Source organism: Ipomoea nil, unplaced genomic scaffold, assembly GCF_001879475.1.
Source record: "Ipomoea nil cultivar Tokyo-kokei standard unplaced genomic scaffold, Asagao_1.1 scaffold2735, whole genome shotgun sequence".
Lineage (NCBI taxonomy): Eukaryota > Viridiplantae > Streptophyta > Magnoliopsida > Solanales > Convolvulaceae > Ipomoea > Ipomoea nil.
In genome coordinates, this window is record NW_017619163.1 from 1977905 (window position 1) to 2049993 (window position 72089).

The 72089-nt window shown below is 36.6% G+C and overlaps 3 protein-coding genes and 2 long non-coding RNA genes across 6 annotated transcripts in view; 2 read left to right on the forward strand and 3 right to left on the reverse strand.

Annotated features, from left to right (window-relative positions):
- Positions 1 to 10765: 10765 nt before the first annotated feature.
- On the reverse strand, positions 10766 to 11514 carry LOC109156536 (serine/threonine-protein kinase SAPK7). The gene is made up of 3 exons (XM_019304389.1): positions 11446 to 11514; positions 11166 to 11240; positions 10766 to 11059 (listed from the first exon to the last, which is right to left on the reverse strand). Exons 1-3 carry the CDS (start codon positions 11503 to 11505, stop codon positions 10766 to 10768), a joined length of 429 nt encoding a protein of 142 aa, XP_019159934.1. The 5' UTR covers positions 11506 to 11514.
- Positions 11515 to 12503: 989 nt separating this feature from the next.
- Positions 12504 to 18419, forward strand: LOC109156537. The gene is made up of 6 exons (XM_019304390.1): positions 12504 to 12684; positions 15869 to 15988; positions 16806 to 17187; positions 17346 to 17429; positions 17768 to 17822; positions 17877 to 18419. Exons 1-6 carry the CDS (start codon positions 12504 to 12506, stop codon positions 18150 to 18152), a joined length of 1098 nt encoding a protein of 365 aa, XP_019159935.1. The 3' UTR covers positions 18153 to 18419.
- A 743-nt stretch (positions 18420 to 19162) lies between these two features.
- Positions 19163 to 29774, reverse strand: LOC109156538. The gene is made up of 20 exons (XM_019304391.1): positions 29699 to 29774; positions 29541 to 29625; positions 29332 to 29461; positions 28961 to 29245; positions 28631 to 28855; positions 28357 to 28547; positions 27939 to 27959; positions 26231 to 26388; positions 24939 to 24995; positions 24691 to 24825; positions 24349 to 24390; positions 23712 to 23840; positions 23174 to 23615; positions 22647 to 23078; positions 22154 to 22518; positions 21341 to 22044; positions 21267 to 21270; positions 20827 to 21111; positions 19597 to 20663; positions 19163 to 19201 (listed from the first exon to the last, which is right to left on the reverse strand). The coding sequence occupies exons 1-20, from the start codon at positions 29772 to 29774 to the stop codon at positions 19163 to 19165; spliced, it is 4872 nt and encodes a 1623-aa protein (XP_019159936.1).
- Positions 29775 to 56298: 26524 nt separating this feature from the next.
- Positions 56299 to 56966, forward strand: LOC109156497. Of its 2 annotated transcripts, none has more exons than XR_002050033.1 (2): positions 56299 to 56551; positions 56645 to 56966. It is a non-coding gene; the product is annotated as an uncharacterized LOC109156497 (long non-coding RNA). The 2 variants fall into 2 exon arrangements; XR_002050034.1 differs by having other exon boundaries at positions 56656 to 56966.
- Positions 56967 to 62624: 5658 nt separating this feature from the next.
- Positions 62625 to 72089, reverse strand: part of LOC109156498 — a 17180-nt gene continuing 7715 nt past the window's right edge. Inside the window, exon 3 of the long non-coding RNA XR_002050035.1 lies at positions 62625 to 62702. This is a non-coding gene — a long non-coding RNA (uncharacterized LOC109156498). The remainder of the gene's footprint in view (positions 62703 to 72089) is intronic.

Sequence of the window (72089 nt, forward strand, 5' to 3'; positions counted from 1 at the left end):
TCAATTGAACACGTTAGCACTAGATTAATGATTGCAGATCCATTAACTAAAACCTTGCCACCAAAGGCATTTAGTGAGCATGTTGAAAGAATGGGCGTTATTGGAAACTGTTAACATTATGTTAAGGTTTGTGTTTTTATATATTTGATACTAAGAGCTCAATATAGTTTCGTTTCTGTATTAAGTATCCTGTTTAGTTTTGAAGTATATATACATGAATGTTTTATGTTAATATAAACAGGATTTGTCTTTGATAAAGACATTATCGTGGACCATAATGGAAAAGTTCATTATGAATCATATTGAGTTTGAAATTAATATTGTGATACATGGAAGGGACTATGTTAAATTAGTGACGTATTACCGCCATGATTCTTATTAGTTTCTAACTGAATGATGACTTACGTTCTGACCAATATAACGAAGAAATTAGCGTATACTATGCATATTATGTTTCACGTTCATTATTAAATTTATGACTTATGAGCCAAGTGGGAGAATGTTGAAATAATAATAATAATAATAATAATAATAATAATAATAATAATAATAATAATAATAATAATAATAATAATTATTATTATTATTATTATTATTATTATTATTATTATTATTATTATTATTATTATTATTATTATTATTATTATTATTCCATTGCTCATTATTATATTGTATGGCTCATAAATATTTATTCATAATTTAATAATGATATAATTCTATGATTGGTCAGTTAATGGTAAATAGCAGTTTTAACTACATCAGATAACCTCTCACGTTGATGGAACCATGAGATTATGTTTTAACCATTCTGATTCTCTGGTCCTCTCCCCAACCTTCAGAAAAACAAAAACAAAAGTCTCTCTCCATCAGAGTTCTTAGAGAAAGGAATGTTGAAGGTCTGGAGGGAGAAACCAAGTCTCTAACTCAAGCATTCACTGATTAACAATGGAGCCAGGTATGTTCTTTGAACTCCGATTAAATGTGAAAAACATGTGTTCTGAAGATCTTGTGTCTGTTTGATGAGACAACCGACGTTATATGTATTCAAAATAAAAAAAAAATAAAAAATAAATATACTATACGACGTCGGCTAATTAACGAGCCGACGTCGTATAGTTATACGATTTTTATTTTAATTTTTTTACTAAGGTGCCGATGTCGGTCTTATTAAGACCCACATCATAACCTTTATTTAAAATAAATAAATAAATATACTATACGACGTCAGCTCGTTACGTGCCGACGTCGTGTTATTTGATTTTTTATTTATTTATTTTATTAAGGTTACGGCGTCGGTCTTACAGAAGACCGACGCCGTAACCTTTATTTTTTAAAATAAATAAAGTATTAAGTATACGACGTCGACTACTTTATTGCCAACGTCGAATACTTATTCCAACCCAAGCTATACAGATATTTCGAACAAAAGAATATCTCTTCTTCTTCAACACACTCTTCTCTTCTTTAACACAACACACCGCCGCCCCACCCCACCGCACGCTACACCTCCACTCAACGCTGTTACCACTACTCCAGCGCCTCATTCTCGTCACCCACTTCGAGGTCGACGTCGCCAGCTGCCGCAGCAGCCCCGTCGTCGCTAGACGCCGCAGCAGCCCCGTCGTCGCTAGATGCCGCAACAGCCAGTCGTCGCCCCTTTCGACTTCATCGTCGCCAGCCGTCGCCCCTTTCGACTTCATCGTCGCCAGCCGCCCCCAATCGTCGTGTCGCGTCGCGTCGCCGCCCCACCCCACCGCACGCTACACCGCCGCTCAACGCTGTTGCCACTACTCCAGCCCCTCCTTCTCGTCGCCACCGCCGTCGCCTACTTCAAGGTCGTCGTCGCTAGCCGCCACAGCAGCCCCGTCGTCACTAGATGCCGCAACAGCCAGCCGTCGCCCATTTCGACTTCATCGTCGCCAGCCGTCGCGTTGCGTCGCCGCAAAAGCTTCGTCGGACGTTGCCTCGCCGCAACAACTCGATCGCCGGACGTCGCCTCGCCGCACCTGGTCGCCGGACGCGTCGCCATCGTACGGTACGTAATATATATTTTTATTTTATATTTCAATTTTTTTATATCTTTTGAAATTATTAATTATATTTCGAATTTGTTGTTATATTCTGAATTTTATAAATTATTATTGTGTATACTTCGAAATTTTAGGAATACTTGTGTATGTATTTATAATTTTATGAGTTACTTGGTATATTATGAATTCTTGTGTGCATATTTGGAATTTTATGAAATACTGTGTATATATTGTGAAATTTTAGAATTATTGTGTTTATATTTTGAATTTTATGTATTATTGTGAATGTTATGAATTAATGTGTTATTGTGAATGTTATTGTGTTATGAATGCTAAAAACTTATTAGGAGTTATTTGGTATTTTAGTAGTAGTTATTAATAAGTTAACGTAGCAGCTTGGGACTGCCAGAGCATAGTATTGATTTATTTTATTAGAACTATTTATATATTACAACAAATTCTGTTACAATGTAGTATATGTTCATAATTATTTTCAGAGTCTCAACCTCCTAAAGCATAAGCACAAAGAGCCAATAATCCGCCTCCACTGAGGCTCAAACTCACAACCTCCCACATAGGGAAGCAACTTGGTGCTAGTGGACCACAATGTCCTTGACGAGAGGAAAAGATTTATTTAGCTAAATAAAACAAATTTAAATTGGAGCAAGATTAAAAAAAAAACCTTATAAAATTTAAAAAAGAAAAAAAAAAGGACTCTCTATAACATTAGAGTCCAAAGATAAGTCTGGCCTAGCCCATCAAAGGAGAATTCTGTTCTAGCTCTCTAAAGCCCAAAGCATGTGGCCCATGCTTTAAACCAAGGCAAATTATGCCCTGGACCCGTGTCCACAATTCATTGTGGACACGGGTCCAAAACGACGTCGTTTTTTAAAAAAACGCGTTATTTAGTTAAAAAAAAAAATAAAAAATTCGCGCACGTTTTGCCATTAACGGCGTTAACGGTTTTTTGGATTATGAATGTACAGTTATGCCGTTATGAATGTACAGTTATGCAATTATGAAATTATGAACACAGAGCTTTAACATTATGAACTTACAATTATGAACATATATAGTGATAAAATTATGACCATGGAGCTTTAAAATTGTGAATATAGAGCTTCGAAGATTATGAATGTACAGTTATGGAGTTATGAATGTACAGTTATAGAGTTACGAATCTACAGTTATGGAGTTATGAATCTACAGTTATGAGATTATGAATCTACAGTTATGGAATTATGAATGTACAGTTATTGATCGAATTATGAACTTACAATTATGAACATATAGTGATAAAATTATGAACATAGAGTTCTAAAATTGAGAACATAGAGCTTCGAAAATTATGAATGTACAATTATGGAGTTATGAATGTACAGTTATGGAGTCATGAATGTACAGTTATGGAGTTATGAATGTACAGTTATAGAGTTATGAACGTACAGTTATGGAGTTATGAATGTACAGTTATTAACATATAGTAATAAAATTATGAACATATACTCCTATAACGAAGCAGTCTGAAATTTTTTAAAAAAAAAAAAAGAAAAAAAAAAAGAGAGGAGATAACAGTGCCTAACGGCATTGTTACCCGTGTCCAGCAAGCATGCTGGACACGGGTCGAACGCATAACGATTGTTAAACCAACAATCGTTATACCCTGCACCACGGTGCACATAACACTGTGCGCCCCGCACCTCCCAAAACGACGTCGTTTTATTAAGTTGTGTGGGGAGTCGACGCGACAGAATGTATGTGTATTATGTTATATAATTATGTACATTATGTTATACAATTATGTACATTCTGGTATACAATTATGTACATTATTTTATACAATTATGTACATTTTTTTTATACAATTATGTACATTCGAACATGCGATTTTTTTTAACAATTAAAAATTTATGTGTATTCTATTATACAATTATTTACATTTTAGTATACAATTATGTACATTTTCAAAACATGAACTTTTTTTAACAAGTTAACAACAAACACAGAAAAGATGAATTTTCAAAAAATAAAAGTGCAAAACGACGTCGTTTTGCACCAGGGCGCACAATGCAATGTGGGCCCTGGTGCACGATATAAATTGCCTTAACCCAAAGCTCCTTTACGGTCAATCATTATTACATGGACCATGATCCACACAGTTGTGTGGACCATAAATAAAAAATATATTTTTAATATACTAAGGGTATATTATTTATGTACGTAAGGTACATTTTTTGTGTTTAAACATAAGAAACGAAAAATTACGAAATCTATTAAAACTTAAATATCAAACAACGTTGTTTTGATCCATCGTGGACTTACAAATTGCCGTAGATCATGGTCCACATAATAATTGAATATTATGGACTTGACATATCATTTGACTTTAGTAAATAAACTAAATGTACGAAATGTCTTAACCGCATATATGTAATATCAACTATACTCCACAATATAACAGTTGTACTATACACCTCCAATTTTCCAAATGCCGACGCATACACAGGGACAGAGCCAGGAATTCTGTTGAAGGGGGGCGAAATAGGGATGGATTTGGAAATTTTTTCCAGTAAAAGCGAAACATTAAAATAAAAGAGATATTTAAATAATAAGTAAATAAAGTACCTAAGAAATATAGGTATAAATATTATTGGATATGGGCGAAAAATAAAACACATCGAAACTTTATAAAAATATTCATAACAAAATATGAAACATAATTAATTTGATAAAATAATTTGAATATATATGTATGTATGTGTGTGTATTAAATATTAAAAAAGCTATTAAAACGTGACTCTGTTAAAGCCATAGGGAAGGAGCCAAAAAAACTGTAAAATTATATTGACAACAAAAGGATACAAACACTTGACCTTCATTATAACCAAACATGTGCTCTACCAACTAATCTAACTCATTTCTTATTGACAATAATTAACAATTTTTATATACTAATATTCAAACATATACTATATATACACATATACAGACAAAGATTATATATCGGGTGGGGGTGGGGTGAGGGGGAGCAGCTGACCCCTCTACCCCCCTTTGGCTCCGTCCATGCCCATGCACGTATACGACAAGTCCACAAATTATACGACACCATTCTATTTTTTTTTGTTTCATCCATTTAACCTAACTCAACACTACAGTCTATGGCAAATTATTGCATGGACCATGAATATTAGGTACATTTTTAATATACTAAGGGTACATTATTTTTGTACTGAAGGTACATTATATAAAATAATGTACCCTTAGTATATTAAAAATGTACTTTCAAAAATGTACTTTATATACATAAATAATGTACTCTTAGTATATTAAAAATGTACTTTTTAATTATGGTTCACACAATTGTGTGGACCATGGTCCATGCAATAATGATTGAGAGTCTATCCTCCCCAAATTATTCTATGGACTTGGGCCACCTTGCAAAGTGGATCCGAGTTCAAAGATATACAATTTACATACTAACTATTCACAATTTACTTTTTAAAAATTCACAATTTATGATGACCCTATATAGTATATATTTACCAATTCTCAAAACTTACAAATACAATTTATATTCTAGAAGTTCACAATTCGAATACTAAAAATACACAATTTATGACTAAGGTCTACCTTGCAAGGTGGACCTTGGTTCATGGTATAACAGTTGAAATTATACCATGGAATAAGGTCCACATCGTATTGTAGATCATGGTCCAAAACGATATTCAAATTATGTGCATGCAACTGTTTCATTGGAATGAAGAGGTTTATTGCAAGAGTGGGGTTGGATTATAATCGATTTCGGCATAGATAATTGGTGAAGGGTGTGGAGGTTTTAGATTTTTTGTTTTGTTTTGTTTTGTTTTTTTTTTTTTTTTTTTTTTTTTTGGTTTTTTTTTTTTTTGGCAGTCCAATATATTCCATTGGGTGTCCTGATATATTGTGCAAAATTATATGATTTATATCTGACAATAGGTCTTCTGTATCAAGTGGCATCCATCTATATCCATTTACTATTAAAACTCAAGAGGGTGAGAAGCTGGAGCTTCAAGTAAGACAAATATTACCATTAAATTTGTTATTATTTGTACTATGTATTAGTTTGTCCATTTCCTATGCCCATACACGATAACTTGAAATTTCTGATGTCTTTTTTCTAATTCCTTTGAAATTATTTGTAAATCCTACTTACATAGTGTATATTAAAAGTCACTTGATATGTCCTATAACATTAAATGGTTTAATATTCTATGTTGGTCAAAAAACTGAGCTCCTTTTACAGAAAAATGTCAAAAAGTTAGAAATTATTTTGTTCAAGTGATTTAACTATTTAAGATTTGGTGTTTGTGAATGTTTTGATGATATTATGATTGTAGTTGAGTCTTGGGAATTTTGTTATGGGTGTGAAGTAGTTTCTTCTTGATGCTCCAGAGACATGTTTCTTTACTTGTTATGATTTGTGTGTGTGTGTGTGTTCTTGCATAATAGAGAAGAGATGAATAAGTCACATCCCATGCTTTAATTTCTTGCTTTGTCTTCTACTTTTACTCTCTGCAAATTTCCTTTGATTAATCATGTTTGAGCTAATGGGCTAATCATAACACATTATCCGACTCCTTGAAAGCTATTGCCCCCACATACAACTGCCTAGCCCAAGCCTTCCGGGCTCTCATCGTATCTCCGCCTTCATGAACGCCAACAATCATATTGATTGTCGGCTTGTGCTTCCAATTATTATCCGGATCCTCATCCTGGACGGGTTGTTTGCCTATGTCCACCGCCTTTGTTACGGGGCAGGTAGGCGCTTCTTTTGCCAAGGCAGGCCCAAGCGCCACCACTGATTAGGTAATGGCAGCCGACCATGCTTTATATGTGCCTCAATCTCCTCTTTAAGGCCCTCACACTCTTCCGTGGTGTGGGTATTCGCACGATGGTATTTGTAATAAGGGGCCACATTCGCCCCAATCACCTACGGATTATCTCCAGGCCGGACGGGTGGAGGTGGGGGTAACTAGGTACGAACCTCGTGGACGGGCTAAGCCGTCGGTCGATAGGCGGGAGCTCCCAGTCAGTTTTCACCCGATGAACTCTCACACGCGCACCCCCGGCATCCTCAGTTTGTCCGTCTCGTAAGCTGTCTACTCGTAGTCGCTTGTGGGAGGAAACCTCTTGCTTACATTTCTGCCTAACCGCCTCCTCCATATCTGCCTATTGATTAGCCCTCTGGATAGCCTCAATGTATGTTATGGGATTCTCATCTCTTAACTTACTGTAATGCCCGTCTGCCCATAGGGGCTCAATGAAAAACACCAGGGCAGTCTTGTCCTCGAGGTCCTCGACTGCTTGGGCCTCCTTTTGCAAGCACGCTATGTATTTGCACAAGCTTTCCCTCTCGTCCTAATGCACTCTGGACAAGTCTGAGATGTACTTCTTGGGTTTCATGCTTCCTACGAAGTGTGTCAAGAACTGGCTGGCCAATTCCTCAAAACTATTAATCGATCCTGGCTGGAGCCTGAGGAACCATCGCTGGGCGGGTCCGACAAGAGTAGGGAAGAATGCTTAGCAAATCATCGGACCATCGTAAGTATTTGCGCAAGCTTTCCCCAATCACCTGCGTCTTGGTCTGCAAGCTGATCACATGGTCACGCGGGTCTCCCGACTCATCGTAAGTAGGGTGATCGGGTAACTTAAACCCGACTAGGGCCCTATATGCTTATACTTCCGCCGGAAGAGAGATGCGGTCAACATGCTTTCGGTAGCCGGCCGATCCCTCTCTTCTATCTTCTTCCGTAATTCTTGAATAGCGACTGCCAGGTCGGCCATCCCGAGGGCGGGTTACTCGGGGAGTAAGAGTGATTCTTCCATACCCTCAGCGACCTCCTGTCTGCGCCTCGCAGCTATCCTTCTCTGAATGATGGCCCGCGGCGGCTCTCGCTAAGGTCGCTATCTTCCCTTCCCGACTGATCAAATGGAGGAGCGTTGCCTGGCTCGACCTCCCAACCGATCCAAGACCGACTAGGCGGGAGCTAAGGGGCCTAACCACGAAAGCACGGAGCAGGCTGCGCAGGGGTTCGGCGGTGAGCGCCCATCCGATCGTACCGAGTACTCTGAAGCTGCGGCGTTAGGGTTGACGGAAAACAATTGTGCCGGTTGTGGATTAGCGATGTGGGGCATCTGGCTTCCCCCGCGTGCGTATACATCAAGGGCTTGTGCCAACAATTTCGCGAGAGTTGGCTGGGCCTGAGCGACAGGCAGTGGGGGGTTGCCTCCCAGGATTTTGTGGGTCGCCGCGAAAGTACGCTCGGTACTTGCAGTCGACTGCTCACCGGGGGCACAGTGGCTTAGTTGGTCCCTTAGGTCACCTACGGATGCATAGCTACCAGCAGGTTACCCTCCACGTTCGCGATGACAATAACATGCCCGTTACCTACTGGGGCGACATCGTTCTATCCATTGTTGCAGTTACTATGGTGTGAGCAAATTTCTGGCAATGGAATTTTGCATCATGTTGTTTGTTTTTTTTTTTTTTTTTTTCTGTGATGCGATCATGGTTGCGTTTATGTAGGTGGACGTGTGCAAAGTGTAGGAGTGCTTTGATGGGTTGTTGAGTGTTTCGTGGGTGGCGTGTACGGGTATATGATTTTGATTTTTGGCGTGTGCGTTACTTCATTCGGGCGTGTGCATAACACTGTGTTTTACAGAAAACATTGCAATAGTGAGCGTGCATTTTTTGCTTTTTAGGCTTGTGCAAGTTTATTGGAATTACATAACCAACAAAATCCAACTATATGAATCTTATTTTTATATAGGCATTTGCTATTTCATTTTTTATTTTTTTATTTTAAATTTGCTGCATAGGTGTGTGCACGAATTAGTGGTGGCGTGTGCGTTATCCTGGCAATTGAACTTTACATCACGTCATTTTTTTTTTTTTACGGTGGCGTGTGCATTTTTGTGGTATGTCGTTGTAGACACTTAAATTTTGATAAATATTGATTATTTATCAATATAAGTATATTTGAATATATTTATGGATAATATTGATATTATCTAATTTGTTAATTAGATAATATCAAAAGAGTTTGAGCTTATCAAAACTCTCTATCCTACAGTCATAAATAGGACCTCTCATTTCTATGTAATCAGACAGATCCTAGGAACAATTCATAGAAACATCAAGTTTATTCAAAGATCACAATAAAAATGTGATCCTGAAAGTAAAAGCCCCTCCTCCCATCCAATCGTGCCGGTTGCCGGTTGATCCAAACCTCCTCCCATCCAATCGTGCCAGTTGCCGGTTGATCCAAACCTCCATTGAAGATCAAGCCATTTGGACCCGGAGGCCATTCAAGAAGAACAAGCTATATATACGAGCCCTTCTTTGAAGATCAAGCCACTTGAAACCCTGAGGCCCTTCAATGGTGGAGTGTTCAAGGCATCCAATTGAAGAATCAAAGGACATCCAGAGATATTGTACCCGCACAACATTGAAATATACTACTGTACCTAGAATTTTGAATATTAATATATATTATTCAATTTTCTTCATTCACAAATTGGCACGCCCAGTAGGACAGCTCTGCCTCTCATCTCTTCATAGGCACTTTCAACCGATATGGAGGCAAACCCTGTATGAAATTTGAAACGGAGGAAGCTAAATGATACTCCTTGGCACGAGTTTAAACGGCCTTATATTCAGACTCCTTGGCACGAGTCCTCATATCTTTCAAGGCTCTTTGGCACGAGTTGAAACGGCCTTATATCTTTAAGTTGTAGTGTCGAGACTTTCTTGCACTACATACTTTCGAGTGTTATATGCTCTCAAGTGGTGTACAAGCAAGTCTCGAGGAGGCATTTGTAGACACTTAAATTTTGATAAATATTGATTATTTATCAATATAAGTATATTTGAATATATTTATGGATAATATTGATATTATCTAATTTGTTAATTAGATAATATCAAAAGAGTTTGAGCTTATCAAAACTCTCTATCCTACATAAATAGGACATTTCATTTCTATGTAATCAGACAGATCCTAGGAATAATTCATAGAAACATCAAGTTTATTCAAAGATCACAATAAAAATGTGATCCTGAAAGTAAAAGCCCCTCCTCCCATCCAATCGTGCTGGTTGCCGGTTGATCCAAACCTCCTCCCATCCAATCGTGCCGGTTGCCGGTTGATCCAAACCTCCATTGAAGATCAAGCCATTTGAACCCGGAGGCCATTCAAGAAGAACAAGCTATATATACGAGCTCTTCTTTGAAAATCAAGCCACTTGAAACCCGGAGGCCCTTCAATGGTGGAGTGTTTAAGGCATCCAATTGAAGAATCAGAGGACATCCAGAGATATTGTACCCGCACAGCATTGAAATATACTACTATACCTAGAATTTTGAATATTAATATATATTATTCAATTTTCTTCATTCACAGTCGTGTGCCCATTTCTGGGAATGGGACTTTCATCATGTTGTGTTTTTTTTTTCTTAGTTGTGATGTGATGATGGTTGTGTTTATGTAGGTGGCCGTGTGCAAAGTCTAAGAGTGCTTTGATGAGTTGTGAGGTGTTTCGGGGGGGGGGGGGGGGGGGGGGGGGTGTATAGGTATATGTTTTCTTATTTTTGGTGTGTGCGTTACTTCATTCGGGTGCATTTTAGGCTTGCAACAGTGAGGGTTCAATAGTGAGGGTGTATTTTTTGCTTTTAAGCTTGTGCAAGTTTATTGGAATTATATTCCATTGTAGAAACGGTGATGTAAGAATCCATTGGCGTGTGCAAATAGGTATGTCATTATATTCCATTGTAGAAATGGTGATGGAAGAATCCATGGGTGTGTGCAGTTTCTGAAAAAAGAGCTGAACTTTGATAGAACTGAATTACAATTTACAGAAATAGAATAATGTCTGGAAAAGTAATGCACCTCGTCTTCACTGAACCTTCCCGCATTGCAGATTCGTTCAAAGAGCTCTCCACCTGCTGCATATTCCATGACAATGACAAGATGAGTAGGAGTCAATACAACCAGTATCTGGAACAAAAGCAACAATTTGAGTAGCCATGTCATTAACACTTCGAGTTTTCACATAGATAAAGAGTAACATGCAAATAGATCAAATGCAGAAGCTCACCTCCTTGAACCGAATTATGTTTGGGTATCGCAATGATCTTTGGTTTATGATCTCCCTGGCCACATTCTCATCAATCTACATCCTCAAAGTACATCTCATTACCAGATTATTTTGAATAAAAGAGTAAGACATATGCTATTCATGAAACACATAAGAAAGTAAAATAAACTTTATGCAAGATCTCTATGACAGAACCTAAAACGACACAGTGATAAATGACATGAATCTACGATCAATCAAAACTGTAAGACGATGGTTCAAAACTATAAATTAGGCAAACCTTAAAGCCTCTTTTTATGTACTTCATGGCTACAAGCTCCTTCGTCTCCTTGTTCCTCATGAGTCTCGCCACGCCTGACACTTAAATTTTGATAAATATTGATTATTTATCAATATAAGTATATTTTAATATATTTTAATATATTTATGGATAATATTGATATTATCTAATTTGTTAATTAGATAATACCAAAAGAGTTTGAGTTTATCAAAACTCTTCTATCCTACAATAAATATGAGGTTTCATTTCTATGTAATCACAAATCCTAGGAAAAATCATGTAAACATCTAGAAATATATATTATTCAAGATCACAATAAAAATGTGATCCTGAAAGTAAAAGCCCCTCCTCCAATCCAATCATGCCTGTTGATCCAAACCTCCATTGAAGATCAAGCCATTTGAACCCGGAGGCCCTTCAATGAAGAACAAGCTATATATACAAGTCCTTATGTGAAGATTAAGGCACTTGAAACCCGGAGGCCCTTCAATGGTAGAGTGTTCAAGGTATCCAACTGAAGAATCAGAGGAGAGGCAGATCTGTCCCACTAGGCGTGCCAATTTGTGAACAAAGAAAATTGAATAATTAGAGGACATCCAGGGATCTTGTACCCACACCGCATTGATTAACATTGACATGTAACCTAGAATTTTGAATATTAAATATACATTATTCAATTTTCTTTGTTCACAACGTCGAAATTCCCGGAACCTATATCCTTGACAAGCTCATATTTCTCCCTTTTTCTTCCAGTTTTTCTGCTTCTTTTTATATTCTCTACACAACAAAATCTTAACCGAAGCCTGGTAAATACTCGAAATTGAACTTCAATTCATGCACGCGCAAGTGCCCAACCACAACAACTCCATTCGAAATCGAAATCTCTACAAAAACCCACCAACCCACACTCTAAGAAGAGCTAAAGCTTGAATATTTTGTTTTTAAAGCAACCCCAACCCACAAACTCAATATATACGGGAATTATGGATAAATTTAAGAATCCCAAGCTGAATCACAGCAAGAACTAGCATATTTGATGGAATCTGGCAAAGAGCAGAATGGGATTTCGCAGCGCTTGGAAGCTAGGGTTTTCCGGCATTGGGAGATGGCCAAAACGATGTTATCTTTCGAAGGATACTAGTGCGGAACGGGCCAAAAGTGTGAGAATATGCAGAGTTTGGAGTGAAGCAAGGAATTTTGAAAGCAGTAGTGAGCATGGAGACGGGGGTTGGTTGTGCCGTATGCATGAGGGAGGGTAGTGCGTTTGAACTGTAGAGAGAGGTGGATAGATTATGTTCGATGTTTTGACCCCTGATGGAAGAGTCAGCCATGGAGAATCCGGTACTACAAAAGGGATTGACGGTGCTACGAGCCACTGGAATGCGATGTTTGCGCGAAGAAAGGCGAAGCAGCTGCAGCTCTCGGGAAGAAGAAAACAAAATGCACAAGGAAAGAAAGATAATATCAAGATTTTGATACGAAAAGATATTAATGTGTGTGCAAAATTACACCAGTAACCCTAAGTATATTACAAGTCATCCATTAACAAATAAAACAATCCAGAAATCTGAACCATTAAAATAAAAAAATGAATGCTCAGGATCGAATCTCATGATCTCACCTAACTAAGGTGATCTCACTGGATCCAATATATATATATATATATATATATATATATATATATATATATATATATGTATGTATGTATGTATGTATGTATGTATGTATGTATGTATATATATATCTATATCTATATATATATATATATATATATATATATATATATATATATATATATATATATATATATAGGGAAGGGTTCAGGTGCGGGTATAGCTTCCCGTGCGGTTGTGCGGTTATATCTGAGCTGTTGATAAAATTTAGATCAACGGCTCAAATCAATAAAAAAAAAAAAAAAAAACGCGTGTCGGGAAGAAGATAGCGCCTACACAACGTCTACACAAATGATAGCGTCTACACAAATGTTAGCGTCTACACATAGCGTCTACACAAATGAGTAGCGTCTACACAAATGATAACGTCTGCACAACCTCACGCACATTAAGTACAAACCCCACACACATTAAGCACAGCCTCACGCACATTAAGCACAAACCCAAGCACTTTAAATATTAACTCACAGATTTTAAGTTTCAAATTAAGCACAACCTCACGCACATTAAGTACAAACCCCACACACATTAAGCTCAACCTCACGCACATTAAGCACAAACCCCACGCACATTAATCACAGATCCGCTCACCTTAATTTTGACCTACATGCAAAAATTACAAAATTGCCACCGCGTTTTTTTTTAAATTTTGACAATTCTGAACGTTGATTTAAGCGAGATGAATGGTCCAGATTAAACCGCACAACCGCACCAGAACCTAATTCTATATATATATATATATATATATATATATATATATATATATATATATATATATATATATATATATATATATATATATATATATATATGCGTTCAAATGAGGACAAGTATATTATAGATCAGAGGACTGTGAGGACAGATGTAGTGTGTGCCATTAGTCTGTATGTCGTGTGCATGGCCGAATGTAGTCGTGTGCCACAGTTTGTATGTCGCGTGCATACATTTCTTAATTAATAGAGCCTGGGTTCGAAACCTTATGTTTACATGTATTCTTGTGTGCCATTATGTATTAAATTGTGTGCATGATAGTAATTTGTTTTGTGCCCATTATTTGTCCTCACAGTCCTCTATATATTGTTGTCCTCATTTGAACTCAACCATATATATATATATATATATATATATATATATATATATATATAATCATACTAAAAGTTCAATAGACACTCAATCATTATGTATCACATTAAATATTATTTTTATCGTTGATAACATTTTTTTACATACCTTTGTAAACAAGTTTCGCTTTTAAATTTTAAGTTTATTAATATTCATACATAAAATACAAACAAACTTCAAAATAACAAGAACTTGTAATTTTGGTAAAGGCTGATCCTTTAGATTTAGGACTATCTGTTTTGTGCTAATTATTTTGGCATTTGGCATTGCAGGCTAAGTTAAGCCAACTTTCCAAAAATATTTTCCAACATTGTCATTGATTGATAAGTGAAGTGTACTTCTCAGTTTCGAGAAGTGTCATAAGCACCTCTCTGGCCGAAAGTGCGCCATCGGTCGTGTGACCGAGAAGTAAACTTACCTTCCGATTACATATGAGGGTATACTTTTCGCCTCAGCCGAGAAGTTTACTCGAAAAATTTACCTTCCAATCCTTGAACTTTTAGTATGATATATATATATATATATATATATATATATATATATATATATATATATATATATATAGACTTGCGTTCAAATGAGGACAAGTATATTATAGAGGACTGTGAGGACAGATGTAGTGTGTGCCATTAGTCTGTATGTCGTGCGCATGGCCGAATGTAGTTGTGTGCCACAGTTTGTATGTCGCGTGCATATATTTGTTAATCAATAGAGCTTGGGTTCGAAACCTGATGTTTACATGTATTATTGTGTGCCATTATGTTTTAAATTGTGTGCCTGATAGTAATTTGTTGTGTGCCCATTATTTGTCCTCACAGTCCTCTATATATTGTTGTCCTCATTTGAACTCAACCCTATATATATATATATATATATATATATATATATATATATATATATATATATATATATATATATATATATATATATATATATATATATATATATATATAGCGTCAGGTTTCTATGAGAACAAGTCTTCCCGTGCGGTCAGTGCGGCATACATCATTTGGTATGCATAAATGCACCACATAGTGTTCAAAAATACACCATTATGTGTGGTGTATTTTTTTTGTGTGTGGTGCATTTTTTGGCATTTCATTCTGGTGTATTCTCGAACACTGTATGATATATTTATGCATACCTAATGGTGTATGCCGCACTGACGGGAAAACCTGTTCTCACAGGATCCAAAATCTATATATATATATATATATATATATATATATATATATATATATATATATATATATATATATATATATACACACACACACATAATAAGTTTCAATATAGGTTATACCCCTGGTTTATGTCTATTTTTTCTGTTAAATTTTTTTGTACCTTATGCTATAAATGTTGTAATACATAATTTTTTGGACAAAAATATTTTTGCCATTAAAACTTCTGTTATCTTTCCACATTATTATTACCATGTACGTGCATACACAATATTTTTTTCTTACATCCTTCAATAGTAAGTTTAAATTCATTTAGGTTTTAATTAAAATAAAATGTTACCATAGTTATATTTAGTAATTTATCATTTTATATAATTTTTACCTGAATAATAGTAATATGAATTATATAATTATATTGGGTTTGATTTGGTCAAAGTAGATTTGTAGATTTCCCTGGGCATCAAGGAAATCTGGGATTGATAGATTACCAGTTCAACAAGACTGTGGAGCACATTGTGAGGAAAAAATATAGGCAGAAAGAGAAGAAGGTTCAGCCTGAAATGTCATGTAAACTTTCAAGTATTATTTAGTTTTTTTTTGAAAAAAAAAATTGTGAATCAATATAAAGTAGTTAGATTTGTCCAATGATAAAAGGAATTTAAAGGTCAAAATAACCGAATAAGCTAACTATGTTAAAAGGAAATCAGAATAGAGAGAAAAGGGAGAAAAGGAGAATCAGTTATTCATTCATCTTTTATCATATACAACCACAACACCTCTATATATAGTGTACAAACATAACAGAAGATATAATCGAGACATAAATACATGAACCGTTACAACTGTTATATAATCTATAATAATGTCCACATAATGATATATTTATAACACTCCCCCTTGGACATTATTTGTCCACGACCTTGCCTCGTTAAAAACTTGCTAGGAAAACCCTGTGGGAAAAACCTAGACAAGAAACGAGTACAATAGAAAATATATTCATGCCTCATTAAAAACTTCACTAGGAAAACCACGTGGAAAAAACCTAGTTGAAGAAAAGAGTACATAATATATGTAAAACATTTATTGTATTGGTTGCCTCATTAAAAACCTTAACTTAAGAAAATCCTATGGGAAAAAACTTAGTTAAGGGAAAAAGAGTACAACTCTAAGCCTTTAAGGCATAATCTTCAGGATTTTTGGGGTCTATTTATTTAAATATTTATTTGCAACTTTCCCCCATTGACATTACTATATCATACTAGTTTGAACTTTCCTTTTGGAGGATTGACCTAATTAATCTTCTGAAGAAACTTCTAATATTAGCAAAGATCTTGTTTTGGATAGCCTTTTCTCTGCCCTGTTGAGTGTTGAACTTTGTTATCAGTGCATTCAGTGTATCAACTAACTATTGGATATTTAAAATTGCTTCCATGCCTTAATTGTTTGCAATTTTTTTTGTATAGGGGTTTGAAGGAATCTGAAGTGGATGGTTTTGTTGAGGATGTGTTTGTGAGTGGCAAGCCCTGGGCTTCTAGACAACAGGGGTCACTACATGGTGCATATGTATTTGTCTGTGCCCATAATAAACGAGATAGGAGGTGCGGTGTTTGTGGACCTGCTCTGATTGAGAAATTTAAGGAGGAGATTGAGGCCAAGGGCTTGGAAGAACAAGTTTCTGTAGCTGCTTGTTCTCATATTGGAGGCCACAAGTATCCTGGTAATGTTATCATCTTCAGTGAAGTTGAAGGAAAAGTTGCTGGCCATTGGTAATACCTGAATCCTTGGTGTCATTTTTAATGTTCTTAGGCATTATTTTGTGTATGTGTCAATAATGAAAATAATTCAGGGATAGCTATCTTTAGTATAACTAGCCATGGTAAGGATATCGTATTTAATAGTCTTAATATCTATTCTTGTAATTCAGGTATGGTTATGTTACCCCAAATGATGTGCCTACGTTACTTGATCAGCACATTGGAGAGGGTAAAGTCATCGAACGGATCTGGAGGTGTGAACTAATTTTTCTTTGTTTCTTCTTTTACTTTCTCTTTGCACTCTGAATTCCTGCCTTGGTTAATATCTCAGAAAATGGATGGACGGACTGACAGAGCATTATTGTATAAATAATGCTCTTCGGACTTGGGATGCAGCTTTGCTTTTGAGAAAATATTAATTTACCTTTGGAAATGGAAAAATGGCATTTTTTGTTGAATTTTCTATAAAGAGTTTGATGTCTTGAATATGCGGTTCTACAGTGTCTTGAAAATATGAATATGTGTACTCAATTATCAATGGTGCTTATTGTGTGACTAAGGAATAATACATTATGCGCCATGGTGACTGCAGGGGCCAAATGGGATTACATGCTGAGAAAGCTGCTGACAAGACAGATGAGCAGAAGGTTCCTAAGGGATTACATGCTGAGAAAGCTGCTGACAAGACAGATGAGCAGAAGGTTCCTAATGGAACCAACGTGGACAACAAGGAAAACAAACCCCGAGAAACTCGTACTGAAGAGAGCAAAGATAGTTTCACGAGCTGCTGCCAAGGTGCTAATGGAATTTCTTGCTGCAGAGATGCGAGTGCCGAGGAAGTAGAGAGCAAGAAGGCACAGGGAGGCCCTTTAAAGTTTGGGAAATGGGAGCAGCGTGACATTCTTACAGCTGTTGGTGTGGTTGCGGCTGTGTCGGTCGTTGCCGTGGCATATGGCTTTTACAAAAGAGCCAGGTAAAACATGCTTGGCAGACTTCATCTAATGTTTTCAGCCCAATGTTTTTGTAGACATAAACTTACATATGTGCAATAATTGCATAACATATTTATGCGGTTATTTGTTGAGTGAAAATAATATAGAAAAAAGAACTGGAATTATTAAGGCAATGCCACTCGTATAACTGCATATGTTTGGTAAAAGTCAGCTGAATACCTGGCAGTGTCTGATTTCTACATAGGCTGTGATGAGTACCTGACCACTTTATATGGATGTTGTTCAGATTCACTTGTGCTATATACATATGAATATAGCTTGAGTAACAACAATAGTGGTATTTTTGGTATTTGTAATATAAAAGCTATTTCCAAGAGTATGAGAATAGCTAATACTAAGGCTCTCCTAGGAATGGCTATTCCCATTGCAAAGGGAATAGTTCATTTCTAGGAATGTTATTCCAATGACAAAATGACCGAAACAAACAATGGAATAGGTCTATTCGGTGCTAGTTGCATTGTTTGTTTGTTTGTTTGTTTTTTCTCTTTTTCTTTTTCCTATTGTCACACCTTTTTTTCTATTTATTCTCTCCCCTACCTGGCATAAAAACTCTGACATAAATATGTCACACATTGTGTCTACAAACTTAAATTCTAAGTTAATGTTACAACCATAGTGTTATTATTATTATTATTATTATTATTATTATTATTATTATTATTATTATTATTATTATTATTATTATTATTATTATTATTATTATTATTATTATTATTATTGCTATTATTACTATTATTACTATTATTATTATTACTAGTAGTTGCACCCGTGCGATGCACGGCCATGTTATTATGGTAAAATATATTAAAAAATTGTTTTATTCATGATATATGGTGAATAACGTTACAGACGTCACAAATACACAAAATATAATATTTTATTGTTAAATAAATAAAACAATTACAAATTATTAAAGATTTCTTTATAAACTACATTTTGAGTCTTATTTAAAAGACCTCTAGATTCCCCACAAATTAAGACCTTAAGACCATCCGGATTACTGACCCGAGAGACTGCAACATATAATTGGCCATGATTAAAAACAGGTTTTTTCAGTAACAAACCAACATGTGAAAGCGTCTGACCTTGACTTTTGTTGATTGTCATTTGCATATGATAACACAAGTGGGAATTGCTTTCTTTGAAACTTGAATGGAAGTCTTGGGTCTGAAGGAATCAAAGATAGCCTTGGTATCAGAACCTTTGTACCTGCGTTATTGCCAGCTATAATTTTCCCCTCAATAACATGATTTCCCAAGTGTGTTACTATTAACCTTGTACCATTGCACAACCCCATCGAGTGATCTATATTTCTCAACAGCATAACTGGAGTTCCAATTTTCAACGTTAAAGAGTGGTTTGGTACACCTGAGCACCTCAAGCTATTTAAAATTTTTGTTGTGTGTACCTGAGATTGCATATCAAAGTTTGCCTCAGCCTTGCAAACAGAATCACAACTCAAATATGTCCTTGATGCAGCTTGATTAATACCATTCATGTATTCATTGACCTCGTCAACAACATCTAATGTTGGAGCTAATATAGCTCTATTCTCTAATTGTCTTTCATCCATGTTGCCAGAACGGTATTCAGGGAATGTGCTTTCAACAATTTGTTTGATAGGATCAACCTCATTTTCTAATACAATGGAAGACAGCATTATTATATTGCAATCAACATCGTTGTCTTCACCAAGATTACCATCACCTAAATCCGCAATCCACTTGGCAAAACTATCTAACTTCTCAACATCGTCTTCATTAGTAACACCTCGCAATCTTAAATTCTTCGTTAGACGAAGAACTTCACAATTATTCCACAAGTAAGATGAATTAATGCTGGCTTGTATTATATCTTGTCTAGTACCTTTCGGAATAACGGGTAGAATTTGTCTAAAGTCTCCACCCAACACCACTGTTTTCCCTCCAAATGTCATTGTTGAGCTCCTTGAATTCTTGAAACGCATTAAATCTCTCATTGTGCGATCCAATGCTTCAAAGCAATGTTTGTGCATCATCGGAGCTTCATCCCAAATTATTAATTTGGATTTGATTATCAATTCAGCCAGTGGACTGTCTTGCTTGATGTTGCAAGTGGAATCTTCATTAACACCAAGCGGTATAGCAAATCTGGATTGTGCAGTCCTACCTCCAGGTAGCAGCAACGAAGCTATACCGCTTGATGCTACGTTTAGAACGACCTCGCCTTTGGATCGTAAAGCTGCTGAAATTGTCTTCCACAAAAATGTTTTTCCTGTTCCACCGTAACCATATACGAAATACATTCCACCTTTCTCAGTTTCAACATCTCCCATCACCTTATTGTATATGAGTAGCTGTTCATCAGTTAGTTTCGGATGCAACGAATTATGTTGATGCATTAGAGCTTCCCTATCATATGACATTTCCTCTAACAACAACCTGTTACCACAAAACCAATCATTGTTTCCATCTGGCATTGGCATAGGTGGGTAATCTGATAGAGATTTGTTCCAAGCATTCAACAATTTCTCCATTTCAAGCAGCGCAAAATTCTTTTTTTTGAGATTCATTCATATTTAAATCTACAAAATAAAAAACAAATGTAAGATGTAATGCTTTTAAACAGATTTTAATAATAATATTAAAATAAATTATACCTGAGACTGAGAGGTTCCTTCTATAAACATATTCAGCATCATCTGATAAGTATTGCCAAACCATCTCCCAAACATTTTCTGGTTTGGACATCGAACTGGATGTTAAAAGGGTAACAAACAACTTTCGTAGTGAACTTGCTAAAGACCACGTTGCTGCCTCAGTGATTGCATCAATATACTCTTTATCATCTTCGATTAATCCGCGGGCATAACACGCATCTCTAAATGAATTGTATTGAACACCATCGACCTTTTTAATCTCATCAAATGAAGTCGGTCCACGAACTATATTAAGTAAACACCTAAGATAAAAGATCTCACCAGTATTTGGTGGCACATAAAAGATTCGCCCAATTGCCCAATTTCTTTACCTAGGTTGCCATTCTCTTTTATCATTCTTCCAAACAAATTTGGTTGGCATTTGTGAATAAGTCAACTACCTCCCTGTTGCATACTTTTTATTAGCCTCAAACTAGGCAGTAAACATGCTTTGAGCTACTGTTGGTCGATTTACCACATCATCGACCAAATCGTCGTCATGAAATATTATTGATTGCTCATTGGGAAGATGGAAACTCAATCGCTCAACAGATGGGTTCCTAAATTGTATGTCAAACCCAAAAATCCGCCACGTAGCCTCCGGGGGTGAAATATATCTACAGTCATAGTACATCTTGATTTCATCTACAATTTTCCCAGTAGATTCTTCCACCCCACTGTTGTAGAATTCAGCTGTGACCCTATCATTCCCTTTGTTGACATACTTGAATAAGTACTTTATTGATCTAGATTGGTTGCACCACTCCACATTAATATGAGCCTTGTACTTCATAAGCAAATGTCTATTGTGTGGCACAACATATCTACTATCAAGGTCAATCCCATTCTTCCGTATTATACGACCATTATCTCGACGCCGATAGATTGGATATCCATCGAAATCCACTGTTGAGTTTTCAACAAATTTTTTGGGGAAGAATTTAGAGCAAATACCATTTATCATGCAAGGTGAGTTCTTCCTCGCTGCACCACATGGACCGTGAATCATAAATTCTTCTACAGCTTTATAATACTCAGGGTCGCACAATTGACTTGAAATTTCAGCAGATATGATCATGTCAATATCTTTAGGATTAGGGTAAGAGTTACTCTTGCTCAAGAATATCAAAATGTGAGCATGTGGCAATCCCCTTTTCTGAAATTCAATGGTGTAAATTACTGCAAATACAGAGATTATGAAATTAGACCCCCAAAAAATTGTCAATTATTTTAAGTATACGTAAAAATGAAATATATTCGGTAATATTTATAAAATCACATAAATTACCTGCATCCGCAAGTCCAAAAATCTTCTCCTTCTTAATGTCTTTTATGAGTGCATTTAATTTCATTTTAAACACACGGCATACTATATCTGGCCTATCTTCAGCTTTGAGTTTCCTTGGTTGTAAAAATCTTTCAATCTCAGGCCACTTAGGATTACACGTGAATGTAATAAATAGACTTGGATACCCGATCCATCTACAAATCGCCATTGCATCTTGGTAATTTTGCACCATATATCTTGCACTTCCTGTAAAACTCGATGGCAAAATAATGCGCTTTCCTTGGGAAGTAGGATCTACCTCACCACGTGTTAACGCATCTGTCAAACATTTGTATGATTCACACCGAAGTGACTTTTGATGAGACCTAATATAAACCAAGCGTCCTTATTCTATCATGGTATAAGCATCAACCAAATATTGTTGAAACAATCGTCTAGCATATAGCAATGTTGACATTTCATTGAACTATCTTGCAAACAGAATGAAAAATACTCTCTTGGGCTAAGTTTACTCCGTGCATTTGAACTCCGGCCTTCAACATTATTAAACTGTATATCGTCTCTGTATCCGTCTTCACCATAAGGAAATAGTAGTGGGTACTGCAGTGGGAGATATGCTGGATTGAATTCAGTTATTCTTTGAAAATGACCAGCTTTAGACTCCACCAATATATCTCTTTCTCCCATGTTTGGATCTAAATCACCAACAATCAATGTCACCACCTCCCCAACCTGTGGCAAGTTATATGTCCTTGCATCCTTGCTCCTTTTACCAATGAGTTTGATTTTAATATCAGCTCTATGATTACTTTCCATCTCTGTTTTGGCCATCCTAAAACTCTTGACCAAAACATTATTTTCATCCAGTGCATCCTTGATGTCTTTCACAATTTCACGATGCATTGTATTTGTTGACTCATCTGCCCTGTTTGAAAGAAAGAAACACATACAATTTCATAATCTATTTTATATAAAAAATGATGTTCATTTCTTTAAATTAAAGAAGCGTACATAACTTACCCAAGTACAGTTAGACGATTTTGTATCTCATTTTGAGTATCATAAATATATAATTGAGCAAACTTTGGTCTTTCACTAGATTGTGGTAGTAAACTACCCATTAAGTGGAAGTTTTGACCATGTAACCTGAAAGTCGGGGGTGCACTACCATTGTTGACAGTCCTGTCAATTTTTCCACCCATGGAAGTAAAGCAAAACATATTATTGAAGGACCGAATGTTCTTCAAGAAATAGGTACTCTTTTGATCCTGGTTAAAGAACAACTGCCTGATTGCCATAGGTGGAATATTCGGATGCGACAACTTTATCTTGACATGACTGCAGCATAGAGAATATTTCGGATTTCGAACACCGCTAGATTTATTAACTCGATCCTCTAACCAAAACATAGCTCCACAGTGATCGCACGAGTACGTTTGATCACCAAGATCACTGTAATAATCTACCAAAAAAACAAATGTTATTACTATGTTTAGATAATAAAGGTTTTTGCATTCAAAAAAAGATAATAAAGGTTTTTAATCGTATCTATACTCACCATCTCCATTTGTAGAGTTTGATGGTGTATCATGGACAACACTATTAAATGCTGACATCAAACCACGTTGCATTGAAACCTTTGGTGATGAGGTATTGTAATCAACAACGCACGATCTTGTTGTTTGAACTATAAGATGAAAAGAAATGTTAAATTTCATAAAGCAATCTATAATAATTGACTTTTTAAAAAGAATTAAATTCATCTAGAAACTTTACCATTTGTTAGAATATGCAAAGGCCCTCGACTTTCATTGGACACCATAGGGGTACTTTCGAGCACGTTAGATTGGGATGTCATTGATTGAGTAATATTTTGTAAAACTATTAAAAAAAATTGTTTTAAATCTCAAATAAAAATTCAAAATATAGTATATTAAATGCTTAAAGATATATAATTTATTGTAGAAAATTGTTTAGAAAGACCTCTAATTTGTCCGCTGGCAAAACGCCTTTTAGTTTGAGATGTTGAATTAACACATGTAAGTTGAGATCTATCACTTGCCGGTTGTATTGCAACTGAACACTCTAAACAACAAAATTACAAAAATCACACATTAATATATATAATATAAATAATTAAAATAAAACGTACTATATCATACTACCGACATTGCATTTAAAATGAAAGCACTAACCATCAATAAAAGTTACATTCGGTGTGTTGAATGTTGCATTTTCTGTCCAATAAGACAATAAATTAAAGAATTTAAAGAATTACTAATAAAGCAATGCATACAGATTACATGTGTTACATTAAATAAACTAAATTACCGCCAAAATAAAAGGGTTATATATGTAACAGCCCTAATTCAAATACTCTAAACACAAAACGTAACATTTTCATGACAAATCTAAAAATCGTCCTATATAAATAAGCATATCCTCTAATATAAGCATATTAAACATATTTAACAATAAAACATATCAATGAAATTGAAAAAACAATCAAATTTGTATAGATATATAACGTCTCATACCATTGTATACGTTGAAAGATTGTCTTGAAAGACCTTCACACTGTGTCCCAGTAAGACGGCTCTTATTTTGAGGTGTTGCATTGACACATGTAAGCTGAGATCTACCACTTGACAATTCTACTGCAATTGAACACTCTAAACAAAAAAATTCCAAAATGCTAACATTAATATACGAAGATAATATAAATACTTTAATTAAATGTACTATACCATAGCACCGACATTGCAATTAGAAAGAAAGTAATTACCACCAATCGCAATTCGTTTCGGCGTGTTGAATGTTCCAATTTCCGTACCATCATTTTCTGACATAAAAACAATAAATATCTTATAACCAAAAAAATAAATAAGTAGTAATTTAATTATTGATGTAGATATAGTTAATCCAATGATTATATAAAATATATTATTTATAAACTATTTTAGTACAAAAATTAAAATATATATGTTTATTTAACAAAATTGATTTAACAAAAATTATAATTTAACAAAAATTACAATTAAATACTATCTTTTAAATACAATAAACACAATACATAAGATTGATTTGACAAAAATGAATATCGTACTATATAAAGAAGCATATGTGCATAATAAGCATATTAAAATAATATATTCCACTACCTATATAGAATTTAACCATAAATAAGAATTCTATATATATATATATATATATATATATATATATATATATATATATATATATATATATATATATATATATATATATATATAACCAAAATAAAAAATAAAAAAAATAAAAAGGATCGAAGTGTCCAGAAGTCCATCCGATCATCACTCCCATTGTCTACGCATTGTCTTCTCTCTACGATGTCATCACTTTGTCTATCTCTCGCTATCTCTCTCTATCTATCGATCTAATCCAGATATTTTAGACGTTAATGGCGTCTGAAATTGAAATCGCCCTTATAAACGAAACTCCTTCTTGATTAGATCGCAGCCTATACTGTGATTGGGTTCGAGTGAGAGATGGAATTGGGCGAAACCCTAGATCTACTGAGATGCTTGGTTGTTTCTACGGATGCAACCTAGAGAAACCCTCGATCTGTATTACATAGCTATGGATGTACGCAGCCGGGCTAATTTACAATTGCGTCAACCTTCGCAGTAGGGTTTCTTTTCATGGAGCTAAACAATCGAATGAAGGTAAGTATTTTTCGTACTCAAACTTAATTAATCTTTACTATTTTTTCCCAAAAAATCTAGATGTAAATCAATTTTCAATTCGAATTATGTATGCTAAACTGTATGTCTGTATAGGTAGGGTTTTAACCTAGGTGAATTTGTCTACACTCAACTGTTGATTGTTTTTAATTTGCAGTCTCTAATGTGTAGCTTTCCTATAATTGATGATAAATAATTGTTTTTAACTTACCCCTAATATATGGTTATCCTTGTTCGACAGATTTGTAATTGCATGATAAAAAAATTTCAATATGAGTAGGAGAATAAAATCTTTTCTTGATTCAGAAACTGTAACGGTAATAGAAGTTTTGATGAATGTTGATCAGTAGCGTACCTTTATTTGAAATTGTATCCTTCCTTTTGGAGTCGATGACAGTTGATTTAGTTAGCTTCCTCGTGGATTTGAACTGCTTAATGTTTGGTAAGTGTTTTTCTGACAGTAGTGAGTTTAGTTTAAAATGAATGGTGTACTGTGCATTTAAATGTGAATATCTGAGTGTATGTGAGTGTAAAACATTAAAGAAAAATGAAATTCCCTAGAATTTTGTTGTTCCTTTATTAATGATTACTTCTATTGGGAAGCAGAAAAGACACATATTGAAAAGCTAGGATTTATTCCCAGCATTAATCCTGCCATATGTTGAAATTAAGTTTTGATTCCAATAATCACCTAATTAGTATATGTGTATTTTGTTTTACAATTTCAGATCCAATTGTCTTTTTGAATCTCAGTTTATTTTTCTTATTATTTTCTGTTTTTTAATAGACTTCAATTCTATTTTAATTAATTTACTCAGAATCTAACATTTGTTTTCAAGGAAATGGCACATGATGATATGAATTTCTGATGCCATTAGATTTCAGAGTTCCCGTTTTCCTCTAAGTGTACTATTAAACCTTTTGGAGAGGAAAAAAGTTCAGTATTGAATTTCACTACTGCCAAAGACCACGAATGAAGGCGTTATGGTGTACAGACTTAACGGGCTAACCTTGTTGTCCAGATTTCACAATCTTTATGGGAATTTCCATTAGTAGTTTACAATATGCTTATCTAACCTCTGTAATTTATAAACTATCTGTCGCTTTGCATCAAATCAAGGGTGCAACCTGTGTAATATGAGAACAGATCGTTTTTAGTCCCTAAATAATTAGAGGAAAACAATTACTGTGTATCTCATTGTTTTCATTCTATTTCTTTAGTGTTATACTTCTGATAACTATAACTTTGAGTTCAATTTTCATTCTATTTCTTTATTGAAGCTTTTATTCGAGTATTTGATTGAGAATTAGGATTTCCATATCTGATAAGAGTTTACTTCATATTGTTATCTGATTAATACACTACAGAACTACTTAATCTGTCTCATATTCTGTCTCAATGGTTTTTTTTGAATATATATATTGTATGTTGGCACAACTGGTATAGACTTTTTTTCTTTAACTCATTGCAGTTTTGATTCGCTAAAATGTTTAGATAAAGATAACTTGACTTTGAACTTTAGTTGTAGTCCTTATTTGAATTTTTTGATAAAGATAACTTGACTTTGAGATGTAGGAAAAACAATTGGGTTTGAATTGGATTTGCCTTTATAGACATTTAAATTTGATATTCTAACTGTTTTGTATGATATTATTGGGTTGGTTAAACTTTAAATGTTGGCTGACTTTGTAACTAATGTTACAAAGATTTTGAAGCTCAACAGGTGATATTGAATTTGGTTTGAATTGTATTTGCCTTTATAGGCCTATGACTATTGTATAATATCCTGAAAAGATTTTAAAGCTCAACAGGTGATATTGAAGTAAAATATGTGTCTAAGGTAACAAATGGTAATCATAACTTTATTATTCATTCAATTAAAAGACAAACACAATTGACACAGTACACTTTTGGAACTGATATAAGTACAATTTCCTTTATTTCAGGTGGACTGAAAGTTCAAGGACCACAACATGAGAATTACTATCCCTAACAGATAAGTACATTATTTAAATCCACTGCCATTAGCCTTCTTTATCATTCTGTTTCTTATGCATGCTACCTGATCTCTGCCTGTTCATACCTGCAATGAGTTAGGAAAATAGACAAACCATAGTATAAAGCAAACAAAAATCATTTATAAGAGTATCATAACAAAGCACTTATACAAAGTGCCTAATGTCTATGGCATACCTGCAATGAGTTAGGAAAATAGACAAACCATAGTATAAAGCATACAAATATCCTTTTAAACAGTATCTTAAGAGTACTTATAAAAAGTGCCTAATGTCTATGACAAACAATCACCAATAACACATAATATGTACTTAGGAGTACATATTATCAAATTCCTGCTTACAAAACATCACCAATCACACATAATATGTACTTAGGAGTACATATTATAAAAATCCTGCTTACAAAAACAATGTCCACCCAAGTCACCAATATTCAATCATCTTTGTCCATCATTTAATCACAGAACAGAATAACTTTTCTCCTGTTTAACCAAAACAGTCTTTGTTTTCTTTGCATCTCTACTGGATGAAAATTGATCCAGTAAATTCCTCTTTGATGACACTGGCTCCATTGGCTCTTCTTGTTCATCCATGTTTTGCTTCTTAGCCTGAGTAGGATTGGGACTGCTTGCCTCATCACCCGATTCAGATTCCTGTTATAAATAAGAACCAACAATTAGTTAGACCATTAAGTATCTAGATTATTCAATCAAGTGACCATTACCCAACTACTTACATCAGACTCTGCATCTTGATCATCTTCATTTAGCATCCTTGATAGCTGATCTTGATCATCACTTAAACAGGGGCAGTAATGATCAATTAAGTCTGAATCATGTGCTATTGCAACCACAGGTATAGCTATTGCTTTATTCTTGAAGTGATCATTCTTAGCAGAAATCTTGAAGACCATAGCCTTATTACGGACCTCTTCCATACCAGTTGGGAGAGGAGACCCATCCTGCAAAAAAATAAAAGTGTTTAAATACAAACACTTTCATCAAAAAAAAAAAAATACACTTAAGAAAACTGTATAGTCATTTTTTTTTTGTTGTCTAAAAAATACCTTCGAGTATTTGTTCCTTAGATCAAATGCAGTCTTTCCAACAATTTCGCAACACTCCTTGTCCCACAACAGAAAAGGAGCATCAGCGGTCTTATCTCCTACCCTCACAATCAGCCTGTACCTTAGGTTTCCCTCCTGCCATGTTGTGCCACATGATAGACATTGTAGAGCCCCATTCTTCAAGTGCAATTTTCTAAAGCATCCCTCACTCCTGCATGAATGGTAATACCAATTTGTAGTACCCTCCACAGCAACAATCCTCCCAGGAACCCAGTAGTAGCCTTCCTGTTAGTTCAAATTAAATAAAATTGAAAAATTAGGATTAAAAAGATCAAAATAGAATGTTAAGATTAAAATAAGTTACATTGTACCTCGGCTCTTTCATACAGATCTTTGATAGTAGTTACTGTCAGAGGAGATTTGGAACTTTCTGCAGCATTTCCATAGGAAATGTGAGACACAGTTTGCACACTTAGAGGTGGCCTGGTATCAACTTTCAAACTGCAGATTAAAGAAAAATAAAACAGTCAACATGTTGATCTAGGTTAGTTGCTTCAAAATTCAAATTATGTGGAATTACCTGTCTTTAAATTCCTGGAATTCACTGCAAGGGTGATTAAACCATAACTGGGTTGCACTGTAGGAGGATGAAATTCTGAATTCATCTACACATTAGAAAAAGAAATTTGTTATAAAATAATGAATTAGATGTTAATGAATAAGATATCATGCACTTACTATCCACTTTCTTTGCTCGACAGAGTTGGAGTAAAACAATCAAAGGCCCTTCCACGTGGGTCTTGAAATAATGCATGGCTGTATCAACATGTTGATCCCGAACAGTACACTTAAGACGATTGCCCCTAAAAGTGAGATAAACAGATTGTAAGTAGATAAAATATATTGTACTGAATAAATTTATACTGAGTTGATTGCTTAATGCTATTTTGCTTATAGAATATTATATTTATTGCAGGTGTAACTACCCTACAACTAAAGGTGATATAATTGATGCTTTAAACAGTAGCCTGGTATGTATTTAACATATTAAAGTCTAGTCTTTTAATAAATTTGAATCTGTCCTACTGGGCTAATACAGTGAAAAATCACCAATTTCAGATTGGATTTTCAAATAGCACAAGACTTACAATGTGATTGAAAACAACATTAAGGAGTATAGAAAGAATCTGAAAAAGATAAGTATCTTTTGTATAATAGATATTTTAGTCGAATTACTTGATATCCAAATTTGATTTTAGTAAGATTTTCTTATAGGATTTTCTTCTACAATCACAGATTTGAATACATACAATCTTTATGCTATTTTTCTTATAGAATCTTTCATTTAACTGCAGGTGTAACTACAGTACTGATCAAAGTGAAAAATTGAATGCATTAAACAGTGGCCTGGAGGTACTTAAAATGTTCAATTTCTTTTTTAAGATTTAGTTGAATCTGCCTTTATCTATAAGCAGTTTATTATTAGGAAAAAAATGGAAATATTACTGCAGTTTTATATATGTACATAAACTTAGAAGAGAAAGAATACTTACTGGCCATCTTCTATGAGAAAATCCACCAATTTTGAAGGAAATCCAGCTATAACAATCTTTTGGACTGTAGTACTCCACCACTCTACCAATCACATCTAAAAGGGGAATAGAAGAGTTAAAATGGAACAAAGTAGAATGAAAACATAGGATATAGGATATAGGATATATAATATAGAGAAAAGAAGTAATAGATCAAACCAATGAGATGTTTTTCAGACACATTGCCACTCATTAAGTCAGTATAAGACTTAAGCCGAAACATTAGTAAGGGAAAACCCTTGCGCCTGTGTCTCTCAACAATAGTCTCATGACTAAATCTGATCATGTAGTTGTGATCAGTAGTTTTGTATTGGTAGTAGTGGGATATAACTGCAAAATCTTTGATGGCATACACCTTCCCTTCTGTTAAAAGTTTTGAATACTTTTCCACGCAGTCTTTAGGGATGTTCCCATGAATGTATGTACCCTATCAACCAAGAACATATACATTGTCTAACAACTTATAGATTTCTTTTTTCAGTTGAAATGGAAAGAGAACTTACCTCAGTGTCATGAAAGACACATTCCTGACTCTTGATGCTATCCGAACTGTTGCGACCTTCGGGTACCGTATAGGTACGAATCAATCGTAGCCTGATAGCTTTTTTGTAAGTAGATAGTTTGATGTCTTTACCTAGAACATAAACAGGAGCCATTTGCAGATATTTGCAGATATTAAAAAATTTGAAAGCAACCAAGAAAGATGAAGGAATCAATTAGACTGAAGGAGAGAAAAATGGTAGACAATTATGAAGTTCCCTCACAGTATTTATACACGCTTGGTGAGAAGTTTGAAATCAGCCATGATCTCTCGGATGCCTGCCAATTAAGCCTACACATTGGAAGAACAAACGACACATGAATTTAAAGATTATATATATTTAAAGATTATATATATGTTGTAATATATGTATGTTGTATCCGTTGTATATAGATCGTAATTGTATGTATTTGTATTTGTATCGTATTGTATTTCTCAATATTTGTTCGTTTATTGGAGTCCCAATTAAATATTTGTCAGCCGCATTAATATGAATGGCGACTGACCACTTTCCCATATAATTGGGACTCTAAAAAACAGCTGATCATCATAGATTTATTCTTTCAATTCTTTCAATTAAAAGACCAACACAATTGAATTTATCTATTGGTTTTTTTTTTTGGAGTTTAATACCGAGAGAAAAGCAAAACGACGTAGTACAGTTTGAGCGGGAAAATGGAGCCATTTCATTGGCCGAAATCTTATGGCTTTAATATATAGGAAGATTCATGCCTCGTTAAAAACACACACTAGAAAAACTCAATGGGAAAAAACTTAGTGAGGAAAAGAGTACATAGTATGTATATGATGCAAAGAGTACAATTGTTAGTCTTTTAAGACCCAATCTACAGGATTGATTTGAGTGAATGTAGTTCCCGTCTCCCCCTGAAGATAACAATCTATAAGTTCTACAAAACATGTAGAGAAGAGATATGGTACAATTTTCAGGATTGTCATTAGAATTTATCATTTTATACTATTATCTCGTGACTCTTCTGGAGTATACGTGGGTCGAATATTTATATAACTTGTCTACTATCCTTCTAATATATCCACTTAGCGATGAAGTAATGGACTTCTGGTCCCCAAAAATATCATCATTATCTAGATAGTCTTTTATCTATTTCGAGATATTTAGACGGAAATTAACGTACTGAATGATATATTTAGGACATTTTCAAGAAGGATTTATATATCCTTCTAGGAAACGATATTTGAGTTTATCAACCACATATAACATTACTAGGCATGCTTCTAATATGAATTATGATAATATACTTTCATACTTTCTTCTTTGGGAGAAAATACCTTTAGTCAATTTATTGACTATAAGAAAGATCATAGTTAGTAACTTACTAACTTTTATACTTTTGTGATTTTCATTCATCACATGTTGAGAAAGTCCATTAGGAATTTTAAGTAACAAGTTACCCATAAATATGTGATAACTATGTCTATTAGCTACATATCTAATTAACTAATTTATTAAATGCTAGTTTTATTGAATAGCGGAATATAAAGTCGTGACTAATATTGGGTCTCTGCGAAAATCCTCAACTCGCCTTTTATTAGTGAGTTTTGATTTGTATGCCTTAATTGCTATTTTCTATCAAAACAGTTAGCACGCTTCGGGCGTTATACTACTGTTTTAATTTCTGGATCCAGATTATAAGTATTTATGAGCAATAGAGGCAAAATATGTTGTCGACAACTGTAACAGCTTTGTAAATATCTTTTATACACATGGCAATTTTGTATCAACCAAATATATGGCATTTCCCAAGAGTATTTGAATTTGGTTGTTCCGCTTCCCCAGTATTTTAGTTATTTGGTGCACCAACAATTTTACTGGGGTTTTTCGCCTTCCAGACGAATATCTTCAGGATAATATCTTATATTTCAGGAGTGACGAAATTTCTACACTAGATCTAGTTTTTGCAATTTCTTAAACCGATAAATTTTCTATGCTTCTAGCATAAAAAAAAATAATAAAAAAAAAAGATATTTAGTCCTTATTTTGGGGATTTCAACTCTTAATATATATGAAATAATTTCTATGGACTTAGTCACTCCTTTGACATTTCTAGGAGATTATTTGTTCAATGTCTGAACTTCTGATTCTATAAAGCTAGTACATGGGTTTGAAGATTTTTTCATCTCATGAAATTTTCTCTGCATTTAATTAATTAGGAACTTCAAATCTCCCCCTAATGTCGAGAAAAGATCTTATAATGCAACCAGAATCACTGTTGGTTTCTCATGATGGGATATAGGTAGGAGGGTTGCATACTAAAAACAATGAACGCAGATAGGGAAATGCATCATGTACTAACGTTTGTGATAATGTAGTGGATCATCATATTGGTTTTTCAATTTTTTTTGAAGGTCCCAAAAAAATATTTCCTCCAAAATTGCTTAATATGCTTTCCGAACATAACTCTATTAAGATTTAGACCTTTGGTTAAACAATATGATATTGTCTATCTTAAATAATTGTTTCATGACAATTAGAGAAATAAGTAGAGTACTCAACATACTATGTCGTATGGAGTTAACTAATCAAGATAACATATCATAATTTCGTCTATGGATCATGCTTTCTAAAAATTAAGTATCAATTTGGATGCATGACAAATATTATCTTAAATAATTGCCTAAAAAAATATCACACAATGAATCAATGATATAAACATGCATACAATGACCAATATATATAATATTGTCTTTTGAGAAAACCACTTATCTGGTGTTTGCAGGATATTGTTTTACAATTTTATGGCGATTGCATGATCTTTTCTGATATTGGTAATTGCCAATGCTGCCTCTCACATATTTGACAAAGGATAGCCAAAATATCATAGATATTTTATTACCATAAAAGAAAGTGCAATTGTTAGTCTTGTACTTGCTGTTGCCAGGATGATGCGTGACCCAAGCCAATCATCGGACAACAACCATATAGGTATTAGTCACTCAAGGTAATAACTATACATTTTTAATAGTCGATAAAGACATGTGTTCAGGAAAATATGGTCACATGCACATAGTAGTGCTCTTGGCTAAAATATTAGTGACCATAGCATCTACAGGGGTGTCATTTGCCTTAGGCGAAGCTGGTTGCTTCCCTTTCACCAAATTGGTCTTAGTGCATTCCTCCATGTAGTGCTCTTGGCTAAAACAATTAGTACACTTCAAATTCCACCAATTGGAAAAATAGTTCGCCATTTGGCATCATGACAGGGATTTCATCCACAGGATGGTAAGAAGAGTCAATTTCAATTGGCACACGGAATTAGTCATGGCCACGTTTTGCAACCATATTACCATAACCATGCTGGTTAGAAACAGCAGAGGGATAACCAGAGCCAAAAAACCCCATTAAAAAACTTGCAAAAGGGGCCCTCATAATTGTAAAAGTATGGTCATTCTTCCATGAAGTAATTGTCTAAATCTAAATTGAATAAGCATTTTATGTACAGTCCTGGGAGAACAATTCCAGGAGGAATCTGAAGTCCTTAGGAACAATGGTGAAAACACTGAGGCAAACTAATGCTTCTGATAACAAACTGGAGTATGCCACAAAACTATTAAGAAGAATTATAATGTAGGTTCTGCTTGAAATTCTTTTTGCCACTTCTTTCCATAGCCCAAGGCCTAAAAGCAACTTTTAACAGCACGCCCTCCAACTCAATAAATGAAAAGCAATATGATTATCAATTTTCCGTTGTTCATAGCATAGCCAAAAATGTAAACCCAGACTTCCCTCATTATTTGAGAGTAAAATGATTTGAAGCTGTGATTGAGGTTGCATTTTGGGGGTTAGATTCAAGAGGCAACCTATGACTATGGAGATATATCAAATAATAATATTGCAAAGGAAATCCAATAAATTCAATCTGACCTGCTATGAAAATTCAGCGGCTCCAGCGACGGAACACCGACCGCCTTTTCCAGGGCGGAGAGATTGATTCCAGCAACTTCCAGCATGTATGGGAGATCGATTGTCGGCGTCAGGTCCGGATCGCTGGCTGATTCCAAGGCGGGGAGGCTGATGATCTGTTATGGTCGCCTACGCAATCGACCGTCAAGTCTCCGGCGTCCCTGGTCCGCTTTCGCCTTCCGCAGCTTCCCATAACAGGATCGGCCGACGAAGAGAGTACGTGACTTTGGTCTGCTTCCCCTGTACGATACTCCGGTCGTCGGCTAAGGAGGCCAATCTGGATCGTCGTGGAGAAGTCAAGGGACACGCGGAGCTTTCCGATCTGGATTGTCCCAGCCTTCGCAGACGGCTTCAACCAGAGGGATAAATTTTGTTCGACCCAAATCTGCAAGGATGTTGCAAACACGATCCAGGTTTCGTTCGATCGAGTCTGAAAGCGATCGACCCTTTCCATAACCGTCTCAATGAGGCGGAACCTTTGAGCCAAACAAATCGCCGGAAAAAGGTGGTCGTCGGTGCCGAAAAAAGCGTTGACCTGTCTTCGGCCGAAACTTAAGGGATGTATTCAATCATGACTTTTAAAGAGTTTCAAAGACTTTTAAAGTGATGGATTTTAAATGACTTTTGTAGAGATTTTGTAGACTTTCATAGAATTTTTTAAACTTTCATCAACTTTGTAAGAGTCTTTAAAAATTCACATGACAAACATTTATAAACTTTTAAAAACTTTTTCATATTAAAAAGTCTACAAAAGTTATTAAAACTCTAAATTGAATACACCCTTACAAACATTTCATAACTTTTATTAATACACTATTTATAATTTTCTTACAAAAAATTCAACTTAACACAAATACATATATTAATAATTAATGAACAATAATAACATAAAATTATGTTAATTATATAAAACGAATTTATAAAAATTTGAGTATATTAATTCTACTGGTTGCAACAAAAATTTATAGAAGATTTCTGCTGTTGTTCGCAGCAGATTTAAGCAGATTAAAAATCTGCTTCGAACAGTAGCAAACTACTGCTGTTCGCAACAAATTTTTGCTGCCAACAGCAAGCTTGCTGTTCGCAGCATGTTCGCTGCTGCGAACAACAAGAAAAGCAAATTAAAACAAAATTGCATAAATAAAAAAATAATAAATTATAAAGTATAGTATTATGAAAAGTTTGAAACGTACCGTAAAATTTGGTAGAAATTGATGAAGAAGTTGTCTGGTTTAGATAGAGAAAAAAAGTCTGTAGAGAAAATTGAAAAGTTTGGGGTTGGAGGGTCGGATTTCATCTATTTATATTAATGAAGAAAAAGTCTACAGAAATCCTATTATGATAGAGTCTATGAAAGTTGATAAATATTTGAATACCAGTAGACTTTTAAAGACTCTATAAAAGTCTGAAACGAATACTAGTATACTTTTAAAGACTTCTGAAAAGTCTGAATCGAATACCGGTAGACTTTTAAAGAGTCTTTAAAAGTCTAAATTGAATACCCCAAACTTTGAAAGTCATTAAAAGTCTTTAAAACTCTTTAAAAGTCTGGATTGAATACACCCCCCTTAGTTGGCTAGAGCACGGACTGATAATGTGTTAAAAGGAAATCAGAATAGAGAGAAAGAGGGAGAAAAGGAGAATGAGTTATTCATTCATCTGTCTTTTATCATACAACCACAACAACTCTATATATATATATAGTGTACAAACATAACGGAAGATATAATGGAGACATAAATACATGAACCGTTACAACTGTTATATAATCTATAATAATGTCCACATAATGATATATTTATAACAAACTACAATTAATACAAAACTATATAAACAAAAATCCTCATCCAGATCTAGAGAGATTTCAGAGACAAAGTTGAAGATAAAAAGTAAAAAATCATCAAATTCCCAGTGAAATTGATGATTTTTTTACCTTTTATCTTCAACTTTGTCTTTGAATTTTCTATTGAAGTCTAGAGTTCAATGAAAAATTCACCAAAACCGAGCAAAATCGAATTTCAAATTAAAGCAGCTAAAGGCACGAACTTTATTTTTTTAAAAAAAAATTAAACATATCGATTTCTAGGAAAAAAGTCATCGGAAAAAAATCTAACTTTAACTTAAAATTGAAAAACAAAATTGCCCTAAATACCTAGAAATTATTATAGTAATTTTATGTTAATCTCCATTTACATTCTTTCATGAATGATAACGACGGTGATTTTGATAATTTTATAGGATTTTCTGAGACTTAGAGTTAGTATGTTGATTTCGAGGCTCGTACATACTATTCAAGTTTCTATGCTTTTTCTCATCCTACTTTGCCTTTTTCTAAAGAAAATAGGAATGTGACGGTGGGGAAAGAAAAAAAAAAAAAGGAAATAGAAAGAATTTTTTTTTAACCAGAAGTTTCTATGTTATACAAATTTATAATTTTAAATTTATTGTAATAAATAATTATTAAGGAAGGTATGATTTATTTTATATTGTGGACACGTTATTTTTAATAATATTATACCTTAATTATAAAAATTCTACATAATAATTTTAGTATTAAATGACATACAATAATTACCATGTAATTAGTATGATAATTATATGGTAATGTATTTGAATATTGGAAGAGGAAAATAAATCTTATAATTAATATAATTAATTAATGAAATTATTAAGGTAATTGCCACAATATTTGATAATTATAATTAAAATAATTAATGAAATTGAGAAATATAAGATTTTTCTGTGGAAATATTTGTAACAATTTCATTAAATTATAATTAATAAAATATGAATTATAAAACAAAATATAAACATTTAGAAATTTTTGTAAATGCATACACATATACATATATGCACTATAGTAACCATACAAAATTTAAATGCTACTTTTTAAATTTCTAAATGTAATTTTTAAATTATAAATATATCAATATAAATTATAATTAGTGAAATTATATTATAACATTTCCCTATATACATATTAAAAAATGGAATAAGGGTCAAATAGGCCATCGAACCGCACACAATAATACAATTAGGCCATTGAACCTAAAAAAACAACAATTGGGTCCCTAAACTAACCATTTTCATGCAATTAAGCCAATTTACAAGTTTTGCAAGTTAGTAACAGGTCACCCAAATTTTAAAATATATTTTTTTAATTATTATTTAAAAATAATAATTTAAAATTAAAAATTATATATATAAAAAAAAAGTTTAATCGTTTCTTCGTCTCCATGGCCGTAGACGAAGAAGGTTCTTCGTCTCCGGCGGCGAAGAAACGTTTTTTTTTTTTTTAATTTATTATTTTTAAATAATAATTTTTAAAAAAATATTTTAAATTTTTTGGGTGACTTGTTACTAACCTACAAAACCTGTAAATTAGACTAATTGAATAAAATTTGTTAGTTTAGTGGTCTAATTGTTATTTTTTAAGGTTCAGTGGCCTAATTGCATTATTGTGTACAGTTCAATGGCCTATTTGACCATTATTCCTTAAAAAATTAATATTAATAAATATAATGTGTAGATACAATATATTATATAATCATATAAAGAAATGTGTCCGATTAGAGTTTAAATTTACCCATACAAAATTTAAAATTTACATTTTTAAAATTAATTTCTAAGTATAATTCTCTTAGTTATTATTCATATTTTTAGAATTATAATATATATGAATTACAATTAGGAATAAATCAATTTAATTATGTGAATTTTTTCTATAAATTTATGTAATTATGTATATGATTAGAGATTATATTAATCACAAAAAATTTAAATTTAAATATTGTACGTTATGAAAATAAATATTTGACCAAATATATAAAAATCTAAATATATTATTATATTGTCCATTTTAAATTTTTTTTTAATTTAAATTTAAAATCATAATAACAAAAATTTATCCGTGCACGGGTACAACACTAATAATTCTCATTATCATAACATAACATAGTCCGTGCATTGCACGGGGATCATACTAGTATATATGTATGTGTGTGTGTGTCTATATATATATATATATATATATATATATATATATATATATATATATATATATATATATATATATATATATATATATATATATATATATATATATAAAGTTAGGTTCTAGTGCGGTTGGTGCGTCCAGATACGGTTGTGTTGTGACAGGAGAGTCATTGATTTTGATTAATTCAATGTTTAGGATTATCAAAATTTTTTTAAAAAAAATGCGGTGGAAATTTGGTAATTTTACATCTAGGTCAAATTTAAGGTGCGTGGGTTTTGTACTTATTGTGATTAGTTGTTGAAACTTAAGGTGCGTGAGTTTTGTGCTTAAGGTGCGTTGGTTTTGTGCTTAAGGTGCACAAGTTTTGTGCTTAATGTTAGTTGTTGAAATTTAAGGTGCGTGAGTTTCCTTCTTAAGATGCGTTGTTTTCCTTCTTAAGGTGCGTGATTTGTATGCTTAAGGGGTGCGTCAGTTGTGTGAAAGTTAAGGTGAACCATTTTAAAACCTTATGTGCGTGGTTTGTGTTCTTAAGGTGCTTTGCTGTGTGCTCAAGGTGCGTGGTTCGTGTTCTTAAGGTGCGTGATTTGCGTTCTTAAGGTGTTTTATTTGTGTGCTTAAGGTGCGTGGTATGTGTACTTAAGGTGCGCCATTTTAATGCTTAAGGTGCGTCCTTCGCACAACCACACGGTAACCCTTCCCCGCACCTGAACCCTTTCATATATATATATATATATATATATATATATATATATATATATATATATATATATATATATATATATATATATATATATATATATATATATATATATAATTAGGTTCTGGTGCGGTTAGGGTGCCCAGGTGCGGTTGTGCGGTTTAATTTGGGTCATTCATCTCGCTTAAATCAACGTCCAGAATTATCAAAATTTAAATAAAAAAATACGCGATGGCAATTTTGTAATTTTTGCATCTAGGTCAAAATTAAGGTGAGCGGTTCTGTGATTAATGTGCGTGAGGTTTGTATATAAGATGCGTGAGTCTTGTGCGTAAGGTGCGTGAGTTTTGTGCTTAATGTGTGTGGCGTTGTGCTTAATGTGAGTAGTTGTTAAAACTTAAAGTGTGAACTTTTGTGCTTAAGGTGCGTGAGATTTGTTCTTAATGTGAGTGGAGTTTGTGCTTAATGTGCGTAGAGTTTGTGCTTAATGTGTGTGAGGGTAGTGATTAATGTCAGTAGTTGTTGAAACTTAAGGTCTGTGAGTTAATACTTAAAGTGCGTGGGTTTTGTGCTTAATGTGCGTGAGGTTGTGCTTAATGTGCGTGGGTTTTGTACTTAATGTGCGTGAGTTTGTGCTTAATTTCAGTAGTTGTTGAAACTTAAGGTCTGTGAGTTAATACTTAAAGTGCGTGGATTTTGTGCTTAATGTGCATGAGGTTGTGCTTAATGTGCGTGGATTTTGTACTTAATGTGTGTGAGTTTGTGCTTAAGATCTAACACTTAAGGTGTGTGTTTCTATCACTTAAGGTGCGTCATTTTTAGCTTATGCTTCTTTCTTCCATACACGCGTTTTTTTTTTATTTATGAGTATATGAGTATTTATGAAACTTACAAAACTTATTGTAAAACTTGATAGGGATAGATGAAAACTTTGTATGTTTAGACAGAGGAAAAAATAAAATGTATATGAGTATTTATGAAACTTACAAAACTTATTGTAAAACTTGATAGGGATAGATGAAAACTCGTATGTTTAGATAGAGGAAAAAAATTTGTAGAGAAAGTTTAATATTTTGAGGTTGGACTGTGGGATTTTATCTATTATATGTATACGAAAAAAATCTATAAAAATTCTAATTTGATAGAGTAAAGATGAAAATAAACAAATGTAAGTGTACAATGTTAGTACAAATTAAAATTTTATATTGGCTAATTTATTTGTCAATTAAATAGAATTAGTTTAGACAAGGTCTTGGACTTTTTCATATCATAAAGACTTTATTTATATAAGTGGTTCATGATCAATGGAGATATATTTGAAAAAATGAAGTCAGCAAAATATTTATGTGGTTGAAGTTAATTATTTTCAAAAATGAAGTCAACAGAATTGTTATTTGGGTGAAACTAATTACAAGGGTTATTTTTATTATGAGTGGTTGAGGTTTAATTTATTTAATTGGTTGGCTGTTTATGTGGGGAAATCTGTTGATGTAAAGATAGCTATAAAAGGAAGGCTCATCACTCTGGAAAGGGACGAATTATTGCTTGCTAAATTGAGAGAAGTGAATTGCTAAATATTACAACATTCTTAATCTGATTATTACACTTATTCTTTGTGGGGTTTCTACTGAACTACACTGTCTGTACCTGGGTCAGCTGAAGCATCTCTTGAAGATCGTCACAGCATGCACGTACCAGTCTTGAGTAGATGTTAGGAAGGTGTTGTGGTAGTAGTGGCTGATAGCCTTTTGTACTTACCTCTTGTAAAAATTCTCGGTGAACATCTATAGTGGATTTGGCAGACGTGGATTGCCCCGTAGACGTAGGAGAAGCGCTCCGAACTACGTAAACAATTATCGTGTGTACTTGATTTATTTTTTGCACTGGGTTTATGACTGCTGCTAAGGTGCGCTTTTGGTATGATGTCTTGACTACTACTTCTTTGGCTTTCTCTTGGTAATCTCTGATCAGTTTATCTCTCAACATTATGAAGTTTATTATTTCTGGAAGATTAGCTTTTATTTAGCTATTCTATCTTTTTATTATTCTCTGGACTATCTGAGTTATTATTAAACTGCAAAATATTGTAGTTCTACTGGGTTTCATCAATACTGATTGTTTTGGGATTTCTACTACTGATTCATGGATGGAATACAGTCCAAAGAGCTTTTGGTAATAGTTAGGTTCTTCTAGTCATAAGTTTATTGTTAAGCACATATACTAAGGGCATTGTTTTAATAAAACTAATTAAATTATTTTCATTGTTTGCCCAAAGTATAAGATGCTATAGTTTTTGCCAAATAAATTGTCAAAGGGGAAGATTGTAAGTGTACAAAGTTAGTATACATTAAAACCTTAATTGGCGAATTTATTTGTCAATTAAATAGGATTAGTTTAGACAAGCTCTTGGACTGTTTCATATCATAAATACTTTATTTATATAAGTGGTTCATGATCCATGGAGGTATATTTGAAAAAATGAAGTCAACAAAATATTTATGTGGTTGAAATTAATTATTTTGAAAAAGGAAGTAAGCAGAAATGTTATTTGGGTGAAGCTAATTACAAGGGTTATTTTTATTATGAGTGGTTGAGGTTTAATTGATTTAATTGGTTGGCTGTTTATGTGGGGAAATCTGTTGATGTGAAGATAGCTATAAAATGAAGGCTCATCACTTTGGAAAGGGACGATTTATTGCTTGCTAAATTGAAAGAAGTGAATTGCTAAATATTACAATATTCTTAATCTGATTATTACACTTATTCTTTGTGGGGTTTCTACTGAGCTACACTGTCTGTACCTGGGTCAGCTGAAGCATCTCTTGAAGATCGTCATCACGGCATGCACGTACCAGTCCTGAGTAGATGTTAGGAAGGTGTTGTGGTAGTAGTGGCTGATAGCCTTTTGTACTTACCTCTTGTAAAACTCCTCAGTGAAGATCTATAGTGGATTGGGCAGACGTGGGTTGCCCCACAGACATAGGAGAAGCGCTCTGAACTGCATAAACAATTATCGTGTGTACTTGATTTATTTTCTACATTTACTTTTCGTTATTTATTACTGTTAAATAACCTAAGTAATGGATATGATTACTGCGTAATATAAAATCAAGTAGACCTTTAAGCAAGATCTTTCATTCAAGATTCACGGCACAATTTCAACAAAAATGGAATAAATAAAAGAGTTTTTTCCAAAATGGTCCCTCAGCTCGATTATGCCCAAAATGATGCTTCGACTATTTCTCAGTGTATATGTTGGATAATTCGTTGGTAAAATCCCAAATAATAATCCTACGAAAAGATTATTATTTTATGGAAAAAATTGGGAAGGAAATGGGGAAGAGATAAGGCTCGGGGTTTGGTCTAGGTTGTTAGCACGAGTCGAGCGAATCACTCTTTCCTTAAAACCTTATTTGCTACCTCCCACAAGTGCTAGGAGCGTTGTAGCCTAGGTTTTCCAAGATAAAACGTGCTACGGTTCAACGTTTGAGCACTCAAACTTTGAACCCAGCGAACAAGAGCAAGGCTTAGAACACAGTATGCTAAACAAGAGAGAGGTCACAGTAGGCTAAACAAGCTTTATTTGACAGTTAGGGTAGTCACAAAATGGTCACCAGCTTTGGCAGTAAGCATAATGCACATTAACATAAATTTAGCTCTACAAAATGGTCTTATGTAGATTTCACAAGTTTGCCACATTATATATCTTCCCATACTTGGCATCATAGGCCAACAAAAAAGAAGTCTAACATTCTTTCAAACAAAATTAAAAAAGCCAACATATTATCCAACATACTAACCCAACATAAGTCTGTCTAACAAATCCGATACATAAGCCATCTACTATTCATTCTAAAGTAATTGGGTCTTTTTCAGTATTACTAAACTTAGATTTCATTGTTGATCTTGTGGATTGCTTTCTCTTCATTATGGTTTTCTTCTTTGGTAGCCCTAATGCCTTTTGTTTTCGCTAGCCTTCATCAGCAGTCCCTTTTGATGTAGTTTCACTCTCCTTGTGGTTGTAGCCCCAAACTTGAAATTCACACCTGAAGAACTAAAGTTCATTTCCATTAGTTGTGTCCTATCATCTTGATCTGTTAGACCTTCCACTCTAATTGTGTTCATACTAATTAAACTGGGATGAGATTCCACTGGGATTTCAAATAATATGAAGTATTGCTAGATTCCACTTGTGTTTCAGATTCAACATCAGGTTGAGTATGGATGAGAATTTCTTGTTGCCCTTCTCTTTGTGCATTTTTAGGTTCTCTTTGTTGTCCTTCGGCTTGTATGCTTCTATCTCAGGTTCCACGTTTCTCCTCTACATATATATAAAAGATGGAAATATTGTTAGATGTACACAAACTTCAATTATTTATCCATTACAATTTATTAGAGTTACCTGAAAACATTTTCTACTGTTGTGACCATCTTTCTTGCATGTTCTACAATGAAGCTTCACACATTTGTTCTTGATACATGCACTCCATCTTTTGTTAGTTCATGGGCATATTTTTTGACTTAATGGGCATATTTTTTCCTAACCTTTCTTGGTCTTCCAACTTTTGCAGTGTATAAAGGTAGCAATGGGGGTTATCTATCACTCTCTGGCCACTCTTCAGCCCCAGCTAATGGGTGAATACTCATTGATAAGTCCTCATATACCTTTCAGCTGAATAGCAAGGATCCACATAGTCCTATAATTGAATCTTCCCTCTCTTAAGCCAAATAACACATATTACATTCATGCAAGGTATGCCTGTCCACTGCCATTCCTACATGAACATGTCATCGCCCTAAGATCCACTACATGGTCATCATAAGCTCTTTTCACTTCAAACAAATAGTCTTTACTTTGATACCCCAAATACACTTCTGCTTGTTTATCAAAAATTGACAATTTTGCAACAATTGTTGGACGTAGGGGGTGTTTGGTAAATGGCTTATAGCTGTTAGCTGATAGCTGATCAAGTTAGATGATAGTTAATAGCTGATTGTGTTAGTTGGTTTGACCAACTGATTGTATTAGCTAGTTATAAAAAAGTGTTTGGTAAATTAGTTGTTTATTATTAGCTTATTATATGTAAAATGACATTTAAGGGTATGAGTGAATTGTGTTATTTGAAATTTTAACAAAATATATAAACTCTGATTAATACATGATTATAAAATTTAAATCAACATCTATCTTTTTCTAAGGGCATAAAGTTAATTATTTTAGTTTATTTAACTATTATTAAATTATATTTAAAAAAATATTATTAAATTATTTTTAATTTTAATAATTTAAAATTTAAAATGATTTTTGCTGTAAAAATTATTATTATTATTATTATTATTATTATTATTATATTATTATTATTATTATTATTCTTATTATTATTATTATTATTATTATTATTATTATTATTATTATTATTATTATTGTTATTACTCACACCCACTATCCGTCTTTTATTATTACTAGTAATTCACCCGCGTGATGCACGGGAAAAAATTATGTTATTATAAATATAAATAAAAATAGAAAAACTAAAATATTATAAATTATTTAATATAATAATATTTTTGAGCTTCCATTGGTCAAGTATTTATTATTTTTATGGAATACAAAATTACAATTAAAATTATAATTATAATTTTGTATGGTTAATATAATCTCTAATTATGTACATATTCAAATAAATTTATAGAGAGAATTTACATAATTACATTGATTTATTCTTAATTGTATTTCATCTATATTATAATTTTCACAATACGAATAATAATTAAGATAATTACATTTGGAAAGCAAATTTTAAATTTTGTAGGTGTAAATTTAAACTCTAATTGAACACAATTTTTATATGATTATATAATATATAGCTATTTTATTTTTCAAAAGTATATTTTTTATTATATGTGGTAGGGAATATCCCGACCGACATAGCTTCACCACGACCGAGATGCCTTTGGCCTTTTGTCTATGTCTTTGCAGGTAACAGGTCGGGCTCCTTGAGGAGAACCCGGTCGGGGACCGACCGGGAGTTGCCCGAGCGATGCTATGAACCCCGAGCGGTGGTCCTTAGGCGAGAGAGCTGGCTAAAGACACGTGGCGGCTTTCTACGACGACAGGCAGGGCACCCGGGAGGAGGACACGTGGAGGCTACGTGGAGAGCATGCCGAACGGCCGGAAGCTTGTCTCCGGCGTCACGGTTATAAATACCCACAGTAGCTACAGTGTAGAGGACTTTTGGACGATCGATAGGTTGTAACTAGAGACTCCCGACCGCAGTCAGTCGGTACTCAGAGCAACCAAGTAGATTGTACTTAGGAACTCTACCTTGATCAATAAAGACTTTACCTGCTTTAATTGGTCTTGTGGTATTTATATTGCTTACGTAGAATTAGCAGTATCATTTTGGCGCCGTCCGTGGGGACCCGTGCAACAAGCCAACGTCTGGACGAGCACCCGGTCTCTTCACCAATCATGTATCCGTGGGCACGCAACAACTTTGCTGACGACCAGGCGGATGCGGCGAGCTCATCCGACCACCATGTCACCTATCAGCAGCAAGGTCAGACGCTCAACCTCAACCTCTCGCCACCGCATCCATCGAATGCATACCCGGCTGCCCAACAGCCGGTGCAGTACATCCAACCGGGGTACCAGCAGCCCGGTCAGCAATATCAGCAACCGATGCCTCAGATGGTCTATCCCGGTCAGTATCCATACCCGGTCCCACCCCAACCATACGGGTATTGGCCAGGCCAACCGGTATATTACACACCACCGGTCGGTTACGCGCCGTACACACCTGCGTACACGGCTCCAGCCGCCGCCCCTCCAGTATACCCGGCCGCTCAGGTAGAGCCGCAGCATCAGCCCACTTCCCGGGCTCGACGCTCGGCTCGTTCGCGGTTGGGGTCGGGGGGTGCTGTTGCGATGGAGGCGTCGCAGGCCCAGCAAGAAGGGGAAGCTCCTGCCCGAGCGGAGGATCCTGAGGAAGTTGCCCGAGCGGTAGCTTTTGACCGTCTTCGACCGGAAATGCGGCAGAGACTGGGGCCCCAAGATCCAGATCGCCGGTTAGAAGACGCGCAGATGCAGGAAGCCAGCCAGGAGGCTTCGTCTGGGCACAGCGGGTCGAGATCTCACCGACGGCGACGCGCTCGGGATACAGCCCAAGCCGCCCAAGCCGCCGAGCTCAACGAAACCCGAGGATTGCTCTACAACCTCCAGGCTGAAGTTGCGCAGCTCAGGAGTGCGTATCCTACAGCAACCCCGGCCGACCGATCGACCCTCCACCAGACGCCATTCACAGCAGCGGTAATGGCCCAGCCATACCCGCTTGACTTAAAGGTCTCTGGGGAGAAGAGCTATGACGGACGGACAGATCCGGAGGCCCACGTCAACGATTTTTTCAGCAACATGATGCTGAAGGGCGTTTCGGACGCCGTGATGTGCAGGGCTTTCTATTCGACCCTGACCGGTCGGGCAGCGGAGTGGTTTCGAACCCTGCCACCCGGGTCGATCGACAAGTTTGAGACCCTGGCGATCAAGTTTGTACGGAAGTTCATTACTTCCAAAGTGGTGAGGAAGTCTTACATGTACCTCGAGAAGGCCAAGCAGTTGGAAGGGGAAAGCTTGACCGACTTCCTTATCAAGTGGAAAGCGGCGGTCGGAGAGGTCGAACCCATGGATGATGCGACCGCCACCCACATGCTCCATATCTCCCTTCGGGCGGGGTACCTATACCAGGATTTCATCCTTCACCCCCCGACCACATATGAGGAGGCCCTCCGAAGGGTCACGGATTACGCCAATGCTGGTGAGGCGAATGCCGTGAAACGTTCACAAGAGGTCGGTTCTTCGTCCCGTAAACCGGCCGGCCGGGCGGAACATCGATCGGGAGACGATCATCCCCGATCCCGCACCAGGCCTGGTGAGTTTACGGCCTTGAACCGATCCGCAGCGGAGGCCATGCAATATGCCCAGTCCTGCAACCTCATCAAACTCCCCCATCCCGATCGAGACGGCCCTGATAAGATTAAGCACTGTGCTTACCATCGATGCGCCGGGCATGATACCGAGGAGTGTACCCACTTGCGCCAATTGTTGGAAGATTTGCTCAATCTGGGAAAATTGGACAAGTGCGTGGGGAAGAGAGAAGAAAGCAAGAAGAACACCGATCGGAGGGATCATCGAACGATCTCACCATCGCTCCGATCGATCGGGTCAGGACCGAAGAGACGATCGCAGGGATGATCGTCATGGTGACCGACGGGACACTGATCCCCCGACCAGCAGTCGCCCGGTCGGCAAGCCCACCATCCATGTCATATTTGGTGGCCTAGAAGACGCTTCCCAGCCGAGGACGAATTGCCCGGTTGCGATCGTGGATTCCCGAGAGACCGGGAAAAGACAAAAAATGGAGCCCATAACCTTCACCCTAGAGGACCAACCTAGCAGCAGTGACCACGGCATGGAAGCGCTCGTGGTCACGATCGACGTCAAGGGAACGGACGTCCAGAGGGTTATGGTGGACACGGGTAGCAGTGTGAACGTCCTATACTTGGACGTGTTCGAGAAGCTTGGCCTCGACAGGAAGGAGCTGACTCCGGTCGGTGTACCACTGTCGGGATTTACCGGGGCCCTCATTTACCCCGAAGGCAAAATCACTCTCCCGGTCGAGATCGGCACCCCCCCCCCCCCCCCCCCCCCGAAGTCGATCAAGACAGAGCTTGAATTCGTTGTGGTCAACCTCCATTGCGTCCACAACATCATCCTAGGCCGACCCGCCATCATGAAGATCGGTGGGATAATTTCCATGCCCCATCTCTGCATGAAATTCCCCACCCCCAATGGGGTCGGCGTGGTCCGTGGCGATGTCCAGTCCGCCCGGAAGTGCTACACCCGAGCGGTCAACAGACGCGATTCCGGTCCGTCTTCCCGGGTGAATACTATAGCCAAGGAAGAGGCTAAAGAACAGAAGGAGCAACCCGAACCTTCCGAGGAGATAGAAGAAGTTCCCCTGTCCGAGGACCGCCCGGATAGGAAGATTAAAATTGGCCGGGCCCTCACCCCGAGCTCCGAGCAGAGGTTCTGAGCATACTCAGGGAGTATGCTGATATTTTTGCGTGGGGACCCGAGGACATGCCCGGGATCGATCGATCGGTCATTTGCCATAAGCTAGCCGTCGATCCCGTAGCGAAGCCGGTCGTGCAGAAGACACGACACCTATCTTCCGATCGCCGCGAGTTTGTCAGAGAGGAGGTCAAGAAAATGGCGGCGATCGAGCACATCCGCCCGATTATTTACCCCGAGTGGGTGGCAAACATTGTTCTAGTTCCAAAGCCCCCAGCTTGGAGGATGTGCATAGACTTCACGGACCTCAACAAGGCCTGTCCGCTCGACCCGTATCCACTACCAAGCATTCATCAAATGGTCGACGAGACGGCCGGGGCCGAGTTGATGAGCTTCATGGATGCCTTTAAGGGGTACCACCAGATTATGATGCACCATGAAGACGAAAGCAAGACAGCCTTCGTGACCCCGGACGGGCTGTATTGCTACCGAGTGATGCCGTTCGGCCTCCGGAACGCAGGAGCGACCTATCAGAGGATGGTCAACATGCTTTTTGCCGATCTATTGGGCCGAACGATGGAGGCCTACATTGATGATATGCTGGTCAAGAGTCGGGACCGGTCCGACCATGCTCGGGACCTCCGGGAGTGCTTCCAGATCATGAGGAAGTACCAGTTGCGGCTGAACCCGACCAAGTGTACATTCGCAGTTCAGACCGGCAAGTTCCTTGGCTACATGATGACCAAGAGGGGAATTGAGCCCAACCCGGCCAAAGTTAAAGCGATTCTGGACATGCAACCACCCTCCACCGTTCGGGAGGTCCAGCAATTGACCGGTCGGTTGGCAGCCCTCAGCCGGTTCCTCTCCAAGTTAGCCGAGCGCGCTTTACCTTTCTTCAAGGTATTGCGAAAAGTTAATGGGTTCGTCTGGGACGAAGAGTGCCGAGCAGCTTTTGATGAGTTGAAGGAGTACCTCATGTCACCTATTGTGCTCTCAAAGCCCGAGCTCGGAGAAGAGCTAGACGTGTACCTCGCCGTCTCCGATCGTGCAGTAAGCGCAGTATTGTGCCGAACCGATCCGGAAGGGGTCCAGCGACCGGTGTACTATGTAAGCCACGCGCTACATGGTCCCGAGCTCCGGTACTCCCGGCTAGAGAAGGTCGTATATGCCTTGTATATAGCCGCGAAGAAGTTAGCTCCCTATTTCCAAGGTCGAGCGATCCGCGTTTTGACCGATCAGCCGATCGGACCAGTCCTCCGAATCGCTTCATCATCAGGCCGCCTAGTTAAGTGGGCGTTAATGCTGACCCAGTACGCGATCGAATACCGACCGAGACCAGCAATCAAAGGTCAGGCTCTGGCAGATTTCTTGGTCGAGTGCACCGCCCGGGATACCCGACCCCCCGAGGTTGAGGATCCCGAGGCCGAGTGGTGGTCGCTAGCTACTGACGGGTCAAGTAGCAAAAAAGGAGCAGGAGGAGGAGTAGTAGTCACGAGCCCAGAAGGATTCAAAGTCTATTTTGCTCTCATGTACCAGTTCCACCCGACCAACAACGAAGCCGAGTATGAGGCGTTCGTAAATGGCTTGCAATGCGCTCGGGACTTGGGGGCTGAATACATCCGAGCCCAGACAGATTCTGCGCTCGTGGTCGGGCAAGTTCTCGGAGATTATGAAGTCAATGGTGAGCGTTTGCAGTTGTACCGAGACCTCGCCATGGAGAAGCTTGCACAGTTCCGGGGGTACACCGTCCGACATGTACCCCGATTGGATAACGCCGATGCGGATATCTTGTCCAAATTGGCCCAAGATGCCCCGGAACACATGTCGAAGATAGCTCGGATCTTGGTGATCCCCAAACACAGTATCCATCGCCTGCCGGTCAATCCGATCCAACCGGTGGAAGATAGTTGGATCACCGATCTGAAGGAATACCTCGAGCACGGTCGACTCCCAGACGACCCGCAACGTGCTCGAAAAGCCAAGCTGAGAGCCCCGAGGTTCCAAGTCGTGAGCGGTCGTCTCTATCGGCGATCGTATGGAGGCCCCCTTATGCGTTGCTTGACCGCATTCGAGGCCGACTTAGTTATGAAGGAGCTGCACTCGGGAATCTGCTCCTCACATCAGGGAGGTCGATCCCTGGCCCGTCGTATCATGCTGATCGGGTACTATTGGCCGTCCCTCCAGCTAGACTGTGAAAAGTTAGCTCGGGAATGTGAGACGTGCCAACTGTACGCCCGGATGCCTGGACGACCGGCAACCTTCTACCAGCCAGTCACGACCGCAATTCCTTTCGCTAGGTGGGGGGTAGATATCTTGGGCCCCTTTCCTCAGCTGTCCGGTCGGAGAAGGTTCGTGATCGTCGCCGTTGATTACTTCTCTAAGTGGATAGAAGCCGAGCCCTTAGCCACGATCACATCTCAGCAGTGTGCTCGGTTCCTTTGGCGCAATGTCGTTTCCCGTTTTGGCGTGCCCGTACATCTCATCAGCGATAACGGTCGCCAATTCGTAAGCCAGTACTTTCAGAATTTCTTGGCCACGATCGGGACAACTCATGTCCGGTCGTCTGTCGCTTACCCGCAGGGAAATGGACAAGTGGAAAATGCTAACCGGACGATACTGGAAGGTCTGAAAAAGAAGTTACACTCGGCCGGTCGTAGTTGGGCCGATGAGTTGCCATATGTCTTATGGACTTATCGGACGACCCCGAGGGAAGCTACTTTGGAGACCCCTTTCGCCCTGGTCTACGGAGCCGAAGCCCGACTCCCGATCGAGGCTTGGATCCCGAACGATCGAGAGAGAACCTACAACGCGGAGGACAATGAACATGCCATGGCTGTGGATCTCGATGCGGTCGAAGAAAAAAGAGAGCTAGCCGCTCGGCGTATGGCCGAGTACCAGAAGCGCGTCAAGAGCTCGAAGGACGTTCAGGTTAACCCTCGTTATTTTCAAGTCGGAGATTATGTCTTACGACGAAGGGAGGCCAGTCAACCTTTAGAAGGGGGAAAGCTAGCTCAGAACTGGGAAGGGCCGTACATCATCAACGCCGTCATCCGGCCGGGAACATACCGACTAGAGACAACGACGGGTCGGCTAATAGAGGGGACTTGGAATTCCGAGCACCTCGTTCTTTTTAGGCATTAGCCTATCTTTTGTATTTTTAGACGAAGTGGGGGCTGGACCTGCGAGTTAGTCCCGGTCGTCGTTTCTATGTAAATTTATGGTTGTAAAATTAGTTCAACCGCCTGCGAGCGGGAAAGTTTAATGTATATACGATCGATGATTGCTCGACCGTTTGTATGCGCCGGCACGATCGGTTATTTTCTTTCACCTTCGTCATAAGCAGATCAGTTCAACATTCAATCGACCGGGTGAAGACTGTCGACCGGTCAAAACGCGCTCCACATAGGCGGACACTCAAGTCACGCCACCGATCGGGGAAGCCAGGAGCTCTCAGTATTATTGGCGCTAGAAGGAGGGCCTGAACCTCCGTCCAACTTCTGTCCACTATCGCACCCACTCGTGCCTCGAGCGCACAATAGTGTGGGGGCTGGGATAAGGAAGTAAGGTACAAGGCCCGTCGCTCGGTTACATTCCGACCGTAGAGGCTTGCTTGTTCTCGGCCCGTCGCTCGGTTACATTCCGACCGTAGAGGCTTGAAAATTTTTCGACAAAGGCCCGGAGATCGGGTAAACCTGATCGGTTGGCCAGTTTTGAAGTCGAAACATCGAACGCACGACCAGGCCATAAGGTCGTAAGATCGGGCGTTGAGCGGATCGAGTGTCGCGAGACCGGGTCTAAAGGCCAAGTGGTCGAGTGATTATGATCAGTGTGCGAAAAATGAAAAGCAAGAAGATAAAAGACGAACGACGCAAATTAGAGCAAAAATAGATATTATTAATCAACAAAAGGTGCCCGGTACAATTCGGGACCGGGCTCCCGACTAAGGTCTCTTACAAAAAGAAGAAAATAAGCCTAAATCTACTTCTTCGCCTCTTGAGCACTGGCGGTCGCCTCTTTCCCGCTCGAGGCAGCCGCCGACGAAGCCCCAGGCTCGGTTGCCTTGGCTTTCGGGGTCGGGGTAAAGGGTGAGGGACCGGGATCTGCCACGTCCGGGGGTAAGGCCGACAAGACCAGTTGGAGATCATCGGCGTCGAGGGCCTCCTCCAACCGCTTGCGGGTGCGTTCAAGCATTTTTTGCTTCCCGGCCGTAAAGGCCCATTTCCCGAACGAGACGATCAACTCGTTCCCGACCTCGTCTCCTCGGGCTGCTATTAGGAAGGCCGTGCCCAGCTCCTTGTCCTTGAAGGCTGCCCGCACCAGCTCGCTCGGGTTCTCGAGCTGGGCCTTTAGCTCCTTGGCCTCTCCTACCGCCCGGCTGGCGACCTTCTCGGCGAGAACCCGGTCCTCGTCGCTCTTCTTCAAAGCCTTCTGGGTTTTCTCCAGTTCGGCTTGGAGCTCCTTGATCTCCTTCAAGCGACGGGCGGCCGTCTTCTTGTGGTGATCAGCTTCCTCGGCCAGTATAGCCCGACCTTGCAGGAGCTGAGCGGCCCGGGAAATCTGCGAAGATAAAAGACACTCGGGGTTAGCCCGATCAGCAACGCTTCAACAAAAAAGCTGTTGGTTAAGAAGAGCTTACCTCGGCCAGGTCGTGGCCGATCCGTTCAGCCACTTGGGTTGGGGTCATCGTCCCCAGATCCTCCTTGACCGGCGCGGCGTTGCAGATCCGGGCCAGTATGGACGAGGAGTCCCTTTTTCGCCCGACCGAAGGGCTCGGGCTGTGCTGATCACGGCGGCGCTTCATGCCGCCTACCTCGGTCACTCCCCGCTCGGGGACCTTCTCCTTTCCCCGGGCGACCTCCACCCGAGTGATCAGAACGTCGGAGGGCTCGACGATGAAGCCCTCGCCCGTCGTCACGGTCGAGGCGCTCAGTGGTCGGCCGGAGGAGATCTCCTTCTCCCCGGATGGTTTGGTCTTCGCCTTCTTCTTGCCGCCAAGAGAGATCTTGGCGGGCGGGGGAAGGGGGGCATCCTCATCACCGAACTCGGCCATTGCTGCAAACAAACAAAGAAGAAAACCCAAGTTAGTGCGAGCGTAATATAGAGTTCAGGTCGGGATAAACGGCTCGGGTTAAACCTTTCTTCCTTCGCCTCGAGGGCTTGGCGACCGTTACGCCCATCGGCACGGGCAGGTACTTCTCCCTTAGCTCATAGGTCGGGGGCGGAAGCTGGGCTGCTTCCAGACTGTCAGCCGTCCGGAAGATGGTGTACTCATGAATCTCGCTCGAGATCCGAGCAACCGTTTCCTTGAGCGCCTGAGTCTCGTCCGGCACCACTTGTTTCCGAAAATGTGTGCTCCAGACGCGATCGACCGGGAAGATCCAGGGCTCGTACTTAAGGGAGAAAATCCTGTTTTTCCACCCCTTGTTGTTCCCGGGCAAGCCTCTGATCGAGCACATATCTGCTCGGGATTGCAGCATCAGGAACCCACCCCCGTAGCGGCCCGGGAGAACCTTGATCTGGTAGATGAAGTTAAACAACTCCATCGTGCACTCGGCCTCGTGCCGAGCGCATATCTGTGGGAAGCAGGCCAGGATCCGATGTGCGTTCGGGCAGATCTGGGCCGGGACGACCCGGTAATAGGCCAAGAAGGCGTTCAGGAGGGGGGTGAAGGGAATGGCGATCGGGGCCATCAGGGAGTCGTAGTGCATCCCGATCCACTTGCCCCGATGCCTCTCAATCACGTTTCCCAGCTGCCGGCTCGTGTCGAATTCTGCCCGACCCCGGAGTATTTCAGCAATCCGAGCCGCCTCGCCTTTGGACAGCAAGCTCATTTCTTGCTCGACGCTCTCGCTGTTCAAGAACTCAAGCTCGACGGCTGGTGTGGCCGGCCCGGCCGGGTCTCCTTCGGTCTGCTCGGGGGTATTTTCTCGATCACCCCCTCGAGGAGCAGCCTCCGGGTGGTCCCCAACCACCCGGGTAGGCGTTTCCCTAACGCCCTTGGTTGGAGAACCCCGCCCGCTTGACGTGGTCCTCTCTTCCTCTTCTTCGCTGGAGCTCCCCGATCCGCTCGAACTCGAGCTTGACGATCCAGAGGAGCTTGATGCATTGTCTCGCTCGGCGGCTTGCTCGGGGGCTGGCGTCGCTCGGGGACTGGCGTCCGGGGTGTAGGACATAATGTCCACCTCCTCGTCGCTGATGTGCTCGACCTCCTCGTCGTAATCAGCAATCGAGGCGTTTTGACTGTCTGAGTCCGTCATATCGATCTACCTAAAGGTCGGTCGGGGTTAGTAAGGGACTTGAAGTACCCGGGACTGTTAGTCGACCTAAGCAGTTCTACCTAAGCTAAAAGCATAAAGAAAAGAGAAGGACGAAGAGCTTACCGAGTGGAGGGACTTTGAAAAGGACTTGAAGCTTCGCTTTGCTCGACCTGAGTGCTGATCTGTTGCTCGGGGCTCTCTGAGGCTACCGACTGAAGCAGAAGAGTGAGGAAAGTTCAAATGAGGGCCCCAAAGGCCTATTTATAGGAGAGCATTTAGGCGGGAAACTCATCCACTTGCGTGACACGACCCGCGCTGACTCCGAGGCGCCGGTTGCAGTCGCAGAGGCCGGCAGTGGCCGGCACGTGGCGAGGAAGGGAATGACAGCTGGCCGGTCGGTTTAGGAGCCGACGGTTGGACTTCTACATCCCGTCCCGTTTTTTCCCGGACGATCAAAAAGGCCCGGGTTGGGGGGCTCTTGGTAGGGAATATCCCGACCGACATAGCTTCACCACGACCGAGATGCCTTTGGCCTTTTGTCTATGTCTTTGCAGGTAACAGGTCGGGCTCCTTGAGGAGAACCCGGTCGGGGACCGACCGGGAGTTGCCCGAGCGATGCTATGAACCCCGAGCGGTGGTCCTTAGGCGAGAGAGCTGGCTAAAGACACGTGGCGGCTTTCTACGACGACAGGCAGGGCACCCGGGAGGAGGACACGTGGAGGCTACGTGGAGAGCATGCCGAACGGCCGGAAGCTTGTCTCCGGCGTCACGGTTATAAATACCCACAGTAGCTACAGTGTAGAGGACTTTTGGACGATCGATAGGTTGTAACTAGAGACTCCCGACCGCAGTCAGTCGGTACTCAGAGCAACCAAGTAGATTGTACTTAGGAACTCTACCTTGATCAATAAAGACTTTACCTGCTTTAATTGGTCTTGTGGTATTTATATTGCTTACGTAGAATTAGCAGTATCAATATGATTATATAATATATAGTTATTTTATTTTTTAAATGTTGTGCTTTTTTTTTTTATATAATAAAAGATGTTGTTGCATTAATTGTAACATTAAATATTTCCCAAACCATATAGCTTTATTATATAAAGGATATTATTATTATTATTATTATTATTATTATTATTATTATTATTATTATTATTATTATTAAATTAATTAAATTAAATGTTTACCCACTAGCCACTAGTCGGCCGCAACCCATTTTAAAAGCAAATACCTACCCATTTTTCTTTCTTTGCACCAAATCATCCCAAGAAAAAGAGGCAAGAAATCAGGGCGAAGCAAACAAAGAGAAGAAGAGGATGAAGATCTGGTGATTAGAGGTGGCAGGAAGGATTAAGATGGCTCAAGTTAGTCTATTCCGTTTTTGTTGTAGTTTTTTTTTTTTTTAACCCGGATAATGATGACTCCGTTGCGGTGACTGGCGTGAAGATTTGGTGATTGGATATGGCAGGAAGGAATACAAGGATTAAGATGGCTCAGGTTAGTTTATTCCATTTTTGTTGTTGTTGTTGTTGTTTTTTTTTTTTTTTTTTAATTTTATTTTTAACTCGGATGATATGTTTCCGGCGTGAGGCACTGAGCAGCAGTGACCGGCGTGAAGGACAGTAGATGGAGAAGGCGTGGATGGTGGGTGGAGAAAGCCTGGGAAAACAGAGATGAACCAGAGGTGGATGAGAGTTTGATGTTAGATGAAGGAGAGAGTTTGATGTTAGGGATGATGAATTACAAGGATAAATGAGTAGATTTGTAATTAATTCCAACCAGCTGAAGAACAAACGCTATCCTCACCAGCGTTTCAGTTTTTAGCTGATTGGCTCAATCAGCCAATGTCAATCGATTATTTACCTAACACTCCAAAACAGCTTATTGATAAGTCAAACAGCTAAATTTGGTCCAATCAGTTAATTTTTGGCTGATCAGCCGGTAACCAAACACCCCCATATTTTGCAAGTCCAATTCCCTGCTTGCTGCCTACATTCAAACAATCTCACCCTAATTTGTTTTCTCAAATTCTCAAGGCAGTTCAACAAATGATTTTTCCTAGCATTCAAAATCATAGCATTAAAACTCTAACAAATGTTATTCACAAGCATATATCACTCTTACATGAATCTGAGAAATGAGACCTTGACCACTGAACAGAATATTTGTCAGCCAACCATTCACGATTTAATTTGCTTGATATCACCAAGTTAATCAAGAAAATTAAATTAGTGATCCCTATTAGTCACTACAAATTAAATTAGTGCGTCGGGGAGGATGCAAATTGTCATCCCTATTTATTGGTATTTAATGGAATTCATACATCCTTCAAGTCTTTGGTATAAGTTATTACATTCTTTGTATGTTGCTATCAGTTTAATAGATTATCATATACTTATAAAAAAAAAAATTTCAACATAAAGTTACTATCTTTTATTTCCAGTGAATTAAAGTAAATGACTCACCAGGCTACTACACATTTTTTCTAATTTTACATTTTTGGGAGTGTCAAAGTGAATATTTCTAAGTGAAACCAATATATATATATACAATATAATAATTAAGTTTGTAGTATATCATTTGAGATATTTGTTTAGCTTAATTTGTGGAGTTAATGTTATGAATTTTTGGAGTTAATGTTATGCATTTATAAGAATAGCTCATGGTTTTCAATATATTAACTATTGAACCGTTCATAATGTTCAATAGTAGTATTAGTAATATATTCATGAAAATGTAGAGACAAACCATTGGACATTTGCATTGTTTAAGTCGTCTGGATTAGAAATATTAGACCTATTTGTCAACTAAGTTTATAAATTTTAATTGTATAAATCGGAATCAAGCAAGGATAACATCAGAAAGCATAATCTATCCAATTCATTTCATCAATTACACTATATAATGTTTGTTGTTATAATTTATATATATAATTATATATCGATCTAAATATTCTTAAAATGTTATAACAAATCCATTTTGAGTAAGGCACGGATGAAAATACTAGTACTACTAATGATAATATAACAAGCTTAGCAGTGCTCTCTCTTACTCATCGAAAAAACAAAGCACTCAAACACTTGATCAAAGGGAATGGAAGCTAGAAGACGCGTGAGATTAGGGTCAGAGATACAGGGGTTTCCTTTAAGAGAGATGAGTCATTGTGATGTACTCTTCCATTCTTCCAAAAGCTAGGTTGAAACCCAACCCTAAGAACTCCACACGTGATGTATTCAATTTCCTCCCAGACTCATTCATAATCTACCGTCTCGTGGATCGGAGTGCACGAACCCCAACCCTTGAGGCGAAGGCATTGCCTTTTGCAATCTGGGTTGACTGTTAACTTTGAGTGTAATTGAGCAGTTATATATACCTCAACATTTATCAATAATGACTTCGGAAAAAAGAGCAAAAAAAGATTTAGATATTTGAGAAGTATCACATAATACTACATATCTTCCATTTATATTTAACGAGTGTTAATTATGAATGAAAAGCAAATCGTTTATCTAGTCTTTTATGTGACATAAATATGTGGATTTTCCCAGCCTATACTTCTTCACACGCATTATATGCATTGATTAAACATTGTTCACATCATTACTTTTGGATGTGTAGTAATCTTTACTTTAATTTCAGTTAAACAAGATTATGATTGTGTTTAAATCTTCATTATGACAATCAATGATGGGTTTGTTATGAGATAGAGAGGTGATCGTTAAGAGCAAAATGTGTTAGTTTTCCTGCAATCTTTGGGGTAATGAAACTGCGAAATCCATGAATTAAGTGTTAGATCTAAAATAGTCTAACTATATGAACCATAGTATACGAGAAACCTAACCTAGTATAATAGCGGAAGCGTGGCCGTCTTGATCTTCAGCCATAGTTGATGTTCCTGTTGTGTTGCCTCTTAACGGTAGACCGCCAGCCATGTTTTGTCTCAGACCTGACTTAGAACCCTAGATGGTGTATTGGTATCTACTGAGCAGTCTGAGTACCGTAACTGAATGTGCTATCTAATCCATAATCTTGTATCCCATCAATCCAGGTTTATATTAGGCACAGAGTTTGGTTGACTAACAACTACTAGTTATTAAGTCCAACCAGACCACTTAATAAGCCTAGTCAACTTGCACCACTTAATTAAGGCCCTAATATATAATATATATTATTAGGGAAAATCTTACATTCTCCCACTTGGTGCAAGTACTAGCACAACCATCATTAAAGAACAAAACACACGAATCATAGTGATACGTCCTCTATTTAATCAGAGTAGTATCCATTATGGTCACATGCATTTTAATTCTCCAACTTAGGTCCTTAATGAACAAACCCTATGTTTATTCTCGGTACCTTAAGGGATGTTTCTCAAAATACATTATGTGCACAACTGAATGAGAAAACGCATCCAAATTGTACAAAAGAGTACACTGTATGATCTCTAAAACTTTATAAGCATGCCTTAAGTAGAGATCTCTTAATGTTAGCATAGTGTTAACTATATTCCATTACTTCTTTATAAGTTAACTTTAAGTACTATCTCTAACAGCTAAAACCTTGGAGTTGACACGTCTGTCACTCCCACTCATCAAAAATAGCCAAAAGATAGTCAAGTCACAGAAGCATTCCAAAAACTTAGACAATAAACCAAAGGTCTAAATCCATAAATTTGGAATCTTAAACATACACCATAACTTCCCAAATAACTTCAATGTTCACTTTAAATGAACTGAACATAATGAGTCTTACTTATATGTCCCACAAAATTGTTTTGAGCCTTACAACCGAAATGGTCCAGGATCAATTTTGAAGAAACTAAAGACTCTATTAATCACTGAAGAATTTATTAAATGTCAGTGCACCACAAATTAAATGTTTTTGTTCTAATAAATTCCTTGGTTACAACATTTTCATAAATATGTTGCACAGCCAAATGTTCAATAATTTGAACTTATGAATTTATATGAATAAATACAAGATTAATACTTGTGGAATCTTTTGGACTTATTGTTTAACATACAACCCAATTTGGAATGTATGAATACAATAGTTAAATCCTAAAACTTTAGTGGAGTATCTTAATGATCTTTTGCTAAATGATCACTCTCACTGATTAAAACATTCTTCAGCGAAATTAATAAAGTGAACTTAATAATAGACATACTCATAATTGATTTATTGACCAACTAACAAATGAAGACATAATTCCCCACCATTAGTTGGACATACTAAATAATCAATTTTTGGTTCCAATTAAAGTCCAACTAAATAATGAAAATATATTTCCCCACCATAGTTGGACATACTAAAAAAAGAAAATACATCTTTCAAAACCAAGGTAGAACTTGGCTCAAAAGATACATTTTAACATTATTGGAATCCAAGAGGTGTGTCAAATCACGTAACTTACTACAGTTAGTCCGAAGAACCGAACAAGATTCGTGGATTAATTAATAGAAGTGGCTAAATTTTGGGAAGTGACTGAAAACATGTTTTGCCAATGCAAATCATGAAACTTAGAATTATAATTGAACTAAATTTATAAATTCTAATAATTGTGATAAAATTATTATCTAATGGGTTGAGGGATTTATTGACATAAAACTTGCCTATGGGCTAAAGTTTTAATTCTATTAAATCCAATTAAGAAACCCTTATGATAATATTTTTCACAATTACTAAAGAGCCAGAAGAATCTAGTGACATAAAACTTGCCTGTGGGCTAAAGTTTTACTCAATTAGATCCAACTGAAAAAATTTATTTATGATGAAACCATTATCAAATGAGTTGAAGAATCAAATGACATAAAACTTGCCTGTAGGCTAAAGTTTTATTCAATAAGATTCATTGCTATCATTATGATAAAAAACTTAAGAGATCGTGTTCCTTTTCTTAATCCCTGTGGGCAAATTAAGAAATATGATCTAAAGTTTACATCATAAAACTAAACTTCATGATAGAATTGAAAATTATTTACAAATAACCATAAAGTAAATAAATTGATTTATTTCTATCGTCACTGATAAAACTACTAAACTACATTCCGATACATAATTGCCTGTGGGCTAAATTATGATCGTAGTCCAGTATTTCATCCTGATTAATTATACAAATATAACGAAATTGCCTGTGGGCTAAATTTCATCATATTACATACAATTAATCACAAATGATATGTCCAAAACTTTATGTGATCAAAATAAACCGCTTAATATATAATTTTAACAGATTAAGGATGCTGTGGCTACTCCAAAACCAAATTAAAATTATAAGATCACTAGACAATCATCAAATCCTTGCCTAAACTTTATGTGATTAAAACTTAATAATCTTAGGTAGCTGAATATGCTGTAGCTATTCCTTAATTAACCAAGATTGAAAACTTAAGAGACTTCAGTAAATTAAAGATGTTTTGGCTATTCTTTAACGAACCGAAATCAAATCACATTGGCAAGGAATGTTTAAAATTTTGACAAACAGATTATACCAGATTGTGATGGGAAAATCTAAATATACTCCAAGGAAAGGCGGTTAGAGACTAAGTCTCACTGAAAACCAATTCCTTAAATAGAGTGTCAATTTAAGGAGACTAGTGGCTCAAGATGTTCTTAACTCATGGCCATTAAAACTAGTATGTCTCCCCGATTCAAATATACTTAATGTATAACTGTTTGGGGGTATGAACCTAAAACTGTAGGGTATACACCAGAAAACTGTAGGGTTCACCTATAATTAAAGCTTAAATGGTGAACTAAAAATAGCGGACTAAACGTGCTTAAATTCAGGCACTACCGCGACTAAAGTTTATGCGTAAGTCCAACTTAAATAGGAACTAATATAATTCCATCTCAAAGTATGCATTGCTAAAGGCATAATAAAATTGCATAATTTAAAACATAATATTATGCTTAGGACGGATATGCAAAAAATTAAACATTAAACTCATATATTCCAAATAAATTGCATAACTTAAAGCAATTTACAATATGAGATTTTAAAGTATAAATTTACTATTCAAACACCAATGAGTCCAAACCAAAAGAGACCCAACATTTTGAATAATAATGTACTGAATATATACTTTAAAATTTTTTTAAACTGTAAGCCCATGGGAAAATGTTTTAATGCATAAATATCAAATTTATGAGAAATAACTGAATTTACAAATTCAAACAATATCAAACCAAAAGGATATGCTAGCATTTGTAAATTAAAATCTCATAAACTCTAATTACATAATTAAACTTAGTGTAAATTTCAATTTTGGTCCACTGACTATTGTACTTGTGTTAATTGCAACACTTGACTTTCAAAAATGTTAATTTAGTACCTTGACTATGCAATTCTTATCAATTTTGGTTATGCCGGTCATTTACGGGTCAAATGTGACCGAAAAAACTTAAACTTTTTTTTAAAAAAATTATTCATGGGGCAAAATGGTCATTTTAAATTTTAAAAAAAATAAAAAGTTATTTGCAGCTTCTTCTTCGCGTACCACGCTCACCGCCGCCCACCATGGCAGCAGCATCAAGTAATTCAACAAATGGCATCGCAGGTCCAATCATCCTCTTTTTTGGAGCTGAGGTTTCTTCATTAGGTAGACTTAAATTAGCATTATAAGTGTCAACCTCTTCATTTGGCAAACTCAAGTTTGCATTATGGCTATCAGCATCTGGTGACTTTGACTGCTTATTACTCTGCAATGCAGAATTATCAAGATGTTGGTTTTGAAGCTGCGTGTGGGAGTGAATTATTGATCCCACACGTTCAAGTGTAGGACACGCTTTTTATGGCAGTAGAAAGACAAGATCACCATTCTGCTTATGCTTCAAGGAAAGAAACAACTTTAATTTCTCAGGTGCTTGACCAATAACCTTTCAGATAAACCACTTATATCAACAGCTTGTCCATCATCAATCATCTTCAGAAGCTGCTCCAAATCACCAGCTACGGCAGGGAACTCCTTCAAAATCCTGTTGACGACATCCTTAGGATCCTCCCTTGACCTTTCGAGATTGTCGGATTCGGAACCGGTGGCATCAGAAGCCGACTCGTCCGAATCCGAATACCTTCTCCTGATTTCCGACCACTGCTCCTACTGCTTCCATGTTTCCGTTTACTCTGGCGCTTCTTGTCCCTCCTTTTTCTTTCTCTGTCCTTGTCGCCCTTAGAAGAAATCATGCGCCTCTCGTCGCGACGTTGTTCCATGCGGTGAGCGTGGTGCGCGAAGAAGAAGAAGCAAATAACTTTTCAATTTTTTAAACATAAAATGACCGTTTTACCCCTATAAATAAAAAATTTAAAAAGGTTTAATTTTTTCCAGTCACATTTGGCCGGCGTGACCAAAATTGATAAGAATTGTATAGTCAAGGTACTAAATTAACATTTTTGAAAGTCAAGTGTTGCAATTAACACAAGTGTAATAGTTAGTGGACCAAAATTAAAATTTACTCTTAAACTTAATATTATGTACTTAATGTGATCGAATGCATAAAACAATCTAAGGAGTATGAACCAACTAAAGAATATGAATTTAAACAAAATATCCATTTATTCATACTTAACCAAATATGGGCAGTCAGAACTAAAATCATAATTCCAAGAACTAAATGAATTATGGAATTAATGGCAAAAGTCAATTGCCTAGAAAACATGTTTTTCCAAAATTACTAAATTGATTCAAAATCACTCTCCATGACTCAGTTAATAATAATAATAATATTAGTATTAATGGCAAAATTGCAAATAACCAAAATAGCAATAAATAGCCATAATAATATTATCACATTAAGTAGGAGACTAAATATGGAAAAACAGTGGTTAAAACCGCTAACATTTATAAACGTTTTCGGATAAAATTTTGAAAACTTAATAAAATTTGAAGTCCGAAAAATATTAATGTCCAGAAAATTATTTTCTGAACTGGAGTATTGTCACATAAATTTATTTGGAAACAGTTCAAGGTACACATCTGAATACCATAAAAATACTAATGTCATCATTAATCATTAATTATTAATAGTAATAAGTAACATTATAATCACTATTAACATTAATAATAACGACAAAGTAAAGTATGGTAATGCACCTTTAAATGTTTTCCTTTTTCTAAAGATAAAATATGTGACTAGTCTAAATTAGCGGTTTAACTATAACTGTAGCACTAATTATCAAAAATAATCGTAAAAGATAATTAATGGCTAACCTTAATGATGCAAACCGCATCTCTCCATTGCGCTAACAACGATGATGATCCACAAGAGAAGAAAAACTCCAGAATTCTCCCAATCTTCACTATCGGTGTCAATAAACTCGATGCAGCGTCCAATGGTACGTTAAAAAATTTATTGGTAGGACTTAATTACCAACATTAATAGTCATGTAAAATAAAGTGGTAATCATGCCAATGTACCAAATATAGCAGATTACCATTAAATGCTAATTATTATGAAAAGTAATAAAATGAGATTAGCCCCTAAACTTAATAACAGTAATTAATAATGCTAATTAATAATAATTACAATAAAGGCAAAACTGTAATTAAGGGATGCCAAATACTAATCTCAATTTACCACATAATAATTAACCATTACTATTATGATACTTAGGGAGACTGAAGTTAAAGTAATAACCAAATTACCATTATATAGGCAATATACCAACTATATTGCTTTTGCCATAAAATTAAAGACTTAATATTATTATTAAGGCCCTGGAAACTATTGATAGATTAAAAATTAATCAACATAAATAATAGTTTGTAATTCTTAATGGCCAAAATAACAATTAAATCATTAATCCTTAATGTCTCAAAAAGATCAAGACAATAATTATAGCACTTAATTACTCAAATTAGGCTCATAAACCTCAATGGCCCAAGTGAATTATAACATGAATGATAAATGTGATCTAGTACTGAAATAGACCCAAAACTTAATATTATTACCAACGATGAATACCAAAATATGGTAGTTAGTAATAATTATAACTTAATAAGCATGTTATAAGGAGTTATAATTATTATTTAAATATCAATCAAAATAATGACATCCATACTTTAATGACCGAAGATAGGTCTCAAATCGCTTGTTCAAAATAGGTTCTAAAGTCCCTGAGACACATAAAACTAAAATGTGCTCAAAATTAAGAGGAAACTAAACAAGCTGATTTAGTATGTCATAATACCTAAAATTGACCTAAGGATCCAAAATTGAATGATATTTTAATAATGAATTTATGAGTTAATAATATGCTAAATCCAACCTTAATGCATGCTATTATGAATATATAATTATAACAATAATTTATAAATATACGTAGCATGCTTGGATGTGCAAATTAATACATTATTAACCCATATATACTAAATAAATTGCAACACTTGAGGCAATTTAATTTGCACCTTAACATTAAATTAAAATTCAAGTAGCAAATTAAAACTTAATATTTGCCCCAAATTAAATGATAATTTAATAATTAATTAAGGAGGGATTAAACTGAACAATTAAGCTAGAAGAAGTCTAAATATGATAATGGATCAACTAAATCCAGCCCAAAACCAAAATCAGGCCCAAGATTTTTTTTTATATTTTTTTTAGTGTTGGACCAGGTCTGCCCAATGGGCCTGACCCGGCCCAACCCTCATGACCCATCATCATCTTCTTCACGTTAATTAGCCTAAAGCACCTATCTGCCGTGAGAATCAGCAGCGATGAAGCAGTGCCAAATGATAAAACATGGCAGTAGAGAAAAATTAAGAATTTTGAAAATAATTTCAAAACTATGCTTTAGGCTCTTAAGATTAATTAAGAGAGAATCAATACTAATTAATTCACTCAAAACATACATACTAAATTACTTAACTATATCATGACTGAATAGATATATTTTGTATGCATATTTCAACGAATTAATAAATGAAACATATACAAAAACTTGATATATATGAAAGCTTTAACTTAATATTGTTTTAGGCAAAACAATCAACCAGACAGAGATTATAAAGGCTCTGATACCAAATGTTAGATCTAAAATAGTCTAACTATATGAACCATAGTATACGAGAAACCTAACCTCGTATGATAGCGGAAGCGTAGCCGTGTTGATCTCCAGTCATAGTTGATGTTCCTGTTGTGTTGCCTCTTAACGGTAGACCGTCAGCCATGTTTTGTCTCAGACCTGACTCAGAACCCTAGATGGTGTATTGGTATCTACTGAGCAGTCTGAGTACCGTAACTGAATGTGCTATCTAATCCATAATCCTGTATCCCATCAATCCAGGTTTATATTAGGCACAGAGTTTGGTTGACTAACAATTACTAGTTATTAAGTCCAACCAGACCACTTAATAAGCCTAGTCAACTTGCACCACTTAATTAAGGCCCCAATATATAATATATAATATATATTATTAGGGAAAATCTTACATTAAGGGTATATGTACTAATGTAAGCAGTGTTGTGGATATTAAGGCCAGCACAGACAGCTTTGAGGGATTTGGAGACTCCAATATAATGTTTTTGTTTGTTTGCACTCAAGAGTTCTTATGTGTTTCCACGCCCCTTTGAGACCCCGAAAAATGGACAAATTCCTTTTCTTAGGAACACATACAAGATTCGGCACTACAAAAAGGATAATGGTAACCCCACCATTAACTACTTCATTTATGAATTTCATAGTAATAGAAATACATGTCCTGCCGAGACAGAATTTGTAACTTGCTATCCTCTTGCCTAGCAGGCAAAGATTGACCTCCGTGGAAAGGATGATTCATTCGGATCGACATGAGAGGCCAACTACATTGCCAGAATCCATGTTGTATATTTGAAAGAGGTTGACCTCCTTGCTTCTCTCCTGGTACACTTCTCTTCCCGCCGAGCCCCCTTTCTCCTCGGTCCACAGAGACAAAATGTAGGACTGGTGCCAACAGTTATCACTGCTGGCCCCTTTTGAGTAATTTTGTTTTCCAGTTCAAATTGTGAATTATGAGGGCATTCAGATACAGTAAAACTTCAAACAATTGTACAATCATTCACTTGTGCACTTCAAAAGCATATGATTGAAGTAACATGATATAAGTTGTGTAGTTTAAAATTGTAAGTAAAGTCACTATTTAAGGAGGACGAGAGTCGAGAATAGTTCTAAGGGTATGTACTTTCTGCATGTAAAATTTTTATTAGGTCTGGAATGTCACTATTTGATTGGCCGGAGATCTAAAATTAAGGTACAAATTCATATTCGTGGGACCTGCACTATATCTAGGCTAAGCAGCCCTCTACCACTAGCATGTAATTCATACAAGTGCAAATAAGTTTTGGGAGAGTGAAAATGACAACCTAATAAAGAAGCCACACAATCCGCTAAAACCTGGGCTGTCTATAGACACGACTGGTTGACATAGAGATCTTGGAGACTAGTGACTTGGAAGCCTGGATTTTTTGTGTAAATAAGCATGTGTACATATACATATACATATACGTAATACTCCCCTGTCTCATTTTATATGTCCTACTTACTATTCATTGGAAAAACCAATTATTTCTTTTTTGTTTATTTTTTTTAGTATTTTTTACTTATTTTTAAATTTGATTTTTTTACGTTTAATAGTGCTTTTAGTGTAATTTCTAAATATATAAATTTTGCATACTAATACTAAATTTAATATTATGAAAAATTGAATTAAAAATAACTTCAGTCAAACCTTATTAACCAAACCAAACACATAAAATGGGACGGAGGTAGTATGTATTTATGTACATAAATTTCAGTAAACTAAAAATCTTTAACCATGTACGTTATTTATCAGCACCAATACATACCTTTATAACCATGTACATCATTGACAATATTTGATAAACCCAAAAACCACACACATACTTATCTAATCGGCACCTTTACCTTTGACATCAGGGTATAATCATGTATGATGCTAACAGTATCTGATACAACTCCAAAAATATATATACCCTGTGCTGATATCAATCTCATAGAATTTTGCAAAATCTTTATCAACATTATTACTTTTTGCACCAGATGCCCATGTACATTGTTGACCGCACTTGATACAATACTATTGACACCCATGTATAACCATGTATGATGGTAATAGTATCTGATAAAACTTCAAAAGCATACATATCCGGTGCTGATCAATTAACCCCATAGAATTTTGCAAAATCTTTATTGGTCATTCTAATAGGGTATTTAATTTGTCGGTGCATGTATAAAGGGTAAAGGACTAAAAGAGAGGAGGTTTAATATAATGGGTGACCAATATATGTACAACTTTTTACCGTAATAGCCGTGATTGATGGCAATGAATAAGTGATCAGATCTGCAAGATTTCTTAGCCTTCACTCATATTATAAGTTCCAATCCACATTTGGCCAATTTTTGGAGGGCTCATGGCCTTATAGACCCCACAGGTAACCCATTTTTTTTTGCCTTCCAGTCCCTCTCAAATTTCAACTAAATCCTCCATAAATCAAAGCAGATCCACCTTACAAGAAAAAAGTGAAAGTGGTTAATCAATTCCGATCCATTCACCACTTTCTTTCCCCATGCCACCATTTTGATTTTTATATATATTCTTGTCCCAAGCTCACACACAGTAATGTAATATGGACTGGTTTTCTTGGCTCTGCAAAACCGCCTTGGATCCCTCCCTTGTTTATGAGTATGGTTTAGCCTTTGCCCAGAACGAGCTTGAAGAAGACGACATCGCCTACTTCAACCATGAATTCCTGCAAAGCATGGGGATTTCTGTCGCCAAACACAGGCTGGAAATCCTTAAACTTGCCAAGAAAGAGAGGAGGAATGTGGTTCCCATGACGAGGTTTCTGCGCGCAATCAAGCGTACCAAGAAGAGAATTGTTGTGTATGTGCGCACTCTGGTTCGCCGCGAGGACTCGCCTCTGGCCATCGTGCCTGCCAAGAAGGAGAAGAGAAGCCATGGGTCGTCGAGGTTGAAGAGGAACAAGAAGAGGGTGGTGGCGGCCAATAATAATTCCCAGCAGAACACTCCCACGTTGCTGCTCACAAACGGCGGCAGCCCGCAGAGGTTGTTTTCTAGTTCAAGAATCAATAGCTTTTCGGGGAAAATGGTGTATGATCAGAGTGAGCATTGGGCGGAAGAGATAAGATGGGATGCGATGTTTCAGAACATGAAGCCAACATAACTGATGATTGGTGAAGCTAAGGTACATGAATGGATTGTCTGATCTGATCTCATGTGTTGTTCATTTCTTGTATGTATTACTTAACACAGAATTGCATCTTCAATCATGGTAGATTTGAATATATGGTGAGAGAGATTTTTTTTTTTTTTTTTGGGGGTGGGGGGAATATAATTCTTCCACCAGATTGATTATAGGCTCATCTGATCATCTCTGTTTGGGGGAATTAATTTGGAAACAACAACATAGATGAATTAGTAATTAATTTGTTGTATCTCATTCTCTGGGACTCTGTGTGATGATGAAAGTAATTTTTATTTTTAGTTTTTTTTTTTTAATGTTTTGTTTTTAAAGTTTTTACTTTAATTTAAGGAAAAACAAACCGTCATTACCACAATATGTCTTTAGGCAGTGTTGCAAAAATTCCACCCAGACGTTGATTAGCGGCTGGCCGCCTAACGTATCACCATAATCAGTGGTCTAGGTGGTCGGCCGGCTAGGCGGCCTTAGGCTTTGACAGCCTAGGCTACCTAGTCGGCCGATTAGCTAGTGTTCTTTAAAAAAGAAAATGGAGTATTTCATTCAAAACAACATTGTTTCGAGCGAAATAACACTAAATTGTTCACACTCTAAATATTTTTAAGTTAATATTTAATATTTTAGTATTAACTATTAAAATATTAAATAATTTATATTATTAGTCTTAAAAGTTAAAAAATTTTAAATATATTTTTAAAAATAAAATAAAAAATACACGAACACCTAGGCGCTAGGCCCACTCAGACGTCCAAAGAGCGCTAAGCGATTTTTCTACCATGACTTTGGGTGAAACACATCTTATGATTCTAGATAGTAAAAGATCACAACGTAAATCATTATATTTTAATTTATTCATAACTAACTGGTTCAAGTTAAAAAAGTTATTAGACTGATTTCACTAAAAATCAAATTTAAAATTTTACGATTATGGGCATTTGGTTTGGTTTTATTTTTTAAAGTTTTTACTTAGTGGTGGGGTAGGTTGTCAAACCCAATTCAAACTACCAAATGGTGGCATCATTGTCGGTGGAGTAAAAGAGTGAATACTTGGTAGCACTTTCTCTCATTCTATGTATTGCTTTTATGGTTAAAGCATTCTATTGAGGGATTGTTCACAGTTTTTTAAGAAAAAATGTCAATTTTAAAGAGAATGAGAGGAGAGAGAAGGAGTGAATTGCTCTTGCAAATCTTAATTTTTTTCAGAATGTGTGAATTTCATCAAGAGAGAGAAAGAAGTCTGTAGGTCATAAATTTTTTCAGCTTTGATTTTTTCTTTTTCTTTTCTTTTTTTCACACATTCTTTTCTCTCCTCTTTCCTATTTGACACCTAAAAACTTGTGCTAACAACTTATCTATTGAGAGGAAATACTTTATCCCTCCTTTCAAATTCCAACTACGGTTGAACCATATATTGATGAAAGATTTTGAACAATTTTAGTAGGAAAAAACTCAGACCATCCAAAAAAAAAAAAAAAAAAAACTCAGACCGTCGATTATCTATAACGTAGATCTTGCTTTTCATAAGTATCACAATTTTCTTTATAAATATTACATTTATTCACATAAATAACAATCAATCAATTTACCTATGATGAACATTACATTTTTTTTTTCTCATAAGCATTACACTTTTCATCATAAGTAACCATCAATCAATTTATCCCTAATTAATATTATATTTTTCTTTATAAGTAACAATTCATCAACCCCTAAATATTATTTTTGATATAAAAATATGACATTTTCTTTCTAAAGTATCACATTTTTTCCTCATAAGTCTTACACTTTTAATTCCCTCCTAAGTAACAATCAATTTATCCACAATTAGTATCACATTTTTTCTCATAAGTATTACATTTTTTTCCCATAACTAACCATCAATCAATCAATTTATCTCTGATTAGTATTAAAGTTTCCTTCATAAATAAACTTTTCAACACCTAAATATTACATTTTGATTTAAAAATATTACATTTTTTAAAAAGTACTACACCTTTCCTTATAATTATTATATTTTTCATCATAAGTAATAATCAATTTATCCCTAATTAGTATTACACTTTTTATTATAAGTATTGAACTTGTCTCACGGATCCAAGAAAGTCACCCATTTTATTATTATTATTTTTTTATTTTACATTTGACTCATATTTAAAGATTTTGTGACAGAAAAATAGTACTCCTTTAGTTGGTTTCATTATTATTATTTTTTTGGTTGGTTTAATCTCAAATTGTTACCATTCAATTTTGAGTACATTTGATTCATGTTTAAAGATTTTTTGAGTGAAAAATAGTACTCCTTTAGTTGGTTTCATTTATTCTTTTTTTGTTTTGTTAGGGTTTAATCTCAAATTATTACCATTCAATTTTGAGTAATATTTAATTAATTGTTTGTATATAAAATTTATATATTTAGAAATTATTAACATGAAAAGTTAACTTTAAAAATTATGAAAAAAAAAACAATAAAAAATGAACAATGAAAAAAAGAGATTGTTTAACCAGTAAATTGTAGACATAGCAAGCAATATGAGAGTAATTATTTATAATTTTTTTGAATGCTAATTATTTATAATTTAAAATATATCATTTTAATAAATTTTAACAAGTTTATATTCAAGACAATCAGCTCTTATATCATGGACCAAGGTCTACCTTACCAATTGTTATACCGTGCACCACGGCGCATATAGCAATGTGTGCCCCACGTCTTTCAAAAAGATGTCGTTTTATTAAGTTGTGTGGGGAGTTGACGCGACAGGGTGTATGTGTATTCTGGTATACAATTATGTACATTCTTTTATACAATTATGTACAT

Excerpts from the sequence above, each read along its gene's own strand:
- LOC109156536 (XM_019304389.1), bottom strand. The coding sequence starts at position 11,505 with ATGAGGAACAAGGAGACGAAGGAGCTTGTAGCCATGAAGTACATAAAA. Across the intron at positions 11,241-11,445 it reads ACATAAAAAGAGGCTTTAAG|ATTGATGAGAATGTGGCCAG; the intron begins GTTTGCCTAATT and ends TTGAGGATGTAG. Across the intron at positions 11,060-11,165 it reads ACATAATTCGGTTCAAGGAG|GTTGTATTGACTCCTACTCA; the intron begins GTGAGCTTCTGC and ends TTCCAGATACTG.
- LOC109156537 (XM_019304390.1), top strand. The coding sequence starts at position 12,504 with ATGGGATTTCGCAGCGCTTGGAAGCTAGGGTTTTCCGGCATTGGGAGA. Across the intron at positions 17,188-17,345 it reads GGAAAAGTTGCTGGCCATTG|GTATGGTTATGTTACCCCAA; the intron begins GTAATACCTGAA and ends CTTGTAATTCAG. Across the intron at positions 17,430-17,767 it reads GTCATCGAACGGATCTGGAG|GGGCCAAATGGGATTACATG; the intron begins GTGTGAACTAAT and ends TGGTGACTGCAG.
- LOC109156538 (XM_019304391.1), bottom strand. The coding sequence starts at position 29,774 with ATGCATTATTTCAAGACCCACGTGGAAGGGCCTTTGATTGTTTTACTC. Across the intron at positions 29,626-29,698 it reads TCGAGCAAAGAAAGTGGATA|ATGAATTCAGAATTTCATCC; the intron begins GTAAGTGCATGA and ends TCTAATGTGTAG. Across the intron at positions 24,391-24,690 it reads ATCTTTCAACGTATACAATG|AAAATGCAACATTCAACACA; the intron begins GTATGAGACGTT and ends CTTATTGGACAG.